Genomic DNA, 72,089 nt, shown 5'->3' on the forward strand with positions numbered 1-72,089 from the left:
GTGTCACAGATTCCCAAACCACACATTTTTGTAAAAGCAAGGTATTCGCATAAAGAAATCAAGCATTGTTTATTTTTAGTTCTGGGAGGGCTTTTGCCTTGAATGTGAACAATTTTCAGATATTGGGCCAGATTACAGAAACTTTGCACTGGTGCAAGTGCAAAGTTTGCAGGGGATGGCAAAGTTTGCCCTATTTTTAAAAACACTGGGACACATTAAAAAAACATTGCACATAGATATTGGGCCAGATTACAGAAACTTTGCCCTGGTGCAAGTGCAGTTTGGCATATTAAAAGCACCAGGACTAAAATTGCCCTAGTGCTAAAAAAGATACATTTTTATTAGAACTGTGGCAAACTTTGCCCTGGTGCAAAAAATGAGGTGAAAAATAATCTTTTTTTACACTAGGCCAATATTTGCCCTGGTGCTTTTAATATGCCAAACGCACTCGTCGAGGTGCAATGGTTTTATAATGTGTCCCAGTTTCTTAAAAATAGGACAAACTTTGCACTAGTGCTAATACCGTGCAAACTTTGCACTTGCACAGGTGCAAAGTTTCTGTAATCTGGCCCATGGTAGGGAATCTTTGCACTCATAATGATGCGCATTATGTGCATTAATGATAATGCCTGTCAGACTACTTTGAAGTTTTTTTGAAATACGAAAAGAGGCAGTGTTGTCTACTGTCTTGTGCCTTGCTAAACACAGTAGTACTTCCATCACTGCGTTATCTATTTGTGCGTGCTTTGGCAAATAATTCAAAGGACATGAAGACATAATCAAGGTTTTCAGTGCTTGTGGCTGGTGGTTACATGAAATACATTTCATTTTTGCATGTTTTTCAATTGCTCTCGTGCATAAAATATCACAAACAATACAAATTCCATTGGTGACTTTGGGATAATACTGGTTGAAGGAACCTTTCTGGCAGCAACATATAGAAAATGGAATGTAAAAACTATTTTTAGACCAAGGAATGATTTTTTTTCTATGTAAATATGAAGTGCAAATGGGTAAAAGAGAGAAAAAAGAAACTAACACAACAGCATGCAAAAGCCACATTGAGCAATTCCGAAAAGAAAGTAGGGCAAACGGTTTTTAAATTGGCTTTGGAGCATTAGTTTAACTTATGGCAATTAAACTGTGCGATGTCCGAAAAAAACACTTTACTGGTAGCTTGCTCCAGAAAGTTCCTTCGTTATAAAAGATTTGTGTTTTGCCTTTCCTAAATACCGTGCACGTAGGCATACTCAAGAATGTCTATGTTTATTGTGAGTCGCCGCTGTACAGTTTTAAAGTTAATGAAATATTTAAAACCTATTTTAGACCTGGATTTATTGCTGCAAGACATGAGCAATATTGCTTATTACTTTTCGCACATTTCCAGCACTGCCAGTCATTACCCAGCTGTAAAAGAGAAGGCTTGAGATGGTGTTTTATGACTAGCTAATTAATACGGGCCTATGCTGTGAAGGGTCACACGAGGCCCACAGATCTGAAGCTTAGACAGAGCCAGACAAGGGCCAAGCTCTGCTGGACAAAGGGAGATTAATTGCATGGAGCCGAAAACTAGTGGCGACTCGGGGAAAATAACAAGTACAAACAGTTACATGAGCTACTGCTGTGAGAAGGCTTCACTTTGCAAAAAGCGTTAAGACTCTTATGTCTCCTAGTCGCCACATCCCCTTGACAACCCTGACACTGTTTCTGCGACCCCTGCCCACAGAGTCACGTACCTCTGGCCCATGGACCAAAATCTCAAAAAGTCATTTATTTCAGCTCATCAGGGTTTGCTTTGAGAAAAACCTACGGCCTGAAATCCATGGCTTTGGTTACCTTTCTTCCGTTAAATGGTTGTGCCACCAAAACAAGCATGAGTGCATTCACATCTATTGTTATAAGCAACATCGACAATAGCGCCTGACATCGCACCATCGACTCTAAATTATTACTGTGTGGGCTCTAGGAACCTGCATAGAACTCAACCTTTTGTGTGCCCTGGGTGGGTAAAAACAGCCGATTTTGTTTGCAGTGGGTGAGAGCCAATAAAAGTGTATGGGCATGTAAGGGGCTTGGCAGGTGAGTGAACTGATTACATGGGAGGTAACTCCCACCAAAATGTGGTGTGGGGGTGGTGGAGGGGTGTGTGTGTGTGTCTGTATGTGTCTGTATGTGTGTGTGTGCGCACGCGCGCTGCTAAACAGACAGCCACCCTTTCCACATGTGCCCTACTGCTATTTTGATTTGATTTTCTGTTATTTTTAAAGCGCAGACCTAGCTCGAGAGCAGCAGAGCGCTGTACATAGTCTGGGAAGCCAGCATTTGATTTGGGTTGGTTGAATTATATTAGTCAGTGCGCTCTACCCCTTTCTTTGTTTTTATTGATGATTATGGTTTCTGACTGTTCCAAATTATGGGGACGTCAGTGGATGCATGGCTACATAGGGACCGGTATTGACCGACCTGTCTGTGGGTTTCATAGGAATTTGAAGTTCTATGTTAGTCTTTGGGCTGCCATCTTTTAACAGTAGTGCAGTACTGTGAGGTCTGTGCATCGGTATGTGCGTCCATTGGAATTAGTCCTTGGTCAGGTGTTGTTGAAAGAGCCATGTTTGACAGATTTGCAAAATTGGAGAATTGTGGAGGCATTCCGAGCCGACACCAGGATCGAGTTCCAGAGGGAGGGTGTAGGACAAGAGAAGGATTGTTTGCGGAGGAGTTGTAATTCAAGCTGGTCTGTCGATTTGCTGCATGAGGAGCATGTGCCACCAGGTAGAAAGTTAATGGGCCTCATTACGAGTTTGCCGTTAAAAAAAAGGAAATTGCTGGCATGCCGGTGCTACCGTGTCCGTGTAGCAGTGCCACCGGAATCTGCGGTAGATTACGAGTCAACGTGCATGTGCATTACGGCATGCTGGAAACGGTAGCACCAGCATGCCTGTAACGGCCCCAAAGCACCTGCTACCGGTATCGTCACTGCGCAGACACTGACTCCGGCACCGAGGACGCCGTAATTACCAGTGCTGGTATTACCGGCACCGGTAACAACATCATCACGCCGGAACAGGAAATGCACCGGCGGACATCATTAAAACACAATCCATTGAAATCCTCATTCTACAGGAGTGTAACCCAAAATCTGAGCAGATACCGACACAGAGGAACATGTCTGCTAGGCAAGCTGCTGTCCGTCGCCACAAACCCTGGTTCAGTGAACAGGTACTGAACATGCTGGCAGACACCCTTGTGGAGCATGCAGATGTGGTTTCTGTGCAGATCTGCGGTGCCAAGCCCCACTACGCAAAAAAGGCCATTTAGGAGGAAGTGGCCCGCAAAGTGTCGGCTGGACGGACAACACCCCGGACTGTCCGAGACTGTAGGAAGAGGTGGGACGACCTATGTCTCCGTGTCCGCAACCTCCTTGCCACAGAGCGCAGCCAGGGCATGGCCACAGGAGGTGGAGCACCATCCCCCATCAAATTGCAGCCGTGGGAGGAGACGTGCAGCACTGTCCTGCACATGGAGACCATAGAGGAAACACCTGCTGCCCAGCAGACCCAGCAGTTACCGACACCGGCTGCCCAGCAGCCACCAACACCTGCCACCCAGCAGCCCCAGCAGCAACCAACACCTGCTGCCAAGCAGCCCCGGCAGACACCAACACCTGCTGCCCAGCAGCCCCAGCAGCCACCAACACCTGCTGGCAAACAGCCCCAGCAGACACCAACACCTGCTGGCAAGCAGCCCCAGAAGACACCAACACCTGCTGCCCAGCAGACCCAGCAGCCACCAACTCCTGCTGCCAAGCAGCCCAGGAATACACCAACACCTGCTGCCAAGCAGGCCCATCAGCAGGAAGACCCTGTATCCCCAGACCACAGCCTGCAGGAAGACCCTGTTTCCCCACTACCCAGCCAGCCGGATGAACCTGCAACACCAACAGAAGGGTCTGGAGCACACAGCACTGTGGAGGCCTGTGGTGCACGACACACAGAGCCACAGTAGGCATGAGGATGAAGCTGTGTTTACTCCACCAGGCTGTCGGAGCCCACCTCCCATGCCACTACCTGGACGCTGGCACATATGAGACATTGGCGCCTCACCAGGATAGAGGAAAGGCAGCAGGCAATGCACGCCTTGGTCACGTAGTACGTCACAGAGGCACAACTGACACGGCAGACCATGCAGGATACCTTGCATAACACGGCACTATTGCCTATGCTGTTAACTGCTCCCCCAATTCAACACCCCTCATGGCCCTGTGGTTAGACTCACCCAACAGCCAGGTACGATGTCCAGCGTGTCGTGCCATGTAGCGGGGCAGCATGGAGTTGCGCAGCACCATGGAGTCATGTGTGGAGCCAGGGAATCTTTGTTACGCTCACCTGGCTCCCACAGGGGCGTCGGTCGGACCCAGACTGCTGCGGCCTCCACCCACGTGATGCGTAGTGCAGCGATGACTGACTGGATCTGCCCTCCTAATCTTGTCTGCTTGATTCGTAGAAATGTTCTCCTACAAGTGGAGAGATGGATTTAGCCACTTGTGGATTCAAGTGATAGCACCCCCAATGTCCTCCCTACTAATCACCTCTGAAGTGCCCTCTCAGCAATCTCACCTTATATTCTTGAGGGATGAGCTCTCCATCCTACGAAATACACAGGGGCGCGTTCACGACCAGTTACTTCACTGGCCTGAAGATATTGGAAGAGTTGTAGACGAATCCTGACTCCAAAAGGTCCTGGCGAAGAGCCGTAAGTATATAGTTCGTAAGAGTTCAAAATGTCTGGAATTCACTCCTGTCCAATTCCTCTTTTTATCTTGCAGCTTTGACCCAATAAGAAGATTGACAGCTGAAAGTGCTCCGGTAAAAGTCTATGTTACCCAACACTGTCCGGTAAATAATGCCAAGGGTTTAACTTGCTGCTTTCTCCTTTTCTTACGGGTGCGGCATAAGAAGATGTGGCGTGCTGTTGAATAATACCTCCGGTGGTAAAATCAGGTAAGCATATGGTGGCTAAAGAGATTGTCTCTGTCTGTTCTCTCTGCTCACCTTGTTGTTTCTTGTCCCCCTTAGGTGCCGGGATTCGGCGATGTAAAGATGAAGACAGCGCCGGATCGAAGAGATGCTGCGTGGAACGGTGAGTATGGCGCGGCGCTGCTGCTGGCGATGCAACGCTTTTAAAATAAAGTCTTTCCTCTGGTTTGAAGATGCGATGAATTCGGGATCAGGTAAGAAATCAGGTAATACTCTTGTTCTAACCTTTGCTTCTTTCCTTCTTCCTAGGTGCTCCAGGTTCGAGGCGGGCATGGCAGAAGGCTGGATGCTGCTGCTGGCACGGTGAACGTTACGCTGCTGGATGCAGAATAACGCGAAGCGTGTGCTGCTCTTCGGGCGTGGTTTAAATAGCCTCCAAAGTAGTCCCAGGTAGGTATTCCTCCCCGACCACACCCGAGTAACAAAATAGTCCCTAAGGTAAAGTAGTCCCTTCTAGGCCTCACATGGGCTTGGATCTTCTTGCAGCATGGTCTGCATCAGGTAAGTGTGCACCTATGAGCCTGGCGCCTATGGCTCCAGGACTGATGTCCCATATGAGCCTGGTATAGGCGCCAGGACTGAACCCAGACAGCCCCTAGCAGGGGTTGCTGGGTTTTCTCAAGGCAACATGATGCCTTATATTGGGCTGATGGACGTGGTCTGGATGCCCGGGGGTATGCATCATGACAGCACTCCCCCTCAAGGCCCCTCATAAAGTCGTTCTTCCCCTTGGTCCTGGTTTGTCTGGGAAGTCCCGATGGAATCTCTTCACTAATCGAGGTGCATGAACGTGGTCACTAGGCTCCCATGACCTATCCTGTGGCCCGTAACCTTTCCAATCGATTAAGTAAAAAAGTTTTGATTTAACCACCTTGGAGTCCAGGATGTTTTTCACCTCGAATTCAGGTTCTCCATCTATCAAGATAGGATCTGGTGGTGTGGTTAATCTTGTTCCTGGTTGAACTGGTTTTAAAAGTAAAACATGAAAGAAAGCATGAGTTCGCATATTGGAGGGTAATTCCAGTTTGACGGCCAACGGGTTGATAATGGCCTTAATGGTGTAAGGTCCTAAATATCTAGGATTGAAAGTCTGAGTTCCTTTCAGAGGTATGTGTTTTGTAGCTAGCCAAACCTGATCTCCAATTTGGTACTGTGGAGTTTCACTTCTATGTAGATCGGCATTTTTCTTGTATTTCTCTTTTGCTTGCTTCAAATGTTCTGTTGCTTCCTTGAAGGCTTGTGTAATAGTAGAATGCAAATGACTAACTGCGGGCATCTCTAAGTGCTGAGGTGAATCGAGTTCTGAGGTTCGAGGGTGGTGTCCATATATGGTATAAAAGGGGCTTTGTCCGGTTCCTGAATGTACAGAGTTATTGTATGCATATTCGGAAATCCATAAAATATCTTTCCAATTACTTTCGGTCTGGTGAAGCATGCAATTTAGGTACTGTTCAAGGGTCTGGTTGGTCCTCTCCGTCTGACCATCGGTCTGGGGATGGTGACTGGTTGATAACCTTACGTCGATTTGCGCCAATTGGCAACATTTCTTCCAAAAATGTGAAATGAATTGACTACCTCGGTCAAAGACCAATACGGAAGGAAACCCGTGTATTCGAACGATGTTTTTGAGGAACTCATTGGCCAGAATTGAAGCAGAAGGTAATCCCTTCAAAGGAATAAAGTGGGCCATCTTGGAAAAAAGATCCACAATAACTAGAATGGTGTTAAATCCATTACATGGAGGTAGATCAGTAATAAAGTCTAAAGACAATGTGTGCCATGGTGTAGGTGGAATATCCAAAGGTTGTAAAAGACAGCTGGTTTTTTCTTCTGACTTTTGTTTTGGGCGCAAATGCCGCAAGACATCACAAATGACTTTATATCTTTTCGTCATATAGGCCACCAGAATTGTCCCTTAATTTTAGCTTCGGTTTTTGCGATACCTGGGTGACCTTCCATCAGGGTATCATGATAATTGGAGATGACAAGTTCCTGTAATTCCTTGTGTGGTAGAAATAGTCGTCCTTGATAGTAGGGTAGATCATTGATGACTGGGTAATCCGGGCCTTTCTTTTCCCAGTCCTGCAGGGCTGCTGGATCGAAGAGTTGTTGGATTTTTAAATGAATTTCTTCTAGTGTCTGTAAAGTAGTTATGCCAAGAATTCTTTGTTCAGAGATTATAGGCACCAGCTCCGGGTTCGCATATGCTTCTTCCATTCCTATTCGGGATAAGGCATCTGACTTGCCATTTTTACAGCCTGGTCGATAAGTGATCACAAAATCGAATTCGGCAAAGAACAATGCCCATCGAAGTTGGCGCGATGATTGGGCTTTGGCTGTTTTTAGATACTGCAAGTTCCGGTGATCAGTGATTACAGTAATGGTATGCCTGGCACCAAGAAGATAGTGTCGCCAAGCCTTAAAGGCGGATTTGATGGCTAATAACTCTTTATTGGTAACCGCATAGTTTAACTCGGGTGCCGAGAACTTTCTGGACCAAAATGCCACTGGGTGAAGTTGACCAGTTTCAGGATCCTTCTCAGACAGGACAGCTCCCATGGCTAAACTGGATGCATCAGCTTCCACTATGTATGGAAGCTCTAGGCGTGGATGTCATAAAACAGACACAGACGTGAATTTCGCTTTCAGCTCTTGGAAGGCCTTTTCAGCCTCTTCGGTCCACAAGAAGCGTTTGTTCTTTCGCAAAAGTGCTGTGATGGGATGTACAACATGTGAGAAGTCTGGAATGAATCTGCGGTAGACATTGGCAAATCCGAGCATGTTTTGTACCCCTTTAACTGAACTAGGTGATGGCAACTTGAGAATTGCGTCCACCTTTCGCGAGTCCATTCAGACTCCTTTTGGAGTCAGGATAAATCCAAGGAATTCAACTTCCGTAACATGAAAAACACATTTTTCCAATTTTGCATATAACTTGTGCTGGCGTAGTTTCTCAAGGACTGCACGTACGTGCTTAACATGGTCTGATTCTGAGGAGTACACTAGAATATTGTCTATGTATACGACAACACAGACATCAATGAGTTCACGAAGGACATCGTTCATAAAATACTGGAAGGCTGCTGGTGCATTGCACAACCCGAAGGGCATCACCTGATACTCGAATAATCCGTACTTGGTGCGAAAGGCCGTCTTCCATTTGTCGCCTTTCTTTACACGCACCAGATGATATGCCCCTCGGAGATCTAACTTAGTGTAGATACAAGCATCCTTCATTGGTCTAGTAGTTCAGGGATCAGAGGCAACGGGTATCGGTTCTTAACAGTTATCTGGTTCAATGCGTGGTAGTCTATGCATGTTCTGAGGTCACCTTCCTTTTTGGGTACGAAGAACAAAGCTGAAGATGCACGGGACTTGGATGGGTGAATAAAGCCATTGGCAAGGTACTGGTCTAAGTATTGTCGTAAGTGAAGGTTCTCAGGTTCCGTAAGGGCATAGATCCTGCTACAAGGGGGTTGTGCACCAGGTATGAGATCGATTTGACAATCGTACGATCTGTGAGGAGGTAAGGTGTTTGCCTGTTCCTTTTGGAAGACATCCTGGAATTCTTGGTATTCTGGAGGTAGTTGCATGACTGCTGTGGTTACTGTGGCCAGGCCTGCATTCTGATTTTTCTTTGGGTAACAGGTTTGTGCACAATCCGGGAAGGTTATTCTCTTCTCTCGCCAATCAATACAAGGATTATGTGTTTCCAACCAAGGTATCCCCAGTATTATTTGGAACTGTGGGGCTTTAATTAGATCAAACACAATAGTCTCTCGATGCCCATCCTGACCCAATAGTGTCATCTCTGCGGTGGAGTGAGTTACAGGCCCAGAGGCAATTTCAGTTCCATGGACTGTGGTCATGACATCTGAGGTGGTTTTTCGGCAGAGAGGTAGATTCATCCTGGAAGCCAATTCATAGTCCACATAGTTTCCTATGGCCCCGCTATCAATGTATGCCCTTAATGCGTGCATACGCGATGGCTGCCCTGGATCTACGAGGACCATTGGAATGATGAAATGCGAGGTCTGAGTATCCTTCTTCAAGCTTGGCAAGCAGACCTCTACGCTTCTCGGGCGTGGTCGTTTCCCGAGTCTGACTTCATATGGCTTTTATCAGCAGCTCCTACCACCTCCTTGGGTGGTTTTACAGGGCAATCCCGTAGAAAATGTCCAGAGGTTCCACAATATAGACACAATTGCATTTGCCATCTCCTTTCCCTTTCCTTTTGAGTTAAGGGTCCTTTGAACCCCCCCCCGATTTGCATAGGTTCTGATGCATCTGTTCCTCTGGGGGCAACGTTGGATTTAACCAATACCCGATTTTCGAACTTAGCTCGATCAGCCTTTCTATTCTGGAGTCGATGATCCAGCTGGACCACTAAGTCTATAAACTCAGCGCAATCCTGAGGTGGGTTCACAACTTGAGCCAAGACGTCTTTAAGTTCTCCCCGAAGTCTACGATGAAACAATGTAATTCGTTTTTCCTCAGGCCATCCGGTTTCCACCACCAATCTATTGAAGGTTGCGACATAGGTTAGCAGATCCTGGTTACCCTGTTGTAAGGATAAGAGTTCGTTATCCAGGGCTTGTCCCTGTGAATGTCTGGCGAATAGTCTTTCCATGCTCATTTGAAAACCCTGAAAATCCCGGAGAAGAGGGTCATCCTGGTTGACTAGCGGAATGGACCAATCCGCTGCGCTGCCACTAAGATATGATAATACAAAGGCTACTTTAGCTTGGTCGTTGCAAAGGCTCCTGGTCTGCATAAAAAGTGCAAGCGGCATTGGTTCATGAACACGGCGAACCTCTTGGGGTCCCCAGCAAAGCGTTCGGGTGGAGCTAACGGAATATTTCCTGGTAAAATCACTTGCACAGGATTGCTTGATGAAGCTGGGGCTGGATTCCCCCCAAACCCAGGTAGGGGTGTTTGTCCAGCTTGGTTTTGCAGCAGTTGTCTAGCGAGATCATCAGTGCGCTCCTTCGATACAATTAGTTCTCTTCTGAGGGCATTAGTCTCTTGGCGAGCGGAGTGCACTTCCGCCCTAAATTCCCCCAATAGTTGGGCCAGTTGGTCGGTTTCTGAGGTCTCCATAATGCCCGGGTGGGGATTTGTAGATAGGCTTTGCGTTCTGTTATGCTCACCTGGCTCCCACAGGGGCGTCGGTCGGACCCGGACTGATGCGGCCTCCACCCACGTGATGCGTAGTGCAGCGATGACTGACTGGATCTGCCCTCCTAATCTTGTCTGCTTGACTCGTAGAAATATTCTCCTACAAGTGGAGAGATGGATTTAGCCACTTGTGGATTCAAGTGATAGCACCCCCACTGTCCTCCCCACTAATCACCTCTGAAGTGCCCTCTCAGCAATCTCACCTTATATTCTTGAAGGATGAGCTCTCCATCCTGTGAAATACGCAGGGGCGGGTTGACGACCAGTTACTTCACTGGCCTGAAGATATTGGAAGAGTTGTAGACGAATCCTGACTCCAAAAGGTCCTGGCGAAGAGCCGTAAGTATATAGTTCGTAAGAGTTCAAAATGTCTGGAATTCACTCCTGTCCAATTCCTCTTTTTATCTTGCAGCTTTGACCCAATAAGAAGATTGACAGCTGAAAGTGCTCCGGTAAAAGTCTGTGTTACCCAACACTGTCTGGTAAATAATGCCAAGTGTTTAACTTGCTGCTTTCTCCTTTTCTTACGGGTGCGGCATAAGAAGATGTGGCGTGCTGATGATTACGGGTGCGGCATAAGAAGTTGTGGCGCGCTGATGAATAATACCTCTGGTGGTAAAATCAGGTAAGCATATGGTGGCTAAAGAGATTGTCTCTGTCTGTTCTCTTTGCTCACCTTGTTGTTTCTTGTCCCCTTTAGGTGCCGGGATTCGGCGATGTAAAGATGAAGACAGCACCGGATCGAAGAGATGTGTGGAACGGTGAGTATGGCGCGGCGCTGCTGCTGGCGATGCAACGCTTTTAAAATAAAGTCTTTCCTCTGGTTTGAAGATGCGATGAATCCGGGATCAGGTAAGAAATCAGGTAATACTCTTGTTCTAACCTCTGCTTCTTTCCTTCTTTCTAGGTGCTCCAGGTTCGAGGCGGGCATGGCAGAAGGCTGGATGCTGCTGCTGGCACGGTGAACGTTACGCTGCTGGATGCAGAATAACGCAAAGCGTGTGCTGCTCTTCGGGCGTGTTTTAAATAGCCTCCAAAGTAGTCCCAGGTAGGTATTCCTCCCCGACCACAACCGAGTTACAACATAGTCCCTAAGGTAAAGTAGTCCCTTCCAGGCCTCACATGGGCTTGGATCTTCTTGCAGCATGGTCTGCATCAGGTAAGTGTGCACCTATGAGCCTGGCGCCTATGGCGCCAGGACTGAACCCAGACAGCCCCTAGCAGGGGTTGCTGGGTTTTCTCAAGGCAACATGATGCCTGCTCCCGGGGCTGATGGACGTGGTCTGGATGCCCGGGGGTATGCATCATGACAATCTTGCACAGCAATGTGTGATTATTTTGCGGGCATCGCACACCATCTGTAAATTGATGGAATGGCACAGCTTCCTGTTGCGGTACACTACCTCCACAGCATGCCCGACAACCAGCTCCACATGGGTACATTCGAGCGCACCTATTACAGTAGGCATGCCTGCAAGTGCATGGAATGCAATTTTGGTTGCATTCATCTCCTCCGCAGTCCAGCAGGAATTTCAGGTATGTGCCATGCTACAAGATGGAAAGTGTATAGTAACAAATGCTATATAGAAAACAAGCTAATTAATTATACTTGTTTTGATCAACATATTTCCAGGAAGATTTCTCAAACTTTGCCAGACTAGTTTTCAAATGTGGTTAAGTGATTTGAGAAGTATATCAGCTGGAACGATTGTTAAGATTAGGGCTACCAGATATGGATCTACAGCCTGAGAATGTGACAAGTGTCCAAACTGAGGTTTCCTAGTGTTCCAGCAGCAAAAACACAAGTCCATTAACCCTCCCCACCACCTTCATGGGTTCGATAGAGCGGTTAAAGCAAAGAAAACACAACTTTGTGCGGATCTGAGACGAGCGCAAAAAGAACCTGCCCACTTGTGAAATCAATTAGCTAGTAAAGTCAGAACTACCTATAGGAACTGGTCCAAAAATAATCGTGCGGTCTTGTACCAAGAAGATGGTGCTAATATGTTAAAGATCCTGGCCAGTAAAAACATTGCAAAAATGTGGGCAGTGATTAATCATGCGGTTGTCACTCCTCAACTAGCTTTTCAGGCCAGTGCAGTTCCTACCCACGCTTGGGTGGCGTACTTTACCTCCTTGTATGCCTAACCTGTGACCTCCTCTACCCAAGAAGTCTGGCGGTATGCGTTGGACTTTCAATTGCAGTTTGAGTTATCAGATATTCCTTACTTAATTAACACTGCGAGTAATTCTAAAGCTAGTGGCCCTGATGGGCTATCCAACTACACTCTTAAAGAACATCCGGAATTATGGGCGTCAATTTTGTTCAAAATATTTTCGCTTATAAATATAACACAGACTCTACCTAGGTCATGGACTCAAGCAATTAGCATTCCAATCTACAAAAAGGGGGATAGGCAAGCCCCAAGTAGCTATAGACCCATCTTTTAACTGGATGTTTCTGGTAAATTGTACTGTCGGCTAATCTTAGGAAAGCTACAGTCATGGGTGAAGTCTAAAAATCTACGTGACCCCTTACAATCCGGATTTGTGAAGGGTCTTGGAACGGTGCCAAATATAATTGCTTTGAACATGATCCACATAATCGCATTGAAAACACTATGGAAAAGTGCACTGATTTCCACTGCCAGTCCAGACACTCAGAAGCCACAGAAACCAAAGATCCCATTGATCCTGAAATCATTAGTAGTGTGGCCCAACTAGGCATTGTGTTTTGCAGGAGATGCCAACAAAACCCAACAATATCTTGGAATTTGTCTTTCACCCCAAACCTGGTACAGAGAATCATGTATTATCTATCTGAGATTATGGGCCTCATAACAAGTCCAGCGGTAAGCCTGCCTGTGCTACCAGCGGGTTGCTGCCGGACTTGCAATATTTACCAGCATCTCTGGCTGGCCTCCCTTGTCCCATGCCCACCCCCACCTGTGAGGCCAAAAACCTTGGGGTCATCTTCGACTCCACTCTCTCCTTCTCCTTCTCCTCTCACATTTCTGATATCTCAAAAAAGTCTAACTATCAACTACACCTCCTAAGAGGCACTTTACCATTTCTCACTTTCCCCCAGAGGCTCACAGTCTCCAGAGCTCTGGTTCTCTCTAGGCTGGACTACTGCAACATCCTCTTCTTCAACCTCCCTGCTTTTGCCCTGATCTCTCTGCAACTCATCCAGAACAGAACCGCAAGACTTATCCTTGGCCTCAAGCCCAGGCAACGCATCTCTCCAGTGTTGAAATCCCTTCACAGGCTCCCTGTGGCTGCAGTGATCAAATTCAAGACCCTCTTCATTGTCCACAAGGCTTTCTGGGGCCTGGGACATACGTACCTTTAACGTTGCCTTCCTAAATACTGTCCCTCCCGCGCTCATGAACCTCCAACCTCCTGCAAGTGAGCCGGTTCTCCAAGCAGAGTTTTGGAGGGAGATACCTTTCCTCAGCAGGCACCTCCCTCTGGAACAGCCTGCCTGCCACCCTCTGTCTTGAGCCTGATATTCTTAAATTTCAGAAACTCCTCAAGAACTTCCTCTTCTCCTCTTCCTTCTTTCTCACCATAACATGCTAACCTAACTCTCTGCTCTTCCTTCTCTCCCTCCTTTCCATACAGTTTACTGACTACAGGTCCCAGGCCACCCTCCTAGTCCTCTGTACTTGGGGCAGGGCCCTGCACCCCACCCCCTTATAGCACTGGTAATAAATCCTTGAGAGCTTCTCTCTCTGCACTTCACTAGTCTCTACTGACTGGGTGCACTTGGTCCCCTGCCCCTCCCATGCCCTGCCCGCACTTGCACGATCTGTACACAGCCCTGCATAAAGATTGTTCTGTCTGTTCTCCCTTGTCTTCTCCCCTTAATGTGCACTTGAAAAAACTGCAGACTCGCCACCAGGCCTATTTGCTGTATCTAAACGGTTAAATGTATCATATTCCCTTAATCTGCCTGTGCAGGCTTTTATCGTTTCAGAAATTCAAGGACTTTGAGTGACTGTTATTCTTCCCCGTGTTCCCACCCTCCTTGAGCGCTTTGAAACACTTGCCTGTGTATAGGCGCTATATAAATAAACAGTACCATACCATACCTTCCAGTAAGGTTTTCACTAATGAGTGATAAATACTAGTCATTTTATCAAAGATAAGCATTCCTTTCACACACAAGAGGATTAAAGATACATTTAAATAATTTACCAGCATTGGTTTAACATGCTCAGGAAGCGGGGGATGTGGGTCCTTCACAGGCAGTGCTCTGCAGTCAAAGTAGAGGGGAAGTGGATCCCAAGACGGCAGATATGCCAAATAAAGGCTTAAGCTGGAACCAAAACCTCAGAACAGGCTAAGGTGAGCATATTAGGGCAAGCCAGTCTCAGCCTCTCACCAATTCCAGGACACACGTGCATGCCATTAGAAAGAGCTTATCCCAGGGGAGGGAGGATGGAGCTATAAAAGCCCACATGATCACTCTGGTATTGTGGGAGTTTGGAGAAGGAGCTGGAGAGTGGCGTTTGGAGCAGATTGTAGAGCATAGGGTGTGCACAGAGGAGAGGAAGAAAGACGCGGTTAAAGACGTTAATGAGGAGGTTGGGAGACATTAGGAAGAGATTGGTGAAGAATGTAAGAAGGAGATTAGTAATAGGAAGAGTTTGATGATAGCATGGAGGAGATTGGTCAAGAGCATATGGATGACATTAGTGATAGTCAGAAGAAGGTTACTGATAGGAAGGAGGAGATGCTTCACAGTAAGGAAGAAAACTGCAAGAATCAAGACGAGGTTGGTGATAGTAAAGAGGAGGTTTGCGATACAAAGGAGCAGAGTGGTGTGGTAAGGATAATGCTGGAGAACCATATCAGGAAGAGGTTGGTGTTCATAAGGAGATTGTTTGAGATGGCCAGGAAAGGGAGAGGAAATACCAGGAGGAGGTTGGAGAGAGTAAGTAGGAGTTGAGAGAGCATCTGGAGGTGGTAGAAGGGCGGAAGGAGGAGGTTAGAAAACACTAGGAGGCAGTGAGAAGGTTACATATAGAAACCAGAACAGGGAGGTTCCAGAGGGCATAGTTGACCATAGGCACATGCTAGTGGTAAAAGGAGGAGCGAGCACACAGCAGGGAGGCTACATGAGGGTCAGAAAGGTGGAAAGGGGAAAGAGGCCAAAACCCAAGGAAATCAGCCTCTAATGTATAGTACAAACCCTCCTCTGTGACTCTGCCTTAGACTAGGAGCTCAGTTCCTCCCAAGATCAGAGATATCTATGGGAGAGAGAATCGTCATAACACTGGGTAAGTCAACTGAATTTAGCTTCCTGTTGAGCAGACATTCCAACTCAATGGATTACTCCTCAAAGTATGCAAGTCAAAAAAGGACAAGGCCAGAAATACTCAGGAAAAGAGTGCAGGAAACCCTTAAGGAATCCTGTAAGTCTGGGACACTGAGAAGTGAGGTTTGGGAAATCATTAAGCCCAGGACACTGTGGAGAAGGGTGCGGGAAACCCTCACTCTCACCCGAAACGTTGCTGACTATTGTGTTGACCTGCCTACTGAGATGCAGCCCCAGCCTCACTGAGGACTAGAAGACCATTTAATTTACAAACTATGTTTTACAGGCTGTGTTTTTTTCTGAGGGACACTTTCTTTTGTTAAGTGGCCCAAAGTACTACCCGGACACTGGAGAGTAACCATCCTGACCCTTTCAGTTGGTGCAGATCTGTCCCTAAATAAAATCTTGTGTCAAAGATATTTTGCTCTGGTGATTCTGTTGATCCATGTCAACTATGTGGCAAGGCCTAAAATGGCCTGCTGTTAAACACAATACTATTAATGGACTGTACGGTATGATTACATTTATTTATCAAAGCTATTAGCCTCACGGCTTGGTAGCTGAGGGGAATCTGTCTGTGGCTTTGAAAGCTTCAGATGGTCTGTTCAAAGATCAAATATATCTTCCTCTGTGGTAGTTCATAGCCATTTAATGACCAAATGCATTATTTTACCCCTCATCAAACTTTAGAGCACTTCTAATTACCACAAATGAAATTGGAAAAGTGTGCTACATCTTGCACTGAATGTTTTAGTTTATATCATGGGCCTCATTACAACCGACCCGGTATGGAAACAACGGTGGCGGTAAACCTGCCCCCACCGTTGTTTCCATGCCAGGTGATCACAACTCCTGCAGGCGTAGGTGTCAAACCCTGCAGGTCTGACCTGGCGGGTTTAACACCGTCCGCCTGCAGACGGACGAGGAAACACTGGCACCATCACGAGATGGTGCCGGTGTTTCCATGATCCCCGTTCCCATTGAGTCATATGGGACTCAATGGGAATGGGGATTAACACCATTCCGCCTCTGGAATTCCCGGGTCACCGGGGTTGTAATGCCCCGGTAATTCCGGTAATCACGGAGGCGGAAAGGTAATACGAGTCCGGCAGTAACCAGGCGGTTTTACCACCTCGGTTACCGCTGGACTCATAATGAGGCCCCATGTGATTTACAAAGGACCATAATTAATTTGGCCGACAAATAAGACATTTTTGTGTATGCTGTTGTTTGGGTTACATGTCATTTTAATGAATTTGAAAATAAAGAATGCATTTTTAACAAATCCAAAACAACAAAATAAATATTGAATTTCTTTTTGTTTTTGTTTTGGGGGGCCCAAACGCCCTGTTTCCCCATGTTTAAAACCCCACCCCAACTATATTTGTAAAATAAATTCAGTATTTTGTCATCGTTTTTTGATTCGTTATAATTTCATTCTTTATTTTCTATTTTCCACTTGGTCCAGCGATATTAACACTGGCGAGTAATTCTGCCAATTTGACTGTTTTGGGACATTAAGCAGAGGAATTACCTTCAGCATTCTGCTGGTGGTGTTCCCTCTGCCTTACCTCCAAGCCTGTAGTTCTGTGGTGTGGTAATGCAGGGGTAATGCACTGGTAACTCAGTTACCACTTGTAAAGACTGGTAGGGGGTGTCTGTACTTCTGCTCTCTATATGGTAGAGGAGAGGCACAGAAGACCCCAGCCAAGATTCTCTATTACGGTAGCAATGGACGAGCAATCAAGGCCTAGCTTCTCAGGAGGTGATGCGGGCTGGTTCTTAAGTACAGTGTATTCCCCAAGCCCCCACAAAGGAATGTCCACACACTGTATTACTGAAAACACAGTCTTTATATAATTAATTCAAAGGTTATGTACACTTATCACAATAACGCACCTTGTGCTCAGGAAAATCAATAATGGTAAATATCTACAATTCTAAAGTGGTACCACTAATATTAGACCTCATTAAAGTGCATCCACAAAAATGTCACACAGATCAATAAGTGAAACCAGCAATAGAGAGAAGAGAGAAAATAAGGTGGTTGAACAATAGGCAAAATACTGGCCCCTAACACTAGACACAGTTCTGTGTGGAGATCCCCCCACCTGGGCAACCTGTAAAAGAAAGAGATCTAACACAAGCCCAGTCCATATGTTGTTCAATAGTCTTATTCTCTCCTACAATGTTTTTACCCCCCCCAATGTACCTGGTGGAGTCGAGTCCTTCGAGGAGGCGTCGACGGATCCTTCTTGAGCGACCCCCTTTCAAGCGGGAGTCACGGATCGTCGAGAGGCGTCGAGAAACGTCGAAGAACTCGGGGTTCGGCGACGGGGAATCGACGGCCCTTCTTGAATGCCTTCCCTTTCAAGCGGGAGGCACGGGGCGTCGAACGTCCGTCGACAAACGAGGTGGAACGATGTCGAAGAGGCGGCAGCTTCGTCCGAGCGGTGCTCGTCGGCGGCGGGGCGGCGGCGTCCTGCAAGGCGGAGGTGTGCGGGGCACCTCGATGACAATAGTTCTGGACCGCAAAGATTGTAGAGACGGAAGCCCAGCAAGGGCGTCGGGTCGTCCGAGTCTTTGAGGTCGTTGGGTGGCGGGAAACCCACCAGCAGGTTTCTCCTCGGCGCGTTGGTCGTCCTCGACTTTCTCCGGCAGGATAAGCGGTCGACGATGCGGTCGAGAGAGTCCTTCGATTGAATGTTCTTAGGCAAAGGAGCGGACGGCTCCGGTCGTCGGCGGCACGGCGTCAAGTGGTTCCCACGGCTGGGCAACACAACTTCGACGGGCCTCCAGCGGTTACACAAACCTGCGAACCCTGGTCGACGGCAATGGACTTCGACGGCGTCGATGTCCGGGTGCTTCACTTCGATCTCCTCGGCGGTCCCATCTCGGGTCGACAGCCTTTCGAGGGTCTGTCTTCCAGGGCGCTTCGGCGAAGATGGAGCGGTGCTCGATGGTCCCTCGGAGCACGGGAAGAGGGCGTCTTACCAGGTCCTCTCTCGGGTCAGTCTTCGACGATTTCGACAGCCTTCGGATCGGTCGAAGCAAGTGCCACAGCAAGTCTTCTTCTTCCAGCTGGACGTCGAGGATCAGCAGTTCCAGTTACTCTTAGAGTGGAGACTCAGCTCCAGGGTGCTTCTGAACGTTCCTGAACGTTCCTGAACCTCCTGAACAGTGGTGAGAGGTCCCCAGATATACTATTCTGTCTCTCATCCACACTGCTGGCCTACACTCAGCAGCCAATCATACAGAGGGGCATTCATGCAGTCAGTCAGCCAATCAGGCACACAGTGCATTCAGGCCACACTCCTCCCTTTCAGACACTCACAACAAGGAATGTGGATTGGTACAAGTACCCAGCCATTCAACACTACACACTGCATTCAGGCCAGTTTCGGGCAGGGCTGTCTCAGTCTTTGTCTCTCATGCCAGAAACCAGACAACCACAACAAGGAGTGTATATTGGTCACACACTCCATTCACCCAGGTCCCACCCACAGGAGGTACCCACAACATACAGTCACTGGGAAGGCTCCAGTCAGTCTAGCTGGGCCTTCACAACAACACCATATATGGAACTTCCACCCAACAGCCAGTCAGGGGGAAGGGACAGAGTCAGGGCTTCCCAGGACTTTGGGAAAAACAAGATAACAGGCAATAGAAAGCAAGAGGCCACAGGGGCCATCTTGTTTCCTATCAGGAATCAACTGATTCCAATGGCAGGGCCTGGGTATCCCAAAATGGAGGACACCCAGAGCACCTGTCAAATTCAGCATGGAGCTGCCACCAGCCCATACCCTGCTCTGTGGGCCACCCACAGGTGCCCAAAAACATACACTAGGGGCACAGGGTTGTACCCCTACCCAGGGGTGCCATAAGGGTATCCCATGGGTCTGTTCACCAAACCAAAAGAGAGAGCTGCACTGCCAGGAGTCCCACATGGACTCCTGGGCAGAAAACATGACAGAACACACGATACAAGGCAGTAAAGGACAAGGATTCAGAGGCCCTGTCCCTCTGATGCATTTCCAGCATCACAGTCGCCCCCCCCAGACTGAGGTGGAGGGTGTCTAATCTCCCACGGGATAGACACCCTCATCCAGACGGTCAACATACCTTCTGGAAAGGCCATCTGCATTATCGTGACTCTTCCCTGGTCTGTGCTCTATGGTGAAGTCTAGCCCCTGCAGGCTAATGGACCACCTGAGCAATTTCGGATTCTCACCCTTCATCTGCATAAGCCACTTCAGGGGCTTATGATCTGTTTGGACCTTGAAGGTAGACCCCGTAAGGTAGGGCCTAAAACGCCTAAGGCTCCAAACTATGCTAAAACACTCCTTTTCAACAGTAGCCCACCTAAGTTCTCTACCCTTGAGTTGTCTACTGATGAATATGATAGGATGTTCTCTCCCTTTGTCATCTAACTGGGACAAGACAGCTCCAATTCCGGTGTCGCAGGCATCCGTCTGGACGATAAAGGGTCGGCTGTAGTCAGGCGCACACAACACAGGTGCCCTACACAGACTTTCTTTCAAGCCATCAAAGGCCCTCTGACAGTCTTCGGTCCAATTAACCTTCCTAGGCTGTTTGGGTGAAGTTAGAGCTGTCAGGGGGGCAGCTATGGTTCCATAGTCTGCCATGAAATTGCGATAGTACCCAGTGAGGCCCAAAAAGGCTCTCACCTGGGTTTGAGTAGTGGGAGTCTCCCAGTTCTGTACATCCTGTACTTTACTGGAGAGAGGTTGGATTTGACCCCCTCCTACCTCATGACCAAGATAGGTAACTTTCCCCTGAGCTATCTGGCACTTGGTGGCCTTGATAGTGAGGTTAGCCCTTTTCAAGGCCTGCAACACCTTATCCAGATGTGTCAAATGCTCTTCCCAGGTGGAACTGTAGACGGCAATGTCGTCTAAGTAAGCCACACAAAAGGCTTCCAGCCCACTGAGCGCATGGTTGACCAATCTCTGGAAGGTGGCAGGGGCATTCTTCAACCCAAAAGGCATGACCCTAAACTGGTAGAGTCCCTCAGGTGTTGAGAAAGCCGTCTTTTCCTTGGCATGGTCCGTCAGAGCTATTTGCCAATAGCCTGAGGTAAGGTCAAAGGTGCTCACAAACTTGGCAGCACCTATGGTGTCCACGAGCTCATCAGCCCTGGGCAATGGGTGCGCGTCAGTTTTGGTGACGGCATTGACTCCTCGGTAGTCCACACAGAACCTCCAATCTTTGGTACCCGCCTGGGAACTTGCCTTAGGGACAAGGACCACTGGACTGGACCAGGGACTGGTTGAGGGTTCAATAACACCCAGATCCAACATCTTGGCGACCTCAGCCTGGATGTGGTTCTTGACGGTATCTGACATACGATAGCACCTGCTTTTGACAGGCACACTGTCACCAGTGTCAATTTCGTGCTTACACCACGGTGTAAGGCCCGGTGTCAGTGAAAACAGAGAGGCATACTGCTGGAGCAAAGCCCTGCAGGCCCTCTGCTGCTCTGTTGTCAAATCTGGAGAGAGATGTACTCCCTCCACTGAGCCATCCTGAGGGTTGCTATGCAGCAAATCAGGAAGGGGCTCACTATCATCCTCTTCTTGCCCTGAAGCTAGCAAGAGACATGAGACCTCTGCTCGCCTGTGGAAAGGCTTGAGCCTGTTGACATGAAATACCTGGGGGGCTACCCCAGAGGCTCCCATGTCAACCAGATAATTGACTTTGCCCATCTTGGAGATGATCCTGAAGGGTCCAGTCCACTTGTCTGCCAAAGCTCTAGGCTTGGTAGGCTCCATCACAAGGATTTCCTGTCCCGGAGTCCAATCCACTTGCGAAGCTTTAAGGTCATGCCAGTACTTATTCAATTCCTGGCTGGCCTTGAGATTTGCTGTTGCCTGACCCATCATTTGTGTCATCCTCTGCCTGAGGCCTAACACATAGTCCCCCACTTGCTTGGCGGGACCGGGAGGGGTGGCTTCCAAGCCTTCTCGGATCAAGGCGAGGGGCCCCCTCACGGGATGTCCAAAGAGTAACTCAAAGGGGCTGAAACCAACACCCTCTTGAGGCACCTCTCTGTAAGCAAACAGCAGGCATGGCAGGAGGAGATCCCATTTCCTCCTTAGGGGTTCTTCCAAAGCCCCTAGCATGCCCTTGAGAGTTTTATTAAATCTCTCAACCAGACCATTGGTCTGGGGGTGGTAAGAGGTGGAGAACTTGTAGGTTACCCCGCACTCTTTCCACATGGTTTTCATGTAACTAGACATGAAGTTGGACCCTCTGTCAGAGACAACCTCCTTGGGGAATCCAACACGGGTGAAAATGCCCAGGAGAGCCCTGGCAACCACCTTGGCAGTAACAGTCCGAAGGGGTATTGCCTCAGGGTACCTGGTGGCATGATCTACCAAGACCAGGATGAACCGATGTCCACCTGAAGTGGGAGGGTCAAGGGGACCGACGATGTCGATGCCCACCCTCTCAAATGGTGTGCCAACCACTGGTAACGGCTGCAGTGGGGCAATGACCCTGCCTCCAGTCTTGCCAGACAACTGACAAGTGGGGCAGGTCCTGCAGTGGGACTCCACCTCTACTCCCATCCGTGGCCAGTAGAAATGGGCAGAGAGCCTCTGCTTAGTCTTCTTGGTCCCAAGATGACCAGCCAAGGGCACCTCATGCGCCAACTGCAGAAGGAAGGGCCTGTAAACCTGGGGTACCACCAACCTCTTGCGGGCACCAGGTTCAGGCTTAGTGGGCTCACTAACAAGGAGCTCACCCTCCCAATAAATCCGGAAATTCCTAGGCACTTCTCCTTGTGCCTGGGACAGGGCCTGTTTCCTCAGTCCCTCGAGAGAGTGGCACTCTCTCTGTCCCTTACAGAAGTCCGCCCGGGAGGGTCCCCCTTCAGCTAACAAGCATTGAAGGTCGGGATGATCCTCCGGGTTGAGAACCTCTCCCACAGGAGAGTCTTCTGCCTCTTCTCCCAAAGGAGTTGAGTTTGGGTTTTCCACTGGACCCAGCCCGTCCGGAGCATGGATCCCGATGGGTGCAGCAGGAAGAGAAGGTGCTCCCTCCACAGAGGTGGCCTTCTTGGTCCTCCGCCTTCTTGCCTTAGGCCTCGCCGTTGGCTCGGGTATCTGACCCACAGCCAGACCCGGTGTCACCTGTGACCTAGTGACTGCAGCAGCAGTCATGGGAAGACCATCCGAGATCAACCCCAACTCTACTAGATCATTCCCTAACAAAATGTTAGCAGGGACATTGTCCTGAACCAGGACAGGAAGCTTCGCTGTCTTGTCTCCAATCATGAGTGTGACTAAGGCTACAGGTGATAATTTGGGAGGCCCACCAGCTAACCTGGTGGTTTGCAGAGGAGCACCTTCATAGTCCTCTGGCTTGAGCAGGGTCCTGTCCACCACTGTCATGCTTGCCCCAGTGTCTCTCAAACCAGTAGAAGGCTGGCCATTCAAGAGGACACTTCTCAAAAACCTACGGGTGTTCTGTGGGATAGTCGCCAGTACTTCTGCATACTGGTCCCAGGCCCCAAGGGACACTAAGGAAATCTCTACCGGAGCACCAAATGTGATCCCGGTAGAGGAGGGGAGGACAGTGGCCTCCACCTCAGACACGGGGTAAGGGTAGGTCAGGCTGACAGCCTGTACTCCAAGTGCCTTACCTTTACACTTGGAGTCACCCCTTTTGTGATCCAGAGCCCCACAGTCCCAACAAGCGCCAGGAGTGCGGGGTACGGTACTGGAACCACTGGGAGCCTGCTTTGCAGCAGGTGGACCACTACTCTTATTCCCACCCCCAGATGACTTATCCCCACTAGATTTTTGGGTCTTAGGAGAGGAAGGTTTTGGTTTACCCGACTGTGACTGCTTGGGGGACTCCTCAGCTTTCTGAGAGGCCCCTTTCTCTTTGTCCTTGTCCTTCCCACTGGAGTCCTTAGGGGACACCCGGTGGGAGACCCACTTGTCAGCCAACCTAGCCAGCTTAAAGGGGTCCAAAATGTTCTGGTCAACCACATACTGACGCAGCTCTGGTGAACAGGCTTCAGAGAAATGCTCAAAAAACAAGAGGTGGGACAATTCAACAAAAGTCTTAACCTTGTATCCATCGATCCACCCCATCATGTTCATGTGCGCAGCACTCACCCAGTCAATCCAAGACATATTCTCCTTTTTCTTAAAATCCCTGAACCTTCTAAGGTATTGGGTAGGTGTCTTGCCAAACTTGGCAATCAAAGCAGACTTCATACACTCATACTGACCCCTTTCTTCCACACTCAGCTTCAGAATACAGTCATATCCAGTTTGAGGCACTCTGCTTAACAAACACTTAGCCCAATCTCTTTTATCTGCATCATGAATTGCACAAGCCATTTCAAACGCTTCAATCCATTGGAGGATATCTGAGCCCTCCACAAATACACCAACCAAATCTTTCATAAACTTGGTGGCTGGGGACCTGACACTCTCACTGGTTTTAGCTGAATTCTCCACTCTAGCTTTCTCTAGCTGGATTCTCTGACATTCAGTGTCCTTGTCTTTGAGCGCAAGATCCCTATTCTTGAGTTCCACTTGCTGTGCCAGCTCCTCTTTCTTAAGCTCAGCTTCTATTTCCAACTTGCGATATTCAAAGGCCAATTTCATCCTTAATAACTCAAGTTCCATGGAATTGCTGGGGTTTGGAACAGAGGCAGCAGGAAGGGTGGTACTCCCAGAAACAGATTCAGCGACAACCCCAGGGGCAGAGTTCTCATTGGTTGCACCCCCCCCTTCATCAAGAGTTTCACCATCAGTCTGGTAGTCCACCAGGGCAGCTATCAGCTCAGCCCTAGACTTATCCACAAAGTCTAACTCCCTGGCTTCACAAGCACTCTGGAGAGCCTCTAAGCTCATCCGAGTCAATTTACCATTTGCAATGGGCTCCATTGCTTGTAATGCAGTTATTTGGTACACACCCAAACCTTAATCTAATAAAGTGCGGATATTTTGTAAGTGGCACGGTTATACACTGAGATTTAAAACCATAAGCATCCCACCGCTGCCACCAGCTGTAAAGACTGGTAGGGGGTGTCTGTACTTCTGCTCTCTATATGGTAGAGGAGAGGCACAGAAGACCCCAGCCAAGATTCTCTATTACGGTAGCAATGGACGAGCAATCAAGGCCTAGCTTCTCAGGAGGTGATGCGGGCTGGTTCTTAAGTACAGTGTATTCCCCAAGCCCCCACAAAGGAATGTCCACACACTGTATTACTGAAAACACAGTCTTTATATAATTAATTCAAAGGTTATGTACACTTATCACAATAAGGCACCTTGTGCTCAGGAAAATCAATAATGGTAAATATCTACAATTCTAAAGTGGTACCACTAATATTAGACCTCATTAAAGTGCATCCACAAAAATGTCACACAGATCAATAAGTGAAACCAGCAATAGAGAGAAGAGAGAAAATAAGGTGGTTGAACAATAGGCAAAATACTGGCCCCTAACACTAGACACAGTTCTGTGTGGAGATCCCCCCACCTGGGCAACCTGTAAAAGAAAGAGATCTAACACAAGCCCAGTCCATATGTTGTTCAATAGTCTTATTCTCTCCTACAATGTTTTTACCCCCCCAATGTACCTGGTGGAGTCGAGTCCTTCGAGGAGGCGTCGACGGATCCTTCTTGAGCGACCCCCTTTCAAGCGGGAGTCACGGATCGTCGAGAGGCGTCGAGAAACGTCGAAGAACTCGGGGTTCGGCGACGGGGAATCGACGGCCCTTCTTGAATGCCTTCCCTTTCAAGCGGGAGGCACGGGGCGTCGAACGTCCGTCGACAAACGAGGTAGAATGATGTCGAAGAGGCGGCAGCTTCGTCCGAGCGGTGCTCGTCGGCGGCAGGGCGTCGGCGTCCTGCAAGGCGGAGGTGTGCGGGGCACCTCGATGACAATAGTTCTGGACCGCAAAGATTGTAGAGACGGAAGCCCAGCAAGGGCGTCGGGTCGTCCGAGTCTTTGAGGTCGTTGGGTGGCGGGAAACCCACCGGCAGGTTTCTCCTCGGCGCGTTGGTCGTCCTCGACTTTCTCCGGCAGGATAAGCGGTCGACGATGCGGTCGAGAGAGTCCTTCGATTGAATGTTCTTAGGCAAAGGAGCGGACGGCTCCGGTCGTCGGCGGCACAGCGTCAAGTGGTTCCCACGGCTGGGCAACACAACTTCGACGGGCCTCCAGCGGTTACACAAACCTGCGAACCTTGGTCGACGGCAATGGACTTCGACGGCGTCGATGTCCGGGTGCTTCACTTCGATCTCCTCGGCGGTCCCGTCTCGGGTCGACAGCCTTTCGAGGGTCTGTCTTCCAGGGCGCTTCGGCGAAGATGGAGCGGTGCTCGATGGTCCCTCGGAGCACGGGAAGAGGGCGCCTTACCAGGTCCTCTCTCGGGTCAGTCTTCGACGATTTCGACAGCCTTCGGATCGGTCAAAGCAAGTGCCACAGCAAGTCTTCTTCTTCCAGCTGGACGTCGAGGATCAGCAGTTCCAGTTACTCTTAGAGTGGAGACTCAGCTCCAGGATGCTTCTGAACGTTCCTGAACATTCCTGAACCTCCTGAACAGTGGTGAGAGGTCCCCAGATATACTATTCTGTCTCTCATCCACACTGCTGGCCTACAGTCAGCAGCCAATCATACAGAGGGGCATTCATGCAGTCAGTCAGCCAATCAGGCACACAGTGCATTCAGGCCACACTCCTCCCTTTCAGACACTCACAACAAGGAATGTGGATTGGGACAAGTACCCAGCCATTCAACACTACACACTGCATTCAGGCCAGTTTCGGGCAGGGCTGTCTCAGTCTTTGTCTCTCATGCCAGAAACCAGACAACCACAACAAGGAGTGTATATTGGTCACACACTCCATTCACCCAGGTCCCACCCACAGGAGGTACCCACAACATACAGTCACTGGGAAGGCTCCAGTCAGTCTAGCTGGGCCTTCACAACAACACCATATATGGAACTTCCACCCAACAGCCAGTCAGGGGGAAGGGACAGAGTCAGGGCTTCCCAGGACTTTGGGAAAAACAAGATAACAGGCAATAGAAAGCAAGAGGCCACAGGGGCCATCTTGTTTCCTATCAGGAATCAACTGATTCCAATGGCAGGGCCTGGGTATCCCAAAATGGAGGACACCCAGAGCACCTGTCAAATTCAGCATGGAGCTGCCACCAGCCCATACCCTGCTCTGTGGGCCACCCACAGGTGCCCAAAAACATACACTAGGGGCACAGGGTTGTACCCCTACCCAGGGGTGCCATAAGGGTATCCCATGGGTCTGTTCACCAAACCAAAAGAGAGAGCTGCACTGCCAGGAGTCCCACATGGACTCCTGGGCAGAAAACATGACAGAACACACGATACAAGGCAGTAAAGGACAAGGATTCAGAGGCCCTGTCCCTCTGATGCATTTCCAGCATCACACCACTGCATTACAATCTTTTTTTACCACACCGCTGAACTCGTAATGAGGCCCATAGAGTTGGTTCCCCCCTGTGTGGAGGGCATGCAAGGCCTAAAGACTTTAAATTAAAGTTACACATGTTTTTGGAAAAATAAGTCATTTCGAATAAAATGTGGAATCTGCAAGAGATCACCTATTAAATCCAGACATGCAGAATTGACCAATATTTGTCACAGAGCACAACACAAAGAGGAAACCTGATAACAGACAAGCTCATGATGAATAACATGTCATAGCCCGGACGAACATGCAGACTCTTTCCATATGTATTGGGCATGCCCTCTGATATTGAATTCTGGGTGGCGGTGGCAAATACTGTGAATGATATCCTGGACATCCCCATTCCATTTGCTCCTATTAAATACCTACTTGGAGACATTGGGAAGGCCTCCATAAAAACGCACAGGTGGTTCAATGTGGCCTGCGCTGTGGCAAAAAGAAACATACTCAAATGCTGGAAATCTAAAACTGTACCTGCATTTGGTCACCATTCAGAACTTTTCTTGGCAAATTTGAGCCTATTACTAATAGAAAATGTAAACCTTCTGCCATTCCTCCTTTTCTCTTGGATCTAGAGTCCCCACTCTCCTCCTTGACACCTGAGGCCTCTTCCACTAACACTACCTTCTCCAGTTTCCAATCCCTACCATATGACTGATTCTGCTCTCACTTCCCAGTGTTAACTTTCACACCTAAATCTCTGCATCCCCAACCTCCGGTCACCCCATTCATATGTTGTTGCCGCACAGACATGCATCGGCTGCTGCACACACGGAGGTGTACCCACTCACACGAGGACCTGCAACTCTACCTCTCTGCCACAAACTTTCTCAAGTCCTCTCTTGAGAGAGCAAAAATCGATTGACTCTCACTCAAACCATCCTCTCCGGCTACATTGTACCCTAAACTCACTCTGCACTCCTCCTAAACCTATGACTATCAACTCCACTCTCGCAGCTAATGACATAGCTGAATACCTCACTGCAAACATTTCCAAAATTAGAGACTCTCTCCTGACCTTCCTCACAATGCCTCCTGCTACATTCTACACTCTGCCTACTCTACCAATATCATCTTCCTCTATCTCCCACTTTAGTCACACTAATACTAACGTGGTTCTATCTCTACTGAAGAAGGCTAACACCTCTTGTGCCCCATAAAACTCTCTTGCTCCTCAGCTAGTCAAGGCTATTGCCCCTTTAGTGGCATCTAATCTTGCTGAACTCTTCAACCTGTCCTTCAACTCTGCTTGCTTTCCCTCTAGTTTCAAAGTGGCCTCGGTCATCCCAGTCCTGTGGCTCTCCTTAAGCACTACTCCAAAGTGCTCAAAAGGGTTGTGTTCAACCATCTTATTTATTTATTTATTTATTCGCATTTGTTGAGCGCACAGCAGGCCGAAGGCATCGTGGCGCTTGTTACAGTGTTGCTTATACTTAGTTACATACAGTTCAAGTCTGTGGTGTTACATTGGACGATATTGTTCATTAGTTACAAACATGCATTTGAGCAGAAGGAGAACCAGGTGAATAATGTTAGTTGAAAAGGGCGGTTTTGAGTTTTTTGCAGAAGGAGAAGAGAGATGTTTCAGCTCTGAGGTCAGTGGGCAGAGAGTTCCAGAGCTTGGGTGCGAGGAAGGGGAAGCCTATGCCTCCTGCCTTAGTTCTATTGATGCGTATGGTTAGTTGATTATTGTATTGAGATCTGGTCGGTCTGGTGGATTGAGTTTTACATAATGTGTCAGATAGGTAGGAGGGTGCTAAGCGGTTGATGCATTTATGCGTGGTTGTGAGAATTTTGAAGGCGATACGGTCCTTGACAGGGAGCCAGTGTGCTGTCTTCCTGGCTTGTGTGATGTGATCTCTTTTCGGTATGCTGAGGGCTGCTCTAAGAGCGTTGTTTTGAGTTGTTTGGAGCCTCGCTAGGTTTTTTTTGGATGTGCCAGCTAGGAGCGCGTTACAGTAATCTAGTTTGGCTCCTATGATTGCTCTGGCGATGGAGAGGCAGTTGTCCTTCGTAAGGAATAGCTTTATAGCATTGATGAGTTTGGTACTCAGTGCGGAGCCCGAGACTATGGCGCTGACTTGTTTGTCCATAGATAAGGTAGCGTCTATATGTACCCCTAGAGTTTTGAGTGAGGATAGAACTTGGATGGTACAGTTGTCTATGTTGAAGTTGAGGTACAGCGGGTTCAGGTTGGAGAGTGTGGATTTCTGGCCTAGAATAAGTATTTCGGTTTTGTCCCCCGTTCAAGCAGAGGCCATTAGTAGCCATCCATGCTTGTATGGTGGAGTAGATTTGCTGTAGGTTAGTGGCGTCTTGATGATAAATTCCCATCAGGGGAAGGAGAACCTGCGTGTCGTCGGTGTGTTAGTGTAAGTGATCACTAGTGCGTCTAGTTTGTCAAAAAGGGGTTTGGTAAAAAGATTATAGAGCGTGGGGGCAGTACAGGAGCCTTGTGGGATCTTACCAATTTCTTTGACATCCACAACCTCCAAGACCTCATCCAAGCAGGATTCCGCTCTTGTCACTCCACAGAAACTGCTCTCATTAATGTTTCCAACTTTATCTCCTCTGCTAAGCACTCCAACCAATCTTTTATCCTATTTCTCCTTGTCATGTCCACTGCCTTTGACACTGTAGATCACTCTGATCTCCTTAATACCATCTTTCTCCTTGGGATTTGCAATCTAGCCCTTGCCTGGATTGAATCCTACCTGGCACCTCCCCAATTCTCTGTCTACTTTGACACCAACATCTCTCAACTCACTCCTCTAACTGATGGTGTTCCAGAAGGCTCTGGCTTGGGTCCTCTTCTCTTTACACTATACAACTCTGCTCTTTGGGCACTAACCTCCTCCTTTAGGTTCATGTACAAACTATTTGTGGACAGCACCCCAATAGTCTTCTCTTTTCCTGAACTCTCCTCTGATCTCTCTATCAAAATTTCAAACGGTCTCTCTGCCATTAAATATTGGATGGGTTTGCACTATCAGATATTAAACTCTACCAAAAGAGAGGTGCTATTCTTCCCTAGCAAATGCTCTCTCTCATCTCTTCCCCTGGCTATCCACCTCCCACCTGACACTCTCCCCTACTCTTCTTCAGCTAGTAACCTCAGCATCACTTAAGATGCTTCTCACACCTTCCCTACTTTCCTCTCTAAACTGCAACAGTGGCTTGCCTCTACCTCCTAATTATTAGGAAAATCAGGCACCACCTTCCTTTCAACACCGGCAAGCATCTCTTAAACACTCTTGTCTTCTCTAAACTGGACTACTGTGCCAGCATCCTCTTTGGTCGCCCAAACTATGCTTTCTTTCCTCCTCTCGCCAAGATTATCAACTTCATTACCAGGACTCTCTTTGAAATCTCTTACTTCACAACTACTTCCTCTTACCGTCACCAGGCTGGATGGCTGACGATTCAAAACAGGGTCTGTAGGTGCAGACCCCTAATTACCTCAGCCCAAACTGGGTCCAGCACCTGAGGAACGTGTGCACGTTTTGTAAGTAAAGCAAGGTATAGTGTACAAAGTTTATCCCGGGAGCAGTTGGATAATCTTGTGGAACCAATCAACTCAAGTTTCAACAAACTATATCAATTGATACATTTGTATACATTTAAGCAACATTTAAAACACCCCTGAGATATTTTATTACCACCCACCCCTCAAATATGATTGGACAAAACATTTACAAAGAAGTTCCATCTTTTCAAATTCATTCTTTCTCATTGACCATTGACAATCTTTACGACCATCATATTCGAAGTCTGCCTTTACTGCGGAATGGTCCGGGGTAGGTCGTGACATCACGGTACAATGAAACATTTACATACACCATAATTCATTACTTAGGGCATCTTCACAAGTCTGGTGGTTATCTGGTGCAGTTTCCGCTGAGCAGAAACAGCGTTAGTGCCAGGTCGTGCAGCAGTATTAGCGCTGCATCACAACCTGGCGTGAACGCATGCCCGACTCGGGCGGCAGCGCTTTTAGCGCCCAGTGGAAACTGCTCAGAAATAAGGGTTACCGCTGGAATATCAGCACTAATAGCGCTGCCATCGCCGAGGACCCAGGCGCTAATAGCGCCAGTGGAAATTGCGTCACCGCCAGAATGGGAAGCAATGCCTTGGCCATTTTGAAAAACACAATGTATCCAATATCTCCACTTCCTGCAGCCACCCAATATCTCCACTTCCTGCAGCCACCCAGACCTGGAAACAAGCCAGAAGGTCTCAGGTTAATGAGATTGTTGCTCAAAGTGATGAGCTATATGGCGTCAGACAGTGCAAAGCATCAGCACAGAGCAGGACAGCCATCTGGCATTCCATCAGCCATAAAATGACTACTGTGGCCAGCGTACCCCGTGATGGGGAGGACTGTCATAAACTCTGGAATTACCTCAGGGCTAGGGTGTGTGGACTGCTGTCCCAACATCGCAAGGAGTCCCTGGCGACTGGAGGAGGCACTGTGGAGCAACTGGTCCTGACCACCATGGAGGAAAAGTGCAGCACAGTACTGGATATGGAAGGAATAGAGGGAGTCAGAGGTGCAGAGGCGGGCACCAGCAGCCAGGAGGCAGGAGGTGAGTCAACACCCCCCCAGCACAAGTGCATGCACAAATGACAGTCTAACATCAGATGCCCCAGTGGGCAGTGACACATGTCGGCAGACCCAGAAGCTGGGCATGCCAATAGTGTGGAGACAGGGGGTGACACATCATCCACCCTCCACATCAGCCATGGGGCAGGGCATCAAGGGCACCTCTGTGTGTTACCGCAGCTGGAAGCGGTGAAAGGTGACCTATCCAAGTGCCATGAACACCACACCCCTGCTGGTGAACCATGTGCCAGTGGGATTGTGGTGTGTAAGCAACGACGATACCGTGCAGCAGTCACACCAGTATGTTACAGGCCCAGTTGGCCTGGCCCATGTTGGCATGCCAGATAAGACACAGGGAAGTACACGTCCCCCTACACCAACATGGGCTCTGGTAGCCAATCACAGTACACCACAGTGAAACTCTGCTGGCTGCACAGCAGTGTCCCATAGAGCCATGCCAGTGCCATGGAGTAAGCCACCACACCCACCCCACAAGCTGAGTGCCACCCGGGAGGGGATGTGGGTGTATGAAGGACCACAAGCACGCATGCCAAACGTCAAATGCCCCAGCATGGACACCCTGCCCTCTCCACACACAGGCCAAAGACCAACTGGCCATGTGTCACACACTCATTACTGCAACCATCCCGATTATGGTGTGCCCACATGCAATCTCCCCTAACCAACCATAGCCATCTGCCCAAATGTGTGGCGTACCACTCTGTGCCATAGTAAATCTGTCTTGCATGCCAAGACACGTGGGGGAACCATACCCGACAACATTTCCTATGTCCCCTACAGGCACTCACCTCACGCATCACCAGAGGCATCCGAGGAGGACAAGGGGGCAGGCCCATCTGGGAGTGGCACAACCAGGCCCTCAAGGTCCACCACCACCCCGCAAAGGTGCATACAGGCTGCGCCAAGGAGGATGTCCCACCGTGAGACACTGCAACCCAAAAGGGCCAGGCCGATGACCACTCCACAGTCCACCAGAACCACTGCAAAGCCCACTGCACCCCCTCCTGCAGCTGAATGGTCTGATGCCGAGGCCACAACTCCAGGTAGGGTGACTGTGGAAGCACAGGGGGACACCAGCCTGGTGTCACAGCATACAGAAGGGCCACAAACCCCTGGGGGCACTCGCCGCCACCAGCATTTGCCAAACCCAGAGAGCCCTGACCATCACCAGCATTCACCAACCCCTGTGCGCCCTCCTAGCAGACACCATTGTGCTCAGGCTCCTGAGCCAGACATTGATACACCGTTGTATGGCTCGCCTGACAACAGCCCAGAGCACATGCCCCTCCCATATGGCACACACCACCAAGCAGCACTGTGCTGCAGAGGCTCGAGGAGATGGAGCAGAGACAGAGGGAGATGGAGGCGACAGGGCACACGCACTCGGAACACCTGCAGGCCATACGTGACAGCATACAAGGGGCCACCCACAGGATTGTGCAGGCCATCAAAGGCACCAGGCCAAAACAACTGCCAGTACGGCCGCTATGTCATTATACGGCCAGAGGGTCAGGGAGATGGCCAAAGGGGTCTCGACACTCACAGAGGCCATCCATCAGTGCACAGAGGTAATACTCCAACATATCCGTGGGCCTACCTCCATCCCTTCCAGTTCCATGACTCACACAGAGGAGTCTCAACAAGGGACACCAAAGCATCAGTCCCAGCGCCATTTGCACCTGTAATCACCGGGGGCTGGCAGGGCGGAAAGATGCCACAGTTGTAATCAAGACCAACACACTTATTGCCCTGAGTGGTCATGCTGGGAAGTCGGTGGTGGGACGATGGGATAGTGTGCTTGAGAGTTGGTGGTTGGAGGGGTGATAGTGTGCTTGGAAGTTGGTGGTTGGAGGGGGGATAGTGTGGTGGGGAGTTGGTGGTGGGAGGTGGGAGGGGGATAGTGTGCTGGGGAGTTGGTGGTGGGAGGAGGGGGATAGTTGGGGAACTTCATATCAATAAAACTGTTGAACTTCATCAATGCGAGGACATTCCTGATTGTGTCATTATCTTGTTTATTGATAGAGGTGATTGACACACAGTCATGCATGGCTTGTGCCATGTGGAAGTGTCAGAAGAAATTATATATCAGTCCCTCGCGGGCCAATCTACCATCCCTCACGTCATCTCTGGCAATGCGTGCATTTTCATCTGTCACAGACACTGCATCCTCAACCGCTGGGGGTAGCATGTCCACGTCAGAGGGTAGCAGAACATTACTCTTCAGGCAGATATTGTGCAGCATGGCACACACAAGTACAATTTCACCCATTTTCTCTGGAGCGTACATCAGGGCTCCACTGGTATGGTTGAGGCAACGGAAACATGCCTTCAGGAGACCAAAGGTACGCTCGATGCACACACGGGTCCTGATGTGAGCATGGTTGTAGGCATTCTCCTGCAGTGTTTGTGGATAATGCACATGAGTCATTAGCCATGGCAGCTGTGGGAATCCGAAGTAACCTGCATGGGGAGGCACAGGCATTACTCACAGTGTAAGGTGTGGGGGTGTCCTTACACAATATCCGGGCAATGGACATCTTGTGCATGCAAATGGTGCTTCATTTCACATCATGTGTCTATTCTATGTCTATGCATGATGTGTCACTCATGTCGTGCATTGTTTCTGCTTCACATGTATCCCGTTCCCTTGCAGCATATGTCACGTAAGGTGTCTGTCAATGACATGAGCAGCTGTCATGTGACAGTGTCTTTCCACCGTGGATGTGGTGTGATGGATTCCCCATGGGCCCTTCCTGTGTATCTGGAGCCAGTAGGTGGGCACTGTGGGCAGGCCGAACATGGGTGCATGGCTGTGGTACTGGCAGGGTTGTTGGTGTGTGAGGTGATGTGACCATTTGACAGCATTGCTTTGGTTTGTGCATGTTGCATTGTAGTACCTGTTGTCATGTTGGTGTGTATAGTTGCTACTGTATGTGTACATCAGCTTCTACATTCAAGTAAGTCTGACATGTGCATGCTCCCTGTCATGTACTGTGACAATGGTGCGGGACGTGGTCAAGTACGGATTTGCTTGTCATGCCATGCTATGTGTAGTAATTTTCATCCCTCCCCCATTTGGACATGTACTTTGCAGCGCATGCGTGCTGGCATTTCTTCTCACACAATATCCAGGTCTGTAGTCCTATGTGCCTCTCCATGTATCCTGGTACTGTGCTGTTGCATAGGACCATGGCATTGTGGGTGGAACCAGGGTAGCAGTTACAGCAGTGGGTGATGTACATGTTGGGGTTGCAGGTCATCTGCCCATTCAGGGAGTGCTTGCAGTTACGGTACACTGCTTCATGGGCTGTGGGGCCACCAATGCAACATGGTTACAGTCCAGGGCAGCAATCCCATTTGGCATTTGAGCGACGGCATAGAACTCTGCTTCATAGCATTGACCTGGGCTGGGGTGGTAGGCAGTGAGATGTGGCGTTGCACTTGCCGCAGATGGGCTTCAAGCACCTGGCCCAACACTGCACAGAATATGGGTTGTGCCATGCTGTGCAACATAGCCACAGAGTGCTGGAAGGTGCCCGTTCCAGGGAACTGTGGGACAGACACTAGCCTCAGCAGTGGGGGCACAGCTGTCCTGATGTTGATCCTGATCCCTATGTTGTCCTGTATTGTGGTGAGCAGCTCTGTTATGGTCTCCTTGCTGAGGCGTTACAGGGTGACCAATGGCCAACTGGCTGTGGGTGAGGGTCCAGGGTGAGGGACTAACCCTGGGGATCAGTGCATGCCTTGCTTGGGCTCTCCTCCCCCCCATGCACTCCCTGTGCCCTGGCCTGGCTGTCCTGCCTCTCGACTTCCAGGCCCGCATGAGCAGCTGCCTGTCCCAGCTCACGGTGGCTAGTGGCAGCATGGTGTTTGAAACAGTGTTTAGGGTAGGGGTGTGCCTTATGTAGCCCTCTGGAGTGAATTTGGTTCACCTGTGGCTTCATTCCTGTCAACTGTGTACATTTACTTCCAGCTATTAGCTGCAGGTAACTGCGTTGTGTTTTTGGTGGTATTGGCGTCAGTATTCGGGACTAATACTGCCATACATGGACTTGTAATGCGGCTGTGTTTGTGCTTCGTGTGGCCGGCGGGATTACTGCTGGCTGTGATTGCGCCGGCTGTAATAACGCTGGCTGATTTTACAGTCAGCTGTATTTGTGCCGGCTCGTGATCTGACAGAGCAGTATTGGCAGCCCTAATTATTTTACTGCCACTTTTAAGGGTTACCACCAGGCTTGTGATGAGGCCCTTATTAACCACTGCCCTAGAGCCTTTTTAACTTTAAGTGTGATTGCACATGGTCCGCTCTGATATTTTAGCAATATGAGGAAGGGCTGAACAAACAGGTTCTCCTTGAACTACCAATTACAATCTCATCCGCCCCAGGCTCTTGGCTCCACTTAAGACATTCTAATTTATGCAACCACTACTCCAACACGTTCAGTCTCTAGTTTCAATCTGTGAAAACAATTGTTGAAGACAGGACACCCTGGCCTCGGGCCCCATCTTTATTTCCGGCCCAACCAAATAGTCATCCCACTCGATGCGACTTCAATGCAATGATCAAGATTACATCTGCTCCTTGCGGAACTGTTAAATAATAAACCTTTTTCCTGTTTGAAGGCAGAACTTCTACTGGATGACTCCTTCTTCCTCCGTCAACCCCCAAATCTGAAACTAGAATGTGCAAGCTATCTAAAATTCATTGCACAACTGCTAACTGCAAAGTCTGAATAAACTCACAAATCCCCACTACATCCAGATTTATATTAAACTCCTTATTAAACTCCTTTGGTGTGTTTCTCTGTGTGAGCAAAAACTCTTTTTATATATTTATCCATGTGTATGCCTTATAAATGTTATTCTTTCTTTACCACGGGATCTCAAGACAGGCCCCTTCCACATTGAAACCCTCTCCGTCTCCAGTTTCCATGTACTTATGATATGATATGGCATTTATAACGCGCCTATACACAAGTGTTTCAAGGCGCTACAAGGCAAGGGAGGGAAAACAGAGTGAGGACAAAAAACGATGATCTTACTAGGCCTAGTGACATTGAGATTGTACACGTGCAAGGAAGCGGGCAGGGGAGAATTGCCAGGGGGGTGGGAGGATGGGCAAGTGCAGGACAAGAAATGGACACAAATAGCGCAGCCAGCGGTTGTATACGAATTGTTTGAATGTCAATTTTTCGAATAACAATTGACCTTCTGCACAATTGACCGAATTTAAACGGTCAATTAGGATATATATATATGCGGGGGAAACCCCCCGCAACCCCCCACCCAGCCCAACACCCACCCCAACCCCCCCTCCCAATCCCCTTATATTATTATTAGACCAACCCAACCCATAATATATATTAAAATGACCATACGGTCAATTGTGCAGAAGGTCAATTAGGACCCCTATTATTCGAACAATTGTGTCATTCGAACAATTGTAAATGAACAATTCGGGTAATACCCAGCCAGCAGGTGGTAAGTGTGAGAGTTAAAAGCACAGACAACAAGTGTCTAATAACTGCATGAAGGGGACTGTAGGGTTACAGATACAGACCACAAGTGCAGGGGGTGCCAGGAGGCAGTGCGTGTGTGCAGCTGGATGGCAGGGATCTGCGCCTGAGGTTAGCCAGGTGACCAGTGCAGTAGCAGACAAAAAATCAGCAGGGAAGAGGAAGAGAGAAGGCAGAAGCAAAGAGGAAGGTCTTGAGGTGCTTCTGGAACCGGAGATGGTCCTGCTCAAGTTTCAGAGAGGCAGGGAGGCTGTTCCAGAGGGAGGCACCAGCCAAGGAAAGTGATCTGCCCCCAACTCGCTGCTTGGAGAAGCGACTGACCCTCAAGGAGTTGGAGGTTGAGGTGCGAAGAGCTTGAGTAGGAAGATATTTCCATAGAGAGAGTTGGAGGTATTGTGATCCCAGTCCCCAGAAGGCCTTGTGTATAATGCAGAGGGTCTTAAACTTGATCCTTGCTGCCACTGGGAGCCAATGGAGATATTTCAGAGCTGGACAGATATGATCCCTGGGCTTGAGGCCACGGACAAGTCTCGCAGTCCTGTTCTGGATGAGCTGTAGAGGATGGAAAGTTGGGGCAGGTAGATTTAGAAAGAGGCTGTTGCAGTAGTCCAGCCTAGAGAGAAGCAGAGCTCTGGAGACAATGCGCTTCTTGGGGAAAGTGAGGAAATGAAGAATACCTCTGAGGAGGTGAAGCTGGTAGTTTGACTTCTTACAGATGTCAGAGATGTGAGGAGAGACGGAGAGTGTGGAGTTGAAGATGACGCTGAGGTTCTTAGCTTCACAAGTGGAAGCAGGAAGAGGGCCCAGAGTGGACTGCCAGAGAGTGACAGAAAGGGAAGGTGCTGGTGAGCCGATGAGGAGGATCTCTGTCTAACTGGCATTAAGACAAAGGTCATTGGCGGCACACCACTCCTGGATTGCAGAAAGAAAATCAGGGATGAGAGAGGGAGAGGAGGTGGCTGATGGGAGCCTTAAAGCGAGCTGAGTGTCGTCTGCATACCACTGAAAGTTGGAGCAGAGAGCAGCTATGCGGTGGGCAAGAGGTGCCAGGTATTGTGAACAGCCAGGGAGAAAGATTAGACCCCTCGGGAACACCATATGTAGTGAGAGATATAGAGGAGTGAAAGGACCCAAGTTGGACCTGGGAGGGTCGGTCAGAGAGAAAGGAGGTCAGCCAGGCCAGAGCCTGATTACTGACTCCCAGGTTATCACGGAGCCGGTTGAGCGGGATGGCATGGTTGACAGTATCAAAAGCAGAATAGAGATCGAGTAGGATGAGGACAGAGGGGTCGGTAGTATCCGGGTTTGAGAGCAGGTCTTCACGGATATTCAGGAGAGCAGTTTTCCAGGCTTCTGGTTGCTCTGAAGCCAGACTGATGGTCATGAGGACAACAACAGAGTCGGTGTGAAGGTTAAGCTGGAAAATGGCCAGCTTTTCCAAGAGTTTGCCCAGAAAAGGAGTAATGGGGATCGGGCGATAGTTAGCCGGACAGGAGGGGTCGGCTGAGGGTTTCTTAAGAAGAGGGTGCACAAGCGAGTGCTTCAGGGGGGAAGGGAAGGTTCCAGTGGTGAAAGAGTGGTTACAATAGTCAGCCAAGGCTGGAGCAAGGGTGGAAATGTGGCCCTTGATGGTTTTGGATGAACAGGGAAGAACCTGTTTTGCAAGACTTTCATAGATCAGACATGTCTAAAAACCTCATCAGGGGAGAGCAAAGGAGAGGTGGCCGCAGGAAGGCCAGAGGAAGTGGAAAACGTAGAGGAAGAAGGAGGAGAGGAAAAAAGGTTGGACAACATGTTCTGGATTTTTGAGATTAAATGTAATTCCAGGCCGTGCAAAGGGAATGGGAGGGGGCAGGAGAGGTAGAGACTGCAGCAGGATTGGCCAGGTCCTTGCAGATTTTAAAGAGTTCAGCTGAGTTGTTAGATGCCGCAGAGACACAGGCTTGGATGTGAGCTCTCTTCTTAGTGTGAACAGCGTCGATACTGCCTTTGGAGCAGGCGGGAGGCCATTTTGTCAGAGGGTGAACAAGATGCCTGCCATTTCCTCTCAGCCACCCTACACTTGCGTTTAAGGGTGACGAGGTCTGAGTCATACTAGGAGTTGCACTTGGCTTGGGGATTCAAGTGGATCCTCATGACAGGGGCAAGTACAACGAGAGTGTCAGAGATAGAAGAATTGAGGTGTATTAAGGCAGTGTCAGGATGTGAGTCCGCCAGAGTTGCGGAGGGGGAGAGAAAGTGTTGGGGAAAGCCTCAGCTGACACACGCTTCATGGGTCGGATGACCGAGAAGGTGGGTGGCAGTGCAGGGGTTGGCTCGGCCTGAGGGGTAGAGGGAGATGAGAGGAGAGGAGAAAGTGGTCAATCCAGGAGAGAGGAGGGGTGAGGGGTCAGAGAGGGGGAGGTCTGATGAGATCAGAACATCCAGGGTGTGCCCTGCAGTGTGAGTCGGGCCAGAGGGAAGAATGGAAAGAGAAAGAGAATCGCAGAGGTTGTGAAAGAGTACAGAGGAGGGGCAGGAAGTATCCAGGTGGATGTTGAGGTCTCTGAGGAGGAGGAGGAGTTGAGTGGTCGAGGTCAGGAGGGAGGAGGAGAGGTCCGCTCACTCGGGGAAGAAAGAGGTAACCTCACCAGGTGGCCGGTAGATAGCAGCCACAGTGAGAAAGCAAGCCTGCAGACCAGGCATTCAAAGGAGGAGTAGAACTGCATAGGAATGATAGAGGCAGGGATCCACTCTGGGAAGATCAAGGCTACACCCCCGCCGGGACGGTTGGATCTGGGCATGGAGTGGATCTTGTAGCCATCACGGAGGAGAGTTTCAAAGCTCGTGACAGATCTGACCGTGAGCCATGCCCCGGTAAGACCAATAACATCAAGGTTGAGTTCTTCCAGAAGACGGCAGATGTTGGAGGAGTGTTTGACAGCTGAGCGAGAGTTGAGAGTGGCAAGGTGCAGATGGTTGCCACCCTTGAAAGACCTCTGTGGAGGGGTACAGGTTAGAGGTACACCCTGCAGAAGTGTAGAAGTAGCCCAAGGGTGGGCAGAGGAGGAAGGAGAAGAGGGCAAGGTAGCCCAGGAGGAGGATGAAGGCACCAGAGATGTGGCAGAGGAGGGAGGAAAAGGAGCCGGCGAGGGGAAAGAAGGGACACCCGGAGAAGAAAGGAAGTTGATGAGACACGGGAAGTGTCTATCAAATAGGAGGAGGTTGGTCTGAGGGCCTTGGACCAAGACGGTGCCATTTAGATAGACATTAATGATGGTTTTAGAGGAGTGAAAGGGGGCCAGGATGGGAGAGGAGGAAAAAGGAGAGAGCACAGAAACCAGATGTGTAGTCCATAGGTCTGGCGAAGGAATGACAAAGAGGATGTCAGTGACGGTCTGTCTGGAGAAAGCGCTGGTGTAGGTATCAGCGATGGGGAGGCCTGGGTTGGAGACCAGGATATCCCTTTTGAACTTCTTCCTACCAGACATAGTAAGAAGGACAGGATAGTCCCTCAAAAAATGCCCCTCAAACTCACCACATTGTAAGAAACTCACTGCTTCCCATCAAATCTGATTTCTTATCTATTGTACGTTCTTTTGTGATCAAAAGAGCATTGTTCCTCCTGTATATAAATAAATAAATATTTCTGTATACAATCTCAGAATTCAATTTTTCTCTCTCTTTCTCAAGATTTCCTCCACATTTTGACCACAAAATTTCATTTTGACAATGTCCAAAATGAACCATTTTATTTCCTCGCAAGAGTAACTTTTTGCCTGGAAGTGTACCACCTAAGGTGCATTTGGAGTTTGTGGCCTAATACAAGGCATATGTGCTGAAATTCTTACTGACGTGTTTCTAATGGTTTTTCCAATATAGAGTTTGTTACAATAACATATGATGCAATATATCACATGATTAGGCTTGCAGTTAGAAATAAATCTGAACTTCTGTTTTATATTCTGATATTCAAACGTTGTTCTTTTCTATGTATGATTACCGTTTTCCTTTGTTTTCACGAAGTTACTTTGTGCATATTACTTTGTGTATATTACTTCGAATTATTGTGGGTATTTGTGGGGGAGGGGTTTGGGGAAGGGGTGGTAGTGAAGTAGTAGGGAAAAGGGGCAGGGCGGCCCGCCCAAAAAAATCAAAGTAAAATTCGAAGTAATGTACACAAAGTAAATTACAGCAAAGTCATTTTTTATTGACGTGACATAGGACCATATTTACATGCCTGACATTGACCACATGAGTAGTGGCCAATGACAGGTGGTACACCCAACTATGTTCTTATAGTAGGTTGTGTGGGTAAACATGTCAAATGTCTAGTATTTACAAACATATATCTGATATTTTGGCCTCTTTACATTGCAAACTATGGTCTTGATATGTTTCCTGATTTTTGTTTATCAGATATCGATTATTCAAAACTAGTGGTACCACCCTATGTTGCCAGGGTTTGTAGCTGAAATGCACGTGGGGGTCTGCTATAGCCATTTGCATGTTTTATTCATAACCTCCCATTAATGAAGAATCGCAAAATCGTCAATTGCCCGAAATCACCTCTACTGATAGCACAGGGCTGGACCCCACTCCACCCTGTGCATGGCGAATGGGTGAGGTTGGTCAAATTGCACCATTGCCAGTACACCCCAGACTGGTATGCCGACCTTGTGTCCTAACTTCCTATTTTTGGAAAAGCCGAAAAATCGGCAATCTCCTGAAGTCGCCTATACTAATAGCACAGGGCCGGACCCCGCCCTGTGCAGGGCGAATGGGTAGGCTTGGTCAGATTTCACTATCGCCAGTACACCTCAGACTGGTATGCTGACTGAGGGCCAAAATTTCAGCCCACCAACGGTTGTGGGACTGGAGCTAACAATCGCAAAATCAGCAATCTCCCGAAATCGCCTATACTGATAGCGCAGGGCCGCACCCCGCCCTGTGCAGGGCGAATGGGTGGGGTTAATGAAATTTCACTATCGCCAGTACACCCCAAAATGGTATGCCGATCTTGGGCCAATATTTCAGCCCATGAACTGTTATAGGGCTGGAGCCAACCCCGAACATATAAACACACTTTCACAAATATATATAAAGAGATTACCCTACACAGATTTGTACTATATTTACAGAAAGTTGTTATACAAACGAACTTATCATTCATTCTATCTCTGGGTGTTTCTCTCAGTACATCTTTTCAATCCGTAAGGTGTGCCCTTTTATATGCCTGCCTGAATCAATATCATGGTTAATCTTACAATGGCATAATGTTAAATCCAGTCTTTCAGCCTCATCACGAGTTTGCCGGTAACCTTTAAATGCGGCGGTAACACTATTACCACTGCATTTAAGGGTCCACCAAATCACAGGCTTGGCTGCATTTACCCCCAGCTCTGAGCTCGGGGTAAATGCACCTGGAATTTGCTAATTGTTGGTGAAATTACTGTGCGGTAATCCCGCTGAAAATTTCCCATTGAGCCCAGTGGGGAATTCCTGAATGGCCCAATGGGGAATGGGGAATTACCGTTCCGCCAAACCTTATAGCGCCGGATGGTTTGGTGGTAACGCTATTAGCCCCGGCGATATCCTAGCAGTAATACCGCCGGGATACCGCCCAACTTGTGATGAGGCCCTTTATGTTTATTGATTGAGCCTGAAAATGTACTATATCATTTGTATACTTGTTAAGCAGAATAATAAAACAGCTCATGCAATTGTTACAATTGTTAAGCATATGTGGTGATGGATGAAGGTTTACATAGGTAAATTGTTATTCACCTGTAAATTGTTATATATACATAATGTGATGTAAGTTTTAGTTTGTAGGTGAATGTCATTCGATTAATATGGATCTTTGTTTATAATGTCCGCTGAGCACGTAGAACAAGTAGCAGCCATTTTTACTTCAAACATGGTGACCGTAATTCACGGTCTGGAGTTCTTTGCACCTCATTAGTATAAAGGGTGATTGGCGAATGTTTTGATTTGTTCAACTGTAAGTTGTTGCATATAAGAGGTGATTGTACATAATGTGATGCAAAGGTGGAAACACACAGCCATTTCCATTCTTTGGTTAATATGAATGTTTCTTCAAAAATAGCTACAAAGAACGTAGACCACACAGTGGCTATTTTTACCTTAAAAATGGTGACCACGTAGACCGCCAGAGGGCGCAGGCAAGATGGCAGCCTGACACTTCGGCTCTTTGCTGAAGTCCCCCACACTGTAAGAGAGCTGATCAGCGGTTGATGGCCAGAAGGGAAGGGGAGCCCCTGGTGAGGGTGTTGGCCCATCCTTTAGAGATGGAGGAGGCTCGCTGAGGCACATGGCCCCTGGGATAGAGTGAGGGTGAGCGACATCGATCGGGCACATGGCTGGTGAGGCCGCGAAGTGCGGTGGAGGAGGAGCCCAATGGTATGCAGCAGGGGGCCTGGTGCGGTGGCCTACCACACTTAGCATGGATTGCTGCTGAGGAGCGTCAGGAAGCGCTTCTCTCCAAGCTGGGACCGGAGGCACTCATCTGAGGATGCTCGGGACCAGGGAGAGGCACCAGGAAGCGCTGGAATGGCTGTGCTGGGGTTGACAGGTGACTTGTTGGCCGGTGGGAGGCAGACCCCGTGAGAGAGTGGAGGAGAGGACCAGAGGGCCAGAGCAGCACAGTGCAGGGACTAGACCCACACAGGCTAGTGGTGCGGCACGTACCCCTGGAATAACAGAGGTATGGAGAGACGGTGCTCCTCCCGCCTATGTAACTACATCAGTCCCAGCAAGAGGGGGTATTCAGGTGGAGCACAGCACTTGAGGAGCCTCGAAGGAGACAAGGCAGGTGCCAGATATCAGCACAGGAACAGGCCCAGTGAAAGTGCGGGGGCCAGTGCAGGAGGAGACTGGCATGGGCATCATTAGTAGGAAAGACCCAGGGATGTGTGCTGGCATACGTGGGCAGACTGTATAGCCTATACCCCCCACAGTGCAGGGTGAAGCTGGGATGAGGCTCCTCCACGGCCCACACATCTGCCCCAGAAGGAAAAGGGGCCTGGGGAGGGCCAGGTGCAAGGGACAGGCACCTGACTGGGGAGATACTGAGGACCCATTTTGTCGGAAAGGGGCTGCAAAACAGTTGGAAGCATTCAAAAGGACGGCGCCAGACAAAGTTGGTCCGGCAACAATGGAGAAGGCCCTGGGTGCCGCGTTACAGGATGTGGTCACTAAGGTGGACTTTACAGCCGTGCTGCGGTAGGTTAGATCGATCAGAAGTGACATCCAAGCCTCACTCCAAACCCTGGGCGGGAAAGTCGACAAGCTGGAGGAGAAAGTGGAGGGTCTAGAGCACTCTTAATTATCCGGTGACCTCCTGGAGATGCGGATGGAGGCACGCATGAAGGAACTGGAGGAAGAGTATGAGACCTCCCTAGAGATAGATGACCTGGAGAATCGTCAATGCAGATGTAACATCTGCATCATGGGAGTGAAGAAATGAGAAGGAGAAGGGATGATGGGCCTAGAGTCGAAAGAGAAGTCGATCCTGGGAATGCTATTGAAGGGCACACTGTGGTGACGAAGAAGATCCATTTTGACAGAGTGCACAGAGCAGGAGGGCCCGCTGGCAGACCACACTCCATACTGACTAAATGCCACAACTACAGGGACATGGTGCGGATCATGGAAAAGGCTAGGCAGCGTCTCGATCTGACCTATGACAATATGAGAGTGGCAATATATCAGAACCTGTCTGCTTTTACTTTGGCCAGCCGCAGAGACTGTCAGGCCTTGACCCAATGGCTGAGAGAGCATGACATAAGGTACCGCTGGGGCTATCCCTTCTCGCTCACCTTTGAGATTGGTGGAGAGGAGTTTCGGATCACCATGCGAGAGGAGGCAGAAAGGGTGCTAACGCACCTGCATGGTGCAAAGGAACAGTTGACTGAATCCCCTAAGGGACGAAGCCCCAGGAGCCCCAGAAGCCCGGAAATGGGGCGACGAAGGGCAAAGAGGCCAGGCAGTCAAAAATTCAGAAGTTTGAACACTCCATCCCACCAACATTAGACGTATGAACTGGATGCCACTGATGATTACTTGATGAGGCTGTTTATATAGAAGTGGAAAACCGATAGGGCTCGCTGCTCAAAGTTCTAATTTTTTGATGAGACACAACACAGGGGGGTTGTTAGGTACAGGCTTCCCTGGGTGCCCCGACCAGTTGTTGGGGCATCTCAGCCCATTGGGATTGAAACCGTAAAGGTGGTGGGTGGGTGGGATGCGTAAACTGATGTTGTTTGGGGAGGCCAAGTACAGGGGGCAGCTAGTGTGTGAAACTGAGCCGAGTAGCAGTGTGGCAGCAATGGCTCCAACTCTAAAGCAGTTAGGAGAGGACACGAGATGATGGGTCCACGGGTAGTGGCGAGTGGACGGGGTGACTGAGGAGAGGAAGGAGGAGTCCAGGCTCAAAATGGGGACTCTGAATGTTAATGGCCACAAAGAGGGTCTTGGTGATACGAGAATTTCGTAATGTGGCCCTTGACATAATGTTCATACATGTAACGAGGCTAAAAATTGGGAGGAATGCCAACTGAAGGGAGGGGGCATAGGCCAGGTGTACTGGACCTCCAGTATCGCTAAAAGGGGGAGAGTGGGTATAATACTACGAAGCCAATTGAGACTTGAACACACGACGGTCTCTGAGCAGATGAGTGGGCGGTTTCTGATGCTCCAGAGGATGTTAACTGGAATCAGTGTGGTGATTTCATCAGTATACTCCCCGAACCAGGGCCTGAGGGAGTTTAATACACAAACAATGGATGCTGTGATGGCGTTGCATGGGGGATTAACAATCTTAGGTCTTAGGAGGGGCTTTAACTCCTGGGCAGATGTGGACTTAGGGGGTCATTGCAAGGTGGGCGGTAAGGGATACCGGGCACCGGTAAGGAGACCGGTGCCGGTAATCCCTTACCGCCCTATTCCAAGGTCCCTTGGCGGGGACCATAAGGAACGTGTGGTCTGACCACATGTCCCTTGCGGGTCCCGCTAAGAGACCAGGGTGCTAATAACGGGCTTGCAAGTCACGAGCCCGTTATTAGCGCTCTCCCTAATCCCATTAAGCCCTATCGGGGCTCAAATGGGAATGGAGAATGGCATGTTCAATGGGGACTTACCGGTCCTGCCGGGGTCGGACTACATCGGTAAGTCCCCATTGAACTACGCCGGTGCCGGACCCGTTATTGGTGGCAGTCATGGTGCAAATAGCGCCATGACTACCACCAATCTCGGAATGAGGCCCTTAGACAGGGTTTAGACAGAGGAGACTGGAAGGCAGGCACATCAAACACGAGTGAGTGAATTTGGAAGAAGCATAGACAGTTGAGGCCTCACAGATGTGTGGAGAGAGATGCACCTTCACCAACAGGGATATACATTTTACTCTACCCCGCATGCTACCTACACATGGATAGACTACCTGCTGGTAAACAGAGAACACAGTCCCAGAATCCGTCAGTGTGATATCCGCCCGGCGGGCTGTTCGGACCACAACATGGTTTATAAGGTGATAGAGGTAGCAGGGATGGGTAAAAGTGATTTGAGATGGTGATGGAATGATTCCGTGTGGCAAGACCCATTGTTCTCCACCAGTATGAGTGAGAGCATAGAGGAACACTTACATATCAATGATGTCGGGGAAGTAAGCATGGCAACGGTGTGGGAAGCAGGGAAGGCCACCTGGTGGGGGCTTCTGATAAGGGAGCGGCGAGAATGAAATGGGAGAGACAACTACAAGAGGATACTTCATGGAGGGAGATCACAAGGTTAGAGGGGCGGGAGATCACAAGGTTAGAGGGGCACATACACGTGAGGGGATATATGGAGACGATGAACTCCTGGACCTACGAGAGAGGCGAATGGAGTTAAGAGCCCTGAGCGTGGGCAAAGTGACGAGAAAACTGAAGTTCCTAAAGCAAAGAACTATGAGAAGGGAGACAAGGCTGATGCAATGTTGGCAGCCCAGCTCAGAGCGCAGAGGGCGGATAGATGGGTATCAGGGATTCGGGACAGTGAGGGGAAGCTGGATACCATACCCAAGGGAGTGTCCGAATGCTTCTCGCAATACTATGAGCAGCTGTATTCAAGCAAAGCCTCAGGAAGGAGGGAGGATTCAGAGAAATATCTGAGGGACATTGAGATGACACGGCTGACAGAAAGCAACATGGCCCTGCTAGACAGTCTGTTTACGTTAGAGGAAGCACAGGGGGCCATAGATAGGCTACTGAATGGGAAGGAACCGGGAGAAGATAGATACACCTTAGGCTTTTATAAGAAGTTTGCAAGGCCCCTTCTTCCCTACTTAGTCAAGCTATATAATAATGTCCTGGAAATAGGTATTGCCCCCTTGCCCCCTCCTTCAGCAGGGCTCTGATCTCGGTGATCCCAAAGGAGGGTAGGGGCCCGGATGTTGGCAATCATTTCACCCAATACCGCTCTTAAATTTGGATGAGAAAATGTACGCAAGAATGTTAGCTACCAGGCTGGAGCGTATGATGGATATCTGGTCCACCGAGAACAGGTGGTCTTCATCATGGGAAGACAGGGAGCAGATGCGCTACCCAAAACACTGAACATAATGGAGTATGCCAGGGAAGATGATAGTTAGTGTGTGTTATTGAGTGTAGATGCCGAAAAAGCATTAGATCGGGTGGAGTGCGGGTTCCTGTTCACAGTGCTACAGAAGGTGGGATTTGGCTCCAAAATGTTACGTGGCATAAAGGCAATATATGTGGACCCTACGGCCCAGGTGGTGGTGAACGGACAGACATCGAGACCAATCCGCCTGATGAGAGGGACAAGACAGGGCTGCCCCCTGTTGTGCCTGGTTTTTGCACTGCCCATCAAGCCCCTTGGGATTCGGATATGAAAGGAAAGAGATTTCCATGGGGTAAGAATAGGGGATGGTAAATAACAGCTGGAGATGTACGCAGACATTGTGCTCCTGCATATAAAAGACCCACACACGTCGATACCAAAGGCGCTTCAGGTGCTGCAGGACTATGGGCGCCTTTCAGGCTTCAAGGTCAATAATGGAAAGTCGCTCATCTCCCCTTCGGGCAGATTAAAGAACAGTTAACAGAAGGGTTAGGAACATACGGGGTGCACATTGAAGAAACAGCATTGAGGTACCTGGGAGTGTGGCTTATGAAAGATATGTTAGACCTTTATAAGGCGAATTTCCCAGCACTCCTCCACAAACTCTTTGCGGATCTTGAGACCTGGTCCTCTCTGACACACTCCTGGTTGGGCCAGCTAAATGCGGTCAAGATGACCCTAGTCCCCAAGGTGCTGTACCTATACCGGAAGCTACCAATTGAGATGCCGGTGGAACATTTTACAATGCTAATGCAGAGGATTATGAGATTCTTATGGCAGGGGAAGAAACAGAGAGTAGCCAGAGTAACCTTGACACAACCCAAAGACAGTGGGGTGGGGGGGGGGGTGGCGCTCCCCAATTCGTACACTTGCTATCAAGTGGCACAGTTTTGCGCACTGATTCCACCACTTGTGGCTTGACAAAGAAAAACACTGGGTGGCTATGGAAAATCATCTGCTGAGGCCAGTAGCAGTGGGGGAATGGTTGTGGGCGCCGATGGGAAGGGTGCCACGTAAATTGAAAACACATAACATATTAGGACTGCTATCGATGCTCTGGGGTAAGCTCTGTGAGATGAAAGGTGTAACCACTTGGCTGTCGCCCCAGAGTCATATCTGGGCACCTCGCACTATTGATGAGATACAGGATTCGTTGCGCTTTCAGACATTGTTTGAGGTAGGTTTGGAAAGGGTGGGACAACTGGTCAGAGCAGATACTTTTATTGCCATTAAGGAGCTTGAGGAGACACTTAGTCTGGGGAAACTCTTAGTTTTCCATAACTTACAACTGAAAGGGGTGTTACTAGGGACCAAATGAAATGGAGAGATATTGAGGGAGCTGACAGGGATGGAACGGATATTGTCAAATGCGACAATAAAGAATTACAAAAAATAGTATAAAAATGGTGACCGCAATTACACAAGTCTAGTGTTTTTCTACCTCCTTGAGCTAAAAGGAGTCTGAAAAATGCTGCTGCCATGTGTGTCCATTATTTTTTAGATCCTCAAAAAGACATAGGCGGTCATTACGACCCTGGCGGTAGGGGGTTAACGGCACCGGTAAGGATGTCGGTGCCGCTAACCCCCTACCACCCTATTAAGAGGTCCCTTAGCGGGTCTCACCAGGAACGGCTGGTCTAACCAGCCGCCCTTAGCGGACCATGGAGCTAATAACGGCCCACTATCTGCGGGCCCGTTATTAGCTCCTTCCCCATTCTCATTGAGCCCTATGGTATTCAAAATGGGGACTTACCGGGTCCGCATAGGTCGGAATGTCCCGGTAAGTCCCCATTCCGACTACCCGGACCTGGACCCGAGTTTGGAGGCAGCCATGGTGCTAATAGCTGGACCCGACCTAGGACCTCTTTCCAGTATACCTGGACCCTCTGACAGCTCTACCACTGGTGCCAATAGTCACTGACCTCAAGACATCCTCTCCAGCAGTGTGGCACTACCCCCTGGTACATTTTGGCCAATCTTTGTGGGGTCAGATGCCATCGTAACAGCAGCCTCCCATTGTGCATCTTGTACTGCATTGAGAGGAAGACCACACTGCCCTATATATTGCCACCCAAGCTTCCTTGTCTTTGTGTAAGCCCCGTTCTGTGTCCCATTTGTCTTGCGTGCTCAGGGGGTGGGGGGAGGTGCCCTCTGTTGATGAGCGCAGAATACAATCATGAAATTAGCACTTTACGGGATTGGCTTTCATTGAGGACTTTTTCTAACGAGGTTAGAGGTCTGCTGAGAGCGCCAGCCCAGCGAGCATCCCACAGCCCGCTGCTAAGCTGCAGGTAGTTCAGAGAGGAGATGGTAGTGCCCTGTAGTGCTGTTTCCAGTTCCTGCTTTGTCATGAATGAGCCCTCCTTCCACATCTGACCTGCCCTTGCCAGGCCTCGCTCGTATTGGGGTTGGAAGCTGTTTGGGACTACTAGCAAGTCTCTTATCAGGGGTGTCCATGTACAGTTTAGCAGAGATGGCCAAGTTGTGACCCCAGATGGACCACAGTGCTTTAAGCATGGGTTGTTCCCAGATTCTACATGGCATAGAGCTGACAAGGACCCAAAGTCACTCACTCAGAGTTACTGGGGTGAATAGATTGTTTTCGAGGCCCACCCATTGTGTTTCTGTGTTTACTCTTAGGTGATCCACCAACACCTGCAGTTGGGAAGCCCTATACTATTCGAATAGGCCTGGAAAGTTTGTGCCTCTTTATCTTTGGGCGTCTCTTGACCTCTGTATGGAACGATTCTGGAATTACTACCGGGAGGGATTGATAGAGAAACAATAATCTAGGGAGTACATTCATTTTTATTGATGTAAAGCGCGCTGGCCAGGATAGTGTCATTTTGGCGCACCTCTGCAGGCCTGCTCTAATTGGGTTATTTCTATCCCCAGGTATCTTATTTTCTCTGTTTGCAGCTGGAATCCCCTTTCCGTAGCAAGGTGAGACAGGAAAGTGGCGGACTGCTTTAAGGGGAGGGCTACTGTCTTGCTCAGGTTGTTGCGAAATCCTGAGAGAACCCCATATTCCACGAGGGTCACTAGGAGGGCTGGCACTCAGTCCTTTGGGTGGGTCAAGTATGCTAGAATATCATCAGCAAATAATTCTAGCTTGTATTCTCGCTCGGTCTTACAAACCCCTTTATCTGCGCTTTGGCCCGTATGATTTGTGTGAGTGGCTATAGGACCAGGGCAAACAGGAGGGGCGACAGAGGGCAGCCTTGATGGGTCCCGCGCATCAAAGAGAAGGGTTTCTAAGCAATGCCCTTAACTACCACCTTGGCTGTGGCTTGCTGATATAGTGTCTGTGCACCTCTTATCCACAGTTGTCCCAATCCTGACCAGCCCACCACTTCAAGGAGAAAGGCCCATTCCACCCTAAAAAATGCTTTCTCCGCATCTATCGACAATAGTGTGGAGCATACATCTCGGTCAGCCATAGTAGAAATAATTTTTGCGTACATCATCGGCGCCCTGCCTACCCTTTACGTAACCAACTTGGTCCGTATGAACTAGCCAGGGGAGGGTTTTGGCAAGCCGTCCTGCCAGAATACTTTTACGCTCACCTGGTATCCACGGGGCGCCACACGATATTGGATGGAGGTCTAAGCGCTATCCTGGGCCCCTCTCTGCTTGGTTATGCACCAGACATTTGTGTAGCGCATATAACAGGAGAATGGAGGGTTAAGATACTGGTTCTGTGATGGGTGGACTCCCACCTCCCTCTGGTCCAAATCCCCTCCCTTGGGGTTATTGCTCACCTTAGGTTTTTGTGCGTTGAACTCTCCGTCCTGCGTCTCTGTGCAGGGGCGTGTGGTTGGTGCGGGCGTTTCGTGGACCTAGTTACTTCACTGGTCCGTGTGCCCTTATGTCGGGTCCAGACCGGCTGTGACTCTGACTCTGCTTGCTGTCTTCCAGGTGAGTTATAATGTCTTTTCCGTCTGTATTCTGTCTCTCTCTTTCCCTCTGTTTTCTCTGTCTTCTCGGCGTCTTGCTCCACTACGCTGTTCCCTAACAATGTCTATATTTGTTTTCACAGGGATGGTTGCGATCTCGGAGTTGCCGCGCTGATGGTGAAGATCACAGTGAGTTATTGATACGCGGAGCGCTGTTTATTGATGTTAATTGCTAACCTGTGTTCTCTTCCTTTCTTTGTACAGGTTGCAGTGATGTTCCGGAGTGATGAGCGATCAAAGCGCTGCTTGCCCAGATAAGTGCTTTGTTAATGCTGTCCTTGTTCCTTCTCCCTTGCAGGTTGCGGTGAAACCCGGAGATGGGCGAGGTAAGAGAAGCGCAGGGTACTGCCAGGACTTGCTGCTTGCCCAGGTAAGAATTGTTATTAATGCTGTCCTTGTTTCTTTACCTTTGCAGGTTGCGGCGAACTCCGGAGATGGGCGAGGTAAGCGAAGCGCAGGATGGATTCAAGACTGGTTACTTCACAGGTGAATGTTCTTGCTCGCTAATGCTGTTCTTGTCCTTCCAGGTTATTAATGGAATCCGGATCTAGGGCTTCAAGATCGGGCCACCGGAGAAGCAGATGAGCAGGAGCTGGACACAGTGAGCGTTACGCTGCAGGAGTGCAGAATAACACAAAGTGTGTGCTGCTGTTTGGGTGTGGTTTAAATAGCCCAGGCAAAGTAGTTCCAGGCCAAGTAGTTCCAGGCCCAGCCACACCCAGAGCACTAGACCGCATGGCTTGGTTCTAAAGAATTGAGCTGTGTAATAGGCCTCCATGTTGGATTAAGGTCCAAAACTGCTCTATTGCTCTGTTCCTGATAATGAGCTTGACGCCAAAGGCGTAAGGACTGACTCTATGTATGTTTCTGATGGAGTTTTAAGGCCCCTGGGTCCAGTGTGAAGGGCTTTAGCCCCACTGCTGCCAGGGGGCTGTTATACCTGAGAGGGTCGGGGGCATGGATCGTGACAATACTAGCGTAAATCTTAGCATCTACATTTATTAAAGATATCGGGTGGTGGGATCCCTTTCTCTCTGCCCTATTTAGGGATGACTATGACTCTGGATTCTGTGAAGGAGGGGGGGGCTTGACCTGTTTCCAAGATCCCATTGAAGAGTTTTACCAAAAATGGGGCTAGGGAGTTGCTGTCGGCTTTATAGAATGCTGGGGTGAATGCGTCCTGCCCCCGAATCGACCCTGTTTTGAAGTTTGATATGGCGCATTGGACTTCCTCATTTGTGCTGGGGGAGTTTAGTGCTGCCAGGGTCTCGCCTGACAATTGGGTCTGGGGGATGCGGGGGATGTTTTTCAAGTACTGGGTTATCTCTTCCTCTAAGCAACTGCTTTCTGTGGTGTATAGAGTATCATAAACTTGGGAAAAGAGTTTTGTTATCTCTCCCAGGTCCGTTACCTCCCCCACATTTTTACCTTTCAATGCGTGGACTGCTCTGTTAGCCCTCCACGTAGTTGTATGGCTAGCATGGTGTGGGCCTTGTCGCCTTTCTCATAGAATCTTCGCTTTAAGTACCTGAGCTGAATTAGCTTTTTGTTTTGCCATATTTCACCCGGGTCCTTGTTGTCCATATGTGGAGGGGTTCCCAGCTCTAGCTCTAAAAGACACATTTCATGGTCCGACCAGCCTATTATGTCGATGGCAGCTGATTGTATTGCATATGCATCTGACGCTTCTATAAGTAAATAATCAATTTGTGTGTACGTGAGGTGTGGGTGTGAGTAGAACGTGAATGCCCTTTTCTGTGGGTGCATCTCCCTCCATGTATCTAGGAGGGCTGGCACTCAGTCCTTTGGGTGGGTCAAGTATGCTAGAATATCATCAGCAAATAATTCTAGCTTGTATTCTCGCTCGGTCTTACAAACCCCTTTATCTGCGCTTTGGCCCGTATGATTTGTGTGAGTGGCTATAGGACCAGGGCAAACAGGAGGGGCGACAGAGGGCAGCCTTGATGGGTCCCGCGCATCAAAGAGAAGTGTTTCTAAGCGATGCCCTTAACTACCACCTTGGCTGTGGCTTGCATTTCCTGGTCCGACCAGCCTATTATGTCGATGGCAGCTGATTGTATTGCATATGCATCTGACGCTTCTATAAGTAAATAATCAATTAGTGTGTACGTGAGGTGTGGGTGTGAGTAGAACGTGAATGCCCTTTGCTGTGGGTGAATCTCCCTCCATGTATCTACCAAGTGGTTAGTTTTTAGGAGATCAGGGAACCGTTCACTGGATGGGTAGTGGGGAGGGGCCGCTCCCTGCCTCCTGGGGTCCCAACCCATGACTGGGACTGATATAACATTAAAATCCCCCCCACATATCAGTGCACCCGTCTTCCAGTTGTCTAAGAAGGCAAAGAGGTCTTTCCTGAAGGCTAATTGCTTCTGGTTTGGCGTGTAAGCTGCACACAGGGTAATGCTCTGCGCCCTCGCCTTTCTGTTAATAGCTATGTATCTCCCCTCTTTGTCTCTGTGCCTGCGTGATCTGTAGGTCTAGTGATTTCCTGTAGACAATGCCCACTCCTCCCTTTTTCTGTTCTGCTGAGGCTCACAGCACTCCTCCTATGCCCCCCCCCCACCTTGAATTCTTTCCCTCTCGCAAACTTGGTTTCTTGGACGAACAATACATCTAGTTTGGAAAGTTTACATTCTCTTGCCAACATGGAGCATTTTAGTGGGGAGTTCAGGCCCTTAACGTTAAGTCACCCAAACCTGATTCTGTTAGCTTGCGCCATGGTCCTGCATCAGATGTCTTCCTATAACCTTAGACCATGGGGCTATCTGCCTCCCATTTCCCCCAGCAGACCAACATAATTTGCGCGGAGAGCGCTCGGACAGCCTGCATTGTTGCAGAGTAGTGGCTTCAAGTGAAACTCTTTCTCTTGTCAGATGTGTTTCCCCCCTCAACTCCCCTTCCCTCTGAAATGTGCTTTCATGAGCACTTCTCCCTTGGTTGGAGAAGACCCTAAAGTAATAGGGGCCAATCTACAGGGACCCTTCACTAAGGAGATACAACTTCTTGTCTGAACAGGACTCCTCCCAACTTGAACAGAACTCGATGATAAACATGTTCAGAACTTGAACCAACCAACTTTACCAATGCTAACTTATATATCGACTGTAGGATGCAGATCAATAATATCTCAAGTTTTTATGGTGTAAATCAGGCTCCTCTGTACGTCCGTTTCCAACAAGGAGGTATTTCAGGTCAAGGTATAAGAGAGGAGGGAGTAAACCTGATACCATATAACTACAATTATAAAACAAACTCCCCGTCTCTTCGAGTTTGGTAAGTTAACTCACTAGACTGTGGGGTATATGTCACATATGGTCGCTAAACAACATGAAGACTGTAAAAAAGTGCATGGAAAATTCAACCAAACTGCAATACGGCTGTTAACAATTATATAACATCTTTAACATACAACAATTAAAAACAATTTAAAAAAGAACATCATAAAAAGTCATTATAAAAAATCTCAAAAGTGACAAGTGCATTAACAAGTGTCGTGTGATAGACAACTTAACAGTGCCTCACTGTTCAAAGTGCAAAACCATTTCAATGATACACAAACCTATTTACAGTTACAAAATATGCACAAATTCATAAACAGAAGGTTTCTGTAATGTCAGAAATCTTATCATTAGTTTGCAAAACCACCCAAATAAGGAAAAGAAAAGAAAAACAGAGCACACAGTACTATGCTAGTAAGTGGCTCTATGATTGGTGCATTGGCTATTTAATGCCTTACTTGCAACTGACATGAATTTGTATCCCACTCTAAACACTTTGTTTTATTGAAAAGAACCCTACATGTTTTGTTCCTAAAGAGATTCGCATTGGTTCAGGAACTTCTTCAGGGGCATATAATTTCCAAAGCGTAGACTCAAAGGGTCTAAACATTCGGTGGTTACAAATACACCCAATTAAGGGCTTATTGGTATCGAGCATTTAGTTGGTAGGTGACATCGCTGATGTGCATCCCCAAAAGAAAATTTCAATGTAAATAATTCCGCAAGCTCTTGTCTGTTAGTAGAACTCGAGAGTCTAGACCAAACCTATATATAAAAATAAAAGAGAGGGATCTAATTAATAAGGGTCACCTATCTTATTAACCAAAATAACAAATATTCATGGTCTATTACGGGCGCTTACCGTGTCTTAGTCTCGGTATTACATCCATGGTGGCTATGAAGAATCACTACATTATAGTTGCCACTATCCCTGTGGACATACGTGAGAAAAATAAAAGGTCCTGTCACCAAACTGGTAGAACCAATGGTGTTCAGAGAATCAATCAAGACATAAATTGCAGAAGAAGGTCAAATTCCTATTGCACTTACTTTAGTACAGTGCAACTTCATTCTCAGTAATTGGATTTGAGTAGTAGATGAAACGTTGCTCACCTACAGGGAAGACAGGCACTAATCAACAACCTGAAAGGTATCTAAGGGGGATATTCACATCGGAACTGTGTTTACATGAACTAACTACTAAGAACACCAACTGGCGTAACTTAGGCATGATAAAAACAAACCGCGTAGCTTATAGACCTTTAGAATATCATGAGAAGTCAAATGGGTTATGTGAGTTAGTACCTGGTAAGTCATATAGATATACCCAAGGGTATATAAGGTGTATAGAAGGAACATATACACCATTCCAGCCATACGAGGCTTAGCTAGGAATATAATTAGAGCTAGAAGATGGGAAGTCTCCCGTAAGTGGTTAGACAGACAAAAATGTGTTGAAAGCAATAAAGGTTCGAGGTCATATTGCTCAAGACATTGTGTGACGAGAACACCATCTAGTGTAAACCTAGTATGCTGGCCAGTTGACACAAGATGGTAAACATGTGGTGAAAACGTCCCGTTACTCAAACCCAAGTTAGTAAAATGGATGGTGTGGTAAAGCTCATACATATCGGAAAACGGAGAAAAGCAGTTAAATACAATTACCGTCAACGCAGGGTCATAAGGTACATGAGAACAGAACGAGCTGCTAATCTTCTCTGGCAACGCTGCGAGGCTCTGGTTGTCATGGGGACCAGTCAACCTAAAAATAGGGTGGTCTGGAAACGAACACACATACTAGTCTCGTGGCTTTCAACGAGATAAAGAATGGATTCCTGGAACAAGGAGGCGCTAGACTAGTCGGGCGGTACGGTTCATAAATATAGATTGATCAAATAGCTACTCGTAGCGCCATATTGACAGTGAGAAACTTCTATTGTAGATGGTTAATACAGGGCGTACATGCATTGTTAACTATAAAATGCTTTGATCATTAATGATCAAAATATAGTGGTAGGGAGGGTATACTGTAGAAGAATTCTACCGGATCAAACACAATTGTGGTATATAGCTCAAAATGATGGATTGGGTCACAGTAATATTATAGTGCATACAGCTGTGCGTTAATAATTGGTATTGATCTATTACTGATCAAATTCAGAATACTCAACACACAACGGTATGGGCTCAAAGGTAAACTAGTTCAAAATGTGCTCAATGGGAGATTGCAGTAATAATACAACTACCTTGGTGCCGTGAGAGTCAAAAATCAGCGGCATAGCGGACAGAATAAAAAAGCTCACTACGGCCAATTAATGGATCTAAGGTTAAAGAAGTGAAAAGACTCAGATGTCAGTGTGATGTTGGAGTATGGTTACCCGCGTCTCAAGGGGTGGGTGCACAAACCGAAGTGGGTCATCAAAAGCGAATATGGAGGTATATGTGTTCTATAAGGGCCTGAATAGCGTGGTGTGTGGTAATGTCAAAAGTCAGTACACTTATCAAGTTATAAACACACTCCAATCGATATTTTCATTTAACACGTGAGGTGACTTTTAGTCAAAAAGATCATTTTCTGTTCTTGTACACTAAGCATTTGTTTACCGTTACAAGTGCTACCAGACTGTCCAATTTTCATCACAGCTCTCCATCTTAGGTCTTCTGGTTTGTGGCCCATGCTCTTGAAATGACCTGTCAAGGGTGCATTTAAGGTGTTATTTCTTATGCAACTTTTGTGTTCCCCTATTCTGATCTTTACTTTTCTTTCTGTTTTACCGATATACAGTCTGTCGCATGGGCACTGGATCGCATACACTACCATGGTAGAGTTACAGTTACTTAAGGATCTTTGTTCCCACATTTTAGCCAATCCTAGATTGATTTCTTTGGTTCTTTTGGTTTGTGCGCAGCAGCTGTACTGCCCACATGGGCTATGTCCTGTAGTCTTAGGCAAACCCAATTTTTCTGTGAGCGTAGTTTGATTTGGTTTAATAAAGACATCAGTCATAGTTGTCAATTCTTTTAGGTTTTTACACCTCCTGAATGCACATTTAGGTTGCAGAAGTGGACAATCACCTCCTTCTAAAATATGCCAATTTCGTTTTATGATTTTGGTGATTTAATTCGTTAAGGGACTGTACGTACTAACGAACACCAGGTTTTCATCTTGTTCATTTTTCTGTTTATATTCCAAAAGGGAGTCCCTGTTATAGATCAAGGCCCTTTTAAAGGATTGTTTAACAACTCGTTTAGGGTATCCTCTGTTGACCACATTGAATTGTAGTTGATTCGCCTCTTGCACAAAATCCATCCCGCTTTGTACTGCTATTCCTCTTCAATCTTAGGAACTGCCGAAAAGCACATTTTGTCTAGTATGCTTTGGATGAAAACTAGAGTATAGAAGCAATGAATTTTGATCAGTATCTTTGTGATATGGTTTAACTTGGAGTACTGCTTCATTTTTGTTGACATAAATTGTCAAGCCTAGAAAGTTAATTTCATCATTACTCTTGGTGTTAGCAAATTTTAATAACAGATTTTGTGCATTCAGTCACAATATAAACAGTTCATATGCATCATCATCTCCAGACCATATCATGAGGATATCATCAATAAACTTCTTCCACAATTTTATGTATTGTCTATAGGGGTTGGTATGGTTCAGTATCACATTGATTTCAACTGTTTCAATGTACAGGTTAGACATGGTAGGGCTTTGTAAAATTTACCATTAAACACAAAATAATTTTCGCACAGGGCCATTTCTGTACACCACAAGGTAAAAGAGTTTTGTGTTCTGCCTTCCTCTGTGCGTCCACCTTACTAGTCTTATCCCAGCTTGTAGGGTGCGTGATTTGTCCGTCCTAGGATTGTCACAAGGTGTGGGCGACCCTCCATTATGTCTGATGCGAGATCCGCACTTCTCTGATTTTCATAGGGTGTTGAAGCACTTGTATTTCCTTGTGCGCGTTCCCTGCATGGCAAAGAGTTCATTGACTTGTTAACCAGGCCTCTGATCTTCCATGCACTGTCTTGTTCCAGCTCCTGTGTGCTCATTTCAGCTCCCCCAACATCCCCTTTGCTTCTTCCTCAGAGGTGACGCAGTAGTCTTCTCCCCCACACTAAAAGTTGAGGGAAAAGGGGAAGCCCCAACTGTAGCGAATATCTCAGTCAGGTTGTGAGCGGTCGACAGCCCTTCCTTTTGTGGAGTGTAAGTGCAGAGAGATCATGGAATATTCTCACAGTCAAACCTTCAAACATGATGGTCTCTCTTTGCCTCGCTCTTTGCTAAATGTCCACTTTTTGTCTGTAGTAATGTTATTTGGCCAGGACGGATATAGGGCCTTTCGGCGGGTCTCCGGCTCTATGTACCCTGTCAAACAATGATAAGATTAGGGCTTTCACCCAACTTTCCCGAGTGGATGACGACTCACCTGGTTTTTCCTGTAGGCCCATGATGCAGATGTTCGTTCACCATTGTCTGTTTTCCATGTCATCGAGCTTCAGCGTCAGATCTCTTTGTTCGAGGTCTTGAAACCGGGCTTTGTTGTTCATAACTGAGGTCACCAGATAGCTGATTGTTTTTGAGTGCTTCTATGCAGTCCTCAACTTTCTCCATTGTGCACTGCAGGTCTTTAACCTTTTCAGGCAGGGTGGTGGCCTTGATGGACTGGATCTCCCCAGCAAGAGCCGAATGTCCACCTTTGTGGAGCTGTTGTGATCGGACCCGGGAATGTCTGGCTGATTATCCATCCTGCCTGTGTCCATGTCTGCCGGTGTGTAGCTAAAGGTGTGCAGTCTGGTCCTAGTGCACAGGTCCAAGGTGTAATGGTTAGTTTGCATGCTCCCCTGATTGCACCTGCGTGGTGTGTTGCATGTACCTTCTTGTTAAGCAGGCGCTGCAGTGTTCTTTTCTGTGAGCACTTTCCTGGGTACGGCTAGTTCCTAGCTGCTGCACACCTATTATTGCTTTGGGCTTGGGCAGTCTGTGTTGAGTGCTGTGAATTTACCTTTTTTTTCCCCCTTGATTGCCCTCAATGTGGTCTGGCTGGGTTGTGCTCAGGGCCTTTTACGCTGCTGTTCCTTCTCGTTTTGCAGTTTGCTTATGCTGATGTTAATCCTATTTCCTGGGACTGTGGCTCCTCAGCCGTGTGTCACACTGATTCTAGGTGCACATTCCTGTGCTCTCTCTTCCTCTGGCTGCCGATTTCTTGTTTACCCCTTCTCCCCTTGTACCTCACCGGATGGGGAGGGGGGGAGAGCGTCCCTTGTAATGTGGGGCCCAACCTTGTTGATAACTGTGCCCACTCTATCTTCTGCCACTCCCAGGTCGCTGGTGCACTACTCTATCCCTCACCCTTGTTCCTCGGGGGAGGGAGAGGAGCCTTCCCATTGGCACCAATGCACTTTGTGGCCGACATGCATATTGCTCAGGACCAGAGGCCCAGTCAGAAGAGATCGCTCCTTTCGCCTGTGGGAGTGGGGCAAATTGTGCTGTCGCAGCACCTTACCGCTTAGTCCTCCGGCCAGGCTTGGGGGTGGGGGCCTTCACCCGATGCTCACTGGCACCCCAGGCTGTGCTGGCCACTGTGGGGTGGCCTCCTCCCAGCTGCTACTCCGGTGCGCCCGCCATATTGTTTTGCCATTCTCCTTCTCTCGACACAGGATGGGAGCTGCAGGTCTGTCCGGGCAGCGTTCGGGCTGAAGGTGGACCGTTTGTTCTTTGGGTGATCCGGTCCAGCGTTGTGGAGCTGGCTTGTTCCTACGTGCTATTGCCACGATCTCTTACACCATGTTTACTGCCGCGTGAGGGAGAAAGTGACTTTAGCTGCCATGTCGTCTGCGCGCCAAGATGGTCTTCTACTGCTGCATTTTTAATGCTCTGCCCAATTATGAGGCCCAGTGTGAGGTGAGAAAGCTCCTGCCCACTTCCCTCCCATTTTTTAAAAAAAATTGGATTTTGACTCAGGGTAGTAATTCCATACTGCTTTAATTTCAGATAAAACCAATGCTGTATTCACTAATTTCAGGACATGAATTTGTGAAGAACTGCTGTGATTAGTTCAGTAAGCAGCATTTTTATTGGGAAGCACACTGTATCTGTAACATGATTCCATTACAAATAGATATATTCACTTGGACACTGGTTTTGTTTGATTTTCACTCTTCAGTATTTTCTCAGAAGATGTCAGAATAAACAGGCGAGAGATGAGTCAGTTACATAGAGTTAACCCCCCTCTTGAAAAAAGCCCTCATTAATCAAAGGTATTGCTTCCTTTTTTAGCAGAAAAACAACATTGAGGTCTCACATGAAATCCAGAGGACCCCTTCCCTGATAATGACCAAATTGAATAACTGAATATTTAGTGTTGGTCGAAACGTGTGTTGGATGTTCATTACTGTGTAGATTGATGGTCACAGCACTACTACTGAGATAATTCAGAATTGTTGAACTCACTATGTGACCAATACAAATTGAAAGGATGAATCAAAACCTTGGACGTGAATTGCCTTTACCATATTCTCTTTCAACAAGGAATACATGTGATACAGTTATTTGTTGAATGGAGGAATGATTGTTTGAGAGGGCTCTCAGTAGCATAGTAAACACCCGATTGGAGATTATTGTTTAGTGCTTACATTTATTAGATTAATGTATGTTGTAATAGAATATTGATAATTCAAAATAAAAATAAATTAAAAAATGTTTTTTGGCGATTCCTCTTCTTTGTAAATATTATGGATGAGCCTGAATCGCATATGTATTGGGTGGAAACCCTTTCTTTGTAAACCTGATTCTATAGGTGGCAAATGGAACATGGTGACCATCTATCGACAGACAAAAGAGCACACTTGCTTTCCTCCTGTGGCGAACTGATGTACAAATACAGGCAAAATCCTTACTGAACTGATGAACTTGCCAGTCCAACACTGCTGCAAGATCTTTTTGGGTAGGTTGGCACTCATGACAGGCACTCCACTTCAACAGTTTACCTTTCCAGGTCTTGTCCCTGTATAGGTGCTGCTGGCTAGCGACTGTCCTGTTTTTGTCAACCCAATTTTTGGTGGCTGTGCTGCTGGTTACGTAGGCTGACTGGAGTAGTCTGTGGGTATTGCCAGCAGGAGAGCCCAGCATTATCACCTTACTGATCATTGTCATCCATTAAAAGGATAACTATCTCTGCCCTGCGCACATGGGTCATCAGATTTATAAATACAAATGTGCCAGCCCAGGATACAAAGACACTGGCCAATGCTGACTGTTGCTTGTTGTGTGGCTACGGCTGACCCACAGTTAAAATAATAAAGCTTCCAAACCACCCTACCATAATCAAACTGAGTCTGAGACAGTGCTGGGGATCAAAAATAAGTGCAAGATCTTAGACCTGGCAAACAACCCCACAACAAATTAAGCGTTGCAGATCATGGTAACAAATGCAACCTAGCCCCAACATTACGTCTATGGGCGTATCACGGGTTGGGCAGAGCGACGAAACATGGCGGTAACGCTATTACTGCTGCATTGCAGCTCAGCCCAATCCCGAATTTGGGCAGAAAGTGGGAGATTTACCTCGTGCTAAATCTCAGCACTTTCGGCCCATGGCCTCAATGGGAATGGGGCCCTACCAGCCACCCACCCCCACAACTCGGGAGTTGCGGTAACGCAATCTGCATTGGAGTTGTCCCGGGATACCACCAAGATTGTGAAAGAGCCCTATGACATTTGATTTGTCAGATCTTTTCTTTTGTAGTCTCATAACAAGCATGCTGCTGATTGCATTTGTACAATTTTGTCCACTTACCCATTGTCACATGGCCGGAAGTCGAAAGAAAGTAATTTCTAATCTATTGAACAACAGTTGTATGCAGGGAACTGGTTTGTGTTTGTTAGCTCAACAGCCATGCCTTTTTAATGGGGCATGTGAAGTAGTGCCTGACTCGAAGGACATGTATTGTTTTCCTTGGTTTGGAGACTGAGCGCCTCATTACAAGTCCATTGGAATTACACCAAGCTTGTTTACTTTTACTTCCACTCGGTCCCATGGATTTACAGCAGGATTACAAATGATGTTAAGGCAGAGTTCATCCCCATTTTTGGAGTCAATAGGACTCCAGAGTTAATTACGTTTGGAATGTTGTCGGGTAAATCCACTGTGGTAGATCTGAAGATTGTTGGAAGATTGTTGGAAGTAAAGTGGAGCATACACTCCCAGATATAAACTGGGGATGAGTCCTCCACTTCACCTGCTACCTCAGAATTATGGTGATGTGGGACACTGGCAGTAAGGTGGTGATAATTCCGTTACAGCCATTTTTCTCTCATTTTATCTGGTACTGCCGAACTGGTAATTTGGCTCAAAATGTGTTTAAAACTTTTGGACGCATACATAAAGAAAGAGAATTAACTTGTGTTGTCAACTTGTGTTGTATTCCTGTGCAACTTTGCTCACTTCCTTAATTAAGACAGAAATCACCATAAGAAGGATACACTTGTTTCGAAAACTCATGTGACTTGGAGGGTCCTAACTCAAGGCATGAAGAACATCATCTGGCTCCTGACCATATAATATGTACCCTGGCTATAGTGAAAGAATTCGGGACCCTTGGAAAAAATAATAAAAGAACAGGATTGTTGAAGACCGCAAAAAAAAGTGTCATGAATCAAGGGACAGTTAGGTGACTTATGAAGTACCAGAGCTCGATACTCGCTTTAAAAATTGAAGCTGGCTTTATATGATAAAAAAGGAAGCCATGTAGCATAAGCTATTGGCCTTGCAATTTAAATCCAGAAAGGTGCAACATTGCATCCACTGAACTAAGATCAGGGGTGGGTTTGTAAAAAGGGAACAGGACATACTGATTGGATGTTTTACTTTTTACCAACAACTGTTTAGCTCCGATGGGTTGGATGTGGACGCTGGGAAAGAGTTTCTTGCTGAGACTGATTGAATATACTACTGTGCAATTGAGGCAGGATCTGAAACAGTTCTGAAGAGAAGGTCCCAGGAATGCCCCTGCTCACCACTATGAACATGACAACCCGAAAAGTCAAGAACACACAAAGTCACTCATTGTTTCGGACAGCCCCTAGGAGCACCACTGACTGACACGTATGCAGAGAGATATTCTCTCAGATAGCCATTCCAACCTTATCCAGTAAATATCTTTATGGATACAGGTGTTTCAACAGTGATCGTGGATCCAAATAGCATAATGGACAACATTGGCTAAATGCTGAGAAACCACTGTGCTGATGTCATTAGTGACACCACAACATAGCCGCGTTAGTCAAGAAGTATACCCACAACCTTGCATAGCTTACACAAACGCACACTCATATACACTAAGAACATGCTTACACAGTTCTGTAGATAGAGGACAGATACATATATACTGTCAAAGCTTTTATTATTTTCCTCATTAGCCAAGTGCAGAAACGCTAAACGCAAGGCAACAAAGAGATCCAGTGCAAGCTTGCAGATTCTTATGACAACTAACCCCATGGAACTACAGGAGTATATAAGGAGCCTGGTAGGACCAAGTAGTACTAACCTATCGGAGATAAGGCTTCAAACTGAACCACGGTGCACAAAGTGGGAAGGCCAGAGCTCACAGCCCAGGTCAGAGATAAAAAGCACATTCCAAACTTCAAACGACAAGTGGCCAGCTGCAGGAAAAATAAATAAATCCTCATAATTGCAGACCCAGAGAGCTTAATTTTTTTGGTTCAGGACCATGTGATGCAGTTGAGCTAGACAATGGGTATTCACCTGCGGTGGCAAGACAAACAGTTCTCTGCAATCCTGATGAGAAGTGAAATATGAACAAGTTAACAATGTTGCAACGTGGAGAGCCCTCCCATAGGCAAAAGTGGTGTTGCTACCAGATACATTGGGAACACATAGTCATTTTACATCACCTTGAAGAAGTACACGGAAGGCAGAGAACTGAACTAGCTCCCTGGCCTAGGGAGACCAGTTCCAGCCAATCAGTGGTCGGAAGTCCAGGGGTGGATGGCAGGGGGCAAGGGCCAATGGTAAGTCTGTGACCCTGCAACAATGTAATAGATAGTTTCTTGAGGACGGGGCAGGTCAGCCACCTGACATGAACGGACCAGTAGAGTAAGATGTGCACTGTATACTGACCATCTATAGGGTCTACCACTCTGAGCAACCAATAAACGTGAGTGATAGGTTTTTGGGGGAGGGCCCAGGTGCTGATGCAATTTTGCATCAAAACGGGAGGAGACACGTCTTGTGGAATTGGAGATTCTGGAGATCTGTAGGATCCCTGTCGGTTTTTGGAATAAACGACAGTTCTAACTTGCCCTTGGCTGAGTTCTCCTTTTGTTTTGGAATTAGTTGTTGGGCCCTTGGGTGAGCTTGTAGCAATCCCCAGACCTCTGGCAGACCGTGTCCTCTCCAACAAGTTGGTAGTAGAGGGTCAGTTGGCTATGCCCGTTCAGCATGAAGCCGCCTCTCATGCTGCAGCACATGGAAGGCTGCGGGATACCTTGTGAGACCCAAGAAGATGGGGAAAGTGCGTCCCATGCAAAGTCCATGAGGAACCAGTTTAGAAATATTCTGCCTGTAAACCGTGACGAGTCCAGCAGACCAGTAGGGTGGTGTGGCAGCTTGGGGAGACCTGGTAGCCGAACAGCATCAGCAGATAACGGGATGTAAGTATTGACTCAGCCACACAGCAACTAAGAGGAATGAGAAAGTAACAAGGGATGCAAGGGTGTTTCAGAGCATTGTTGAGTATTTTTGGAGTATTGTCTAGTAGTGCCAAGTATTGTCAACCATAGTATGGAAAGGACCTGAGGTAGACGTCATTTTGTTGTGGTTATGGCACATTTGGTCTTGAGGTAAAAAGGTTCTGGGGAATAACCTAGACTATTGACTTAAGGGCTGAGGTGGCAGAAGTTGTGTACATATTGGATTCCCTGTGGGTTGGGTGTTTTAGCTCGGGTCATAGATGACGGTATCCCGGTGGAAGGTTTAGCAAAGGGAGCTGGCCTAGATTGCAGAAGGTGTTCATCTGGTTAAGTCTCGAGGAGACATTTTATTTGCAAGGTGACGCTGCAGATACAGATTGAAGACAAAGAATATTGGTATGCCCGGTTCGGAGGCAGGAAGACAGCTGTGGGTTCCTGTTGGATTTTTATAAATGTCCAATCTTAGTATTGTGTGTGCTGTAAGTGATCTTTAGCACTACCTTGTTCAGTGAGTTGGTGATGTCACCCGTTAGGTCTGTGCATAGGACTTAGAGAGCACGAGGTGTTGAAGAAGCAGTGTTGAGAAATTAAAATTGACAGAGGAGGTTGTCGAGTGGCGGTGCGCGGAAAGGCGCATGAGCGAGATTGGTGGGTGTGCCTGAGGAGACAGAGAGATGCAGAAGGGCGGTGTGCGAAGCACGTCTGACAGGTTGTTTTGGGGCCAGAGAGGCTCGAGAATAATTGTTAAAAACTCTCATTTCATTTCATTGTGCTTGGGTAACAGCGGAGTATCAAAAGCATCGAGTTCAGGTCAAATAAGTATCAGACCAATGTATCAAGGGAAGTGTGGGGAGACACCCCCTTACAGCACCTTTGTAAGACCCTTCCACGCTATAAGGACAGGATTTGTAAATATAGCAAGGAATGGACAAAAAGCACAGAGGGTAAATTGCCACAATGTGGACGTTTCTCCAAAAATGTGCAGCAACCACTACTGACACACTTACAGGACACTTTTATGGGGAAGAAATTAGCCAATCGTATGGCAATATTTGAGCTTTGGAGGATATTCCAGGAGAACGAATGAGAAGTAGTGTGGCGTCAATGGATGCTGAGCCTGCAGGAGACACCAGGGCTCCGCTCCCCCACCTTCACCTGCGAGCAAAAAAGAAGGGGTTACAGACAATGTGCAGGGGATATACCCAATATGGGAGCTAAAAGCAGCAGAGGGTTACTCAAATCCAGCATTCCAACCTCCACCATATACCAAGGAGGAGGGGCAGAAAGGGTTGGACATACGGACAGTGGAAAGGGAGCATGCAGCGAGGCGCAGGCAAGCTGTAACGCTCACCTGACTCCCACGGAGGCGCTGGTCTAGTCTGGGTTGCTGTGGCCTCTTCGAGCGTGATGCGCAGAACTCGGAACACCGACTCAACAGGACCCTCAAATCTTGCTTGTCTGGCCCGTAGGAATATCCTTCTGCAGATGAGAAAGGGGATTAACAGTCTGCAGAATAGTGTGCTTGCTCCCCCCTTCCCCACTTCGTTCTTCTCTAACTTCCTCCGAAATCCCCGGTTGAAGCTCACCTTATGGTTTGAAAGGATGAACTCTCCATCCTGCTTCTGGTGCAGGGGCGCGTGTTTGTCCAGTTACTTCACTGGTTTTCAGAATGGCACTGGCAAAATCCACTTGACTTTTCCGAGCGGAACGCCGTAAGTATGAAGATTCCAAAAGTTCAAGTGTAGAGCCTCCTTTTCTGTTGCCTTCCTAACCTGTGATCTGTCCTTTATTTCAGGTGCAGAATGAAGGCGATGCGTTGAGGGATTGAATTGCCGATGGTAAACTCAGGTGAGTTAGCGATGGGGGCAATCCCTCTTAATGTCTTTATATTCCTCTAGTAATGTCTTTTGTCCTTTCCCCTTAGGGGCCGGGGTGCGGTACCTGCCAACGAAGCGGCGCCGACCCGAAATGAGGAATGGTCCACCAACAGAAGACCGGTAAGCCTTATGGCGGAAAATTATGCTTTCCTCATATGTTCCTTCTGCTCACCTTTTGTCTCTTCTTCTCTCCCCTAGGCGCAGAGATGTGGCGACCGGTGCAGACAGTCGCAGTGGAGCCACAAGAACTCCCGAGGACAGGTGAGTGAAGCGCGGCGCTGCAGCGAGCAACGCGTTGCTTTTAAATGAAAGTCTTTTCTCAGGAACGCTGGCGTGAAGGTTCCGGATGCAGGTAAGAAGTTTGATAAAATTCTTGGTTTTCACCTTTCTCTTCTCTTCTTTCCTTACAGGTGTTCTAGGATCGAGGCGGGCGTGGCTGGAGACCAGATGCGGAAGCAGACACGGTGAGCGTTCAGCTGCTTGGATGCAGAACAACGCAAAGCGTGAGCTACTGTCTGGGCGTGGCTTAAATAGCCCCCAAGTAGTTCCAGGTAAGTATCCTTCCCTGGCCACGCCCGAGTGGCAAAATAGTCACAATGAAAAAATAGTCCCTTTCAGGTCTCCGGGAGGCCTGAATCTTGCAGCATGATCTGCATCAGGTAAGTGCACAAAACACCTTCCTTTATGAGCCTGGCGCCTATGGCGCCAGGACAGAGTCCAAAGAGCCCCTATAAGGGGCCGCTGGGCTTTTACCCGGGGACATGATGCCTGCTCCCGAGGGTGCTGGGCCTGGCCTGGTGCTCTGGGGGTAGGCATCATGACACAAGCACTAAGGAGGGGCTAGAGGGCCTAGCCTCAAACGAATGGGGGACAGATCCTCCTGATGCTAGATGGGAAAACAGCAGGAGAAGCAGCTGGGGCGATCAGAGAAATGGAAGGCCACAAAGGAGCAGCAAAGCAAGGAACTGGGCAGAGATAATGGAAGAAGGAGAGAGAAAAGAGAAGGAAGAAGAGGAGAACCACGAAAGATCACACAGAGAGTAGCAACAAGAGGAAGAAAAAGAGTGTGAGCAGCGAGAGAGAAGGAGGGAAGAAGATAAGGAAAAGCAAGTTTTAGTGAAGAGGGATTGGGGAAAGTAGGAAATAGAGCGACTCTCAAGAGAGCGCAAATGCTGAGAGGAGGAGGAGTGTGCGATCAGAGACATAAGGACAAAGTGGGGAATGGACATGGGAGATGACAAACTGGAAGCAAGTAGGCAAACCGAGCCAGACAGCACTGTCACACAGGACAGGACTGCTACTTTATTGGACAGAATAGAGATGAGGTCCTTCAAGGAAAGGGACAGTGATGACTTGATTGCATTTGCAGGGAAGCCTGGTTCAGGCATGGGCTCTAGGAGGCTGAGCTTCGCTGAGACTTTTTGCAGCGATATGGACACCGACTCAGACAGAGGCGCAGTAGGAAGTGAGGACAAGGGAAGCAGGCGACCCAAGCATAAGTCAATGGGAAAAAGAACAGACAGAAGTGTGACCTGGGAAGTAGGAAAGGACACAAGGGGATCTAAGGGTGACAAGGATGATTGATCACAGCAGTCGAGGGGTGCCTTACGCAGTCTAGATGATCTGATCCTATATGTTCAGAGGCTTAGCGATCTTCCAGGGCGACAGAAGAGGGGGCCAGCAAAGGCATGAACTGACATTTAAGACGCTGACAGACATGACAGACACATCAGGTTGACATGAGAGGAAAATGGGGAGATCGGATTTACACATTTGCCACTACTAGAGAAGGGAGGGGGGCGACCTCAATATATACCATGGAAGCACATATACTAGGAGACGTGAGGTGTAGGCTGCCCTCATTAACCACAAGTGTGGGAAAATGGAAAGGATGCAGTGGGACAGAAATTAGCAGTGGGGGACATTAAGGGGCAACTAGTGGCAATCCTCGGGGAGGCCGCTGATGACTTATGGAGAAGGGCGGGGTGCCCAGGAGTAAACACCCAGGACATGGCGCACAATGGTTCATCATTTGCAAACTGCCAAGCAGCCATATGGCAAGCTCTAATGACACAATACCCAGACACGTCAGACATAAGTGTGATTATGGCATGCAAAATGGAGGAAGACGAAGACCCCTTACACTACATTCAGACGATTCAAGAGTTTTGGCGCCTTGAAGCCGAGAATCGTGGGACAAAACAGTAGCATTATTTTATCACATATTATGGCAATGGTTGGCAGAGCAGCTGCAAAAGCAACTCAAGAAACTGGTGGGGATAGAGGCGAAGCCTTAGTCCAAAATATATCTCACAATAGTACACTATTTTAGGTTTTACAATAGAACGCAAGGAAAAAGTGCGAGGAGAGGAAGCATGAGGAGGCAAAGCTAGTACAGAGAAAGCTATCCAAATATTCCATGGCAGGTGCAGTACTGACACCAGAGACGCAGTACGCACTGCCGCCCATGGGAGGAGATTTCATGGGTGGGGGAATGTGCAGTATGGGTTTTGAGGAAGAAGGGGGCACCTAGAGGACATGGGTACGGGCCACAGATACATCACAATAAAGGGGGTTTTGAGGATATGGGCAACAGATGCAGCAGGACCCAGGGAGATATTCTGGAGGAGCCACCCCAATGCTGGGTGTGCAGACAGATAGGACACATCTCGAGAGTGTTCAGAAGCAGGGGAATACCACAGAATGGGGGGATGCAATACCAGCCAGCAAACCAAGGGAAACAGGATGAGTACTACAAACAAGACCAGACACAACAACAAGGACAGGCACTGAACACATACCCGCAGGCACACCAGCCCATGGTACAGGTACCACAGATGCAAGCACCTATGCAGCAGTACTCGCAGGCACCACAGATGCCACAGATGCAAGGTAACTCACAGCATTCATACATAGCACAGCAGATACCACAGATACAAAAAAAGCACACAATCAAATGACGGGACAATGGCACGCACAGACTCCATGGCAACAACTCCCATTAGGAAACTGGGTGGTTAATGTGGTGGGGCAACCCATTCCTAGGAAACGGAATGTCTTTATACCCACAATTGGACAGCCCACAGACAGACTTGATGTGTTCCATCTTATTGATTACACCCAACCCTCCGGAGGAGCCACGCATAGGGGTAAGGAAAGGCGACAACACTTTTTCCATTCTTGTAGACACGGGGTGACTAAATCCTGCATCCGGGAGGGGAACTACAGTTTGTCAGGCAATGCCATGAATGCTCAAGGATTCTATGAGGCGATGGTAGTGGTTCCTTTTACAGACGATATTATACTTTCTATAGGGGAGCATGATCTATCCTTGCCCCTACTTTACTCCCAACAGACACCTGTAAATATATTGGGGAGAGACATTAGGCGCAGATTCAACATGACCATTTAATTTGGGATAGTGTACTCCACACCAGGGATACACCTTCTCAATGTGAGGGAAATCATTCAAGCCTATTGTGGACAAGGGGTACAGAGGGGGGTGCCAGTGGACGAGGAGCTGTTCCAATATCAGACTGAGATTGTAATAGCATGGCTCCCAGGGGTTCAGGGGAAGATGTGGCACCTTCCAAATGAGTACTTATTCAGGCCAGAGATACCATTAGAAGAAAAGGAAGGGACGATAGTGCCACTAGAATTAGAGCCAATAATTGTGGGAGATGATTGGATAGCAGTGCATGGGACAGATGACACAGGGCGACCACTGCAAGCAGTGACCATCATAGCTGAAGGATACAGGCTGACCACGGTCCCAGACGAAGAACTATTCAAAGACAACTGATCAGATCATTAGATGGTGTTCGAAATGAGCATCACATATTGGGTGAAGATACATTACAGAGAGGTACCACAGAGAAAGGCGTCCAGCATTTTATGGACTACAATTCCCTATGATGTGGGGCTTCTGAAAGGTGTAGAAGCAGTGAAAATAAAGTTGGAACCAGGAACGATTTTACCACAAGTCTAACAATACCCACTCTCAAGGGAGGCAAACAACGGTATCTACGAAACCCTTGCAGCACCAGTGAAGCAAGGCACCCTAGTGCCATCAGAATCCCCATGCAACACGGCTGTGAATTCTGTCAAAAAGGCAACAGGGGAGTTGTGGCATTTTATACAGGACTTGCACACTCTTAATAATATTGTAGCACCAGAATATCCTTTAGTTCGGAATCCAGCAACAATTTTGTGCAACAGTTCTACGGAAGCTGCCTACTTCACAGTTATAGATTTGAAGAATGCTTTCTTCTCTATACGACTACACCCAGACTCACAAGACTTGACTTCATTTCTATATAGAAATAAGAAGTGGAAACACACACGACTTCCTCAAGGCTACTGTAAATCACCTTCCATATTCAATAGGGTCCTTCAAATGGACCTAGGCAACGTACAGATGGAGAGCATGGTCATACAGTACGTTG

Source organism: Ambystoma mexicanum, chromosome 5q, assembly GCF_040938575.1.
Source record: "Ambystoma mexicanum isolate Mex_15411 chromosome 5q, UKY_AmexF1_1, whole genome shotgun sequence".
Classification (NCBI taxonomy): domain Eukaryota; kingdom Metazoa; phylum Chordata; class Amphibia; order Caudata; family Ambystomatidae; genus Ambystoma; species Ambystoma mexicanum.